We start from the raw sequence: 71,334 nt of genomic DNA on the forward strand, positions 1-71,334 counted from the left end.
GGCTAATTACCGAGAATATGCTTGGCTATGGCTATCTCGTAACCGGTGCTAGCAAGCTCAGCTCGATCAAATGATCCCGAGTTGCTTGTGAGATATGTTGTTTCCTGTCCGTGCCTCATCATGTTGCCCTCCGTGTGATGTGTGTTCATCACACAAGCTTGGCCTCGATGTGTGATGGTGCTTGCTCAAGCATCATTTGATGCTTGCAATGATCCATTGGATCATCCGCAAGGCTCGGTGTTTTGATTACTTGTGTAATTCATTTATCCGTATTAGCTTGCTTTATTAAATGGATAAATGATGTGAAGCGCCTTGCGATGATGATCATATTAATTGAATTAGCTAGGGCTAGTTGGATGACAACCTCTCGGTTGGTACCCTAGCCCTCTACCGAACCCTACTCGGGTGATGATGTGGTGGCTTAAGATTTTGGTTATGGGTTGAGGTGGCCCCGGCAGCCTCTTTGATGCTCGTCATGGGTAGCTCCCTCTCACCGTGGCTTGTTGTGACTTGGTGGATACAACTCGGCAATCCCCGTTGGATTTCCGAGTGCTCTTTGCTCGTTGACAAACTAAAATAGGCACAAGTGCCTATCCTGTTCGATGGTTAGCAAACCATGTAGTGCTAGGTAAGTTGGAATGGCTAATTAGGATCAAATCCATGATGGATTTCTCTCGGTTGTGTCACCGTGTTGACACCCCCAATGTTCCCTGGGTTATTTTCCTTCTAGCCTTTGCTTTATTTATCGGCACCAAATGGTTTTGCAACCAAGTGATGATACATCCAGGGTTTCCTACCCTTATTTGATTCCGTGATGCATGTGTATGCTTATTGATGAGCAAAGCATGTGTTTGCTCAGGTTCTTTTGTGTATACCTCACTCCAGCTCCTAGAAAATGAGTGTTGGTGTAGAGGATTGCTTCTGTGTTGTTCTTGTGGTTGATTTACTTGCCCTGCTCCTCCTGGTGATCTTGTGAGCTTGATTCAGTGTTGTGGTGAGTTAGCAGATTGAACAGCAGTGGCTATTCATGTGTTCTTGAGTTCTTGTGTTCTTACCAGTGAAGCCTGTCGATGAATGAGCTAGGGTTTGGCTCAAAAATGTTATATATGATGCTCCTATGCTCTCCCTGGTCGACAGCTTGGCTCTGGTCACTTTGGTGACTCACTGATGCTGTGTGTGTTGTGCCACATGCACAAGCAGTGCCTGGGTGTTGAGCATGCACACCTGATGTGTGTGCTGCTTGTGTGTCTGTGTGAACCGGATACTTTGCACTTGGGACATTGAGAGGATCAGCTCGGCGGAGTTGATCATATCTGCTTATTTTCCTTTGTTTCTAACCTGCCAAGTGGCTATGCCACTTGGCATAACTCTTCTTTTATTGTGAATATGTGCAGGGATCATCAATTGAACATAAATGGACAAGGACTTCATCAAATACAAGATCAAATGAGGATGACCTTGTAGAATTTAGACTAGGACTATTAACTTGTAATTTTTCTTTATTTTCTATTCTGCCCATTTATGTAATGTGTTGTATTATTCTTTTATTTCACTTATGAATATTGTAATGACATTGTAATTTGTGTGATGATCAATAAAGCTCAAAGTTTTCTCTCATGAGCTTTATTTTAATATAAGTGTTCATCTTATTTATTATTGATCATTTACTTAATGAATTTCCTCAATTGAATTATTTAAGTAATTATTTAATGTTTGAATTTGAAATTCAAATTCAACCTTGGTTTGAATTCAACCATGTCATATCATTTGGAATTCAATCATGCAAACTCTCCTCTCTCATCTCAAAACCCTAAACTAGTGAAGTGAGAAACAAGTTTGTCGCACTCTCAAAACCCTAACCCCGTAAGGTGTCGAGAGAGAAACTTGTCCCCCTTCGATGCGGTTTTTGTTTAAAAGCGCGAAATTTCCCCGGAATTTACTATGCAATGCACATCCCTTTATAAAATCTACCCCTCGATCGTCTCTAATCCCGGGACATTACAGCCTTTCCCCCTTAAAGAAAACTTCGTCCCGAAGTTGTGGTTGTAATACCTGAACAGCTCGGGGTATGTTTTCCTTAGGTCTTCCTCTTTTTCCCAGGTGGCTTCCCTCTCGGGATGATGCTTCCATTGAATCTTGCAATACTTGATTGCCTTGTTTCTGAGTTGTTTCCAGCTCTCCTCGAGAATCTTGGCTGGCTTCTCGATGTACGTCAAGTCCGGTTGTAACTCAAGCTCCTCATGTGATATTGGTTCATCCGGGGTCTTCAAACATTTCCGAAGTTGTGACACATGGAATACATTATGAACTTGAGCTAACCTTCCCGGTAGATCCAACTCAAAGGCTAAACCTCGATTCTGACTCAGTATCTTGAAAGGTCCTATGTATCTAGGGCTTAACTTTCCTTTTACTCCGAATCTCTGAAGTCCTTTCATCGGTCTTACCTTAAGATAAACCATGTCTCCAACTTGTGGCTCCCATGTCCTTCTCTTTTGATCGGCATAACTCTTTTGCCGACTTTGGGCTATCTTGAGCCTGTCTCTGATAATGTCAATGATTTGTTGTTTTTCCTTGACATAATCAGGGTTGAACTCTTTGCTTGCTCCGGCTTCATACCAACATATCGGTGATCTACACTTCCTTCCATAGAGAGCTTCAAATGGTGCCATCTTGATGATGCTTTGGTAACTATTGTTGTATGAAAACTCTGCTAAAGGTAGATGCTCCTCCCACGATCCCCCGAAGTCTAGGGCACAAGCCCTAAGCATATCTTCTAAGATCTGATTGGTTCTCTCAGTTTGTCCGCCTGTTTGTGGGTGATATGCGGTACTATAATCTAACTTGGATCCTAAAGCTTCGTGAAGCTGCTTCCAGAATGCTGATGTGAACACGGATCCTCGATCCGACACTATCTTTTTAGGCACTCCATGTTTACTCACGATCTCTTTGATGTAAAGATCGATAAGTTTCTCTCCTTTATCCTGCTGGTTTACCGCTAAAAAGTGAGCACTTTTCGTCAACCGGTCCACGATTACCCATATCATGTCCTTCTTTTTATTAGTCATGGGTAGTCCGGTGATGAAATCCATCCCTATCTCTTCCCATTTCCACTCTGGAATAGGTAGAGGTTGTAACTTCCCTGCGGGACTCTGATGTTCAGCCTTCACTCGCTGGCAGGTATGGCATTCTGCCACATATTGTGCTATCTCCCGCTTCATGTTATTCCACCAGAATAATTCCTTTAGATCCATGTACATCTTTGTACTTCCCGGATGTATTGAATATGGTGTTTGATGAGCTTCCGGAGTATTACTTCCTTGATTTCAGCAATATCCGGAACGCAAATCCTCTTCTGGAACCACAAAGATCCAGATTCTCCACGGTGAAATTCTGATGGTCTTCCCTCATCTATTCTCCTCATCTCTTCTACAATGAATGGATCGTCCAACTGACCCATCATTATCTCATTCTTCAGATTGACATTCAACTCATCGGCTACTTGCAACGCCGATAATCCTTCATGGGCTTCCTTCTCCCAAAGTTGTATTTGGGCTTGACTTATTTCCTTCCTCAACTCCGGTGATATTTCTTGTTCCACTCCTCCAGTACTCTTCCTACTCAGGGCATCTGCTACAACATTAGCCTTCCCTGGTGTGTAATTGATTGTTAGATCATAATCCTTAATCAATTCTAGCCATCTTTTCTGCCTCATGTTGAGTTCTTTCTGAGTGAAGAAATATTTGAGGCTTTTATGATCGGTATAGAGCTCACACTTAGCCCTCACTCTGGGCATTCGGGATTTCCCGAAATTTCGGGACGGGTAAATCGGGTAATCCAAAATTCGGGTTTCCAAAACAAACACCCGAATTTTGTTTGAAAATTTCGACACCCGACATTTCGGGTACCCGATAATTCGGGTTCGGGTTCGGGTAATCCCGAATTCCCCGATTTACGGTGTCCTGAATAGAAATACATCTTCCTGCCGTCGTGGTTGAAGCCGGGCTACGCTTGCCGTTGAGGTTGCCCTCTCGGAGGTCGTCGCGCGGCCAGGAGCAGCGAGGTTGGAGGTCGCCAACTCGCCATGACTAGCAAGACAAGGACCTGTCGCGAGAGGATGCGGAGCTCGCCGGCCGCGGTAGCTTTAGCGCGTAGATGAAGGGGCGCATCGCCGGCGGGGAAACGTACACGCGATCAGCCGGTGACACTTTCCACATCGGTCGAAGTTGAGCCTGCTGCCCGGGATCTAAGGATGGAGTAGGCGGCGGCGCTAGTGGGAGTCAGGAAGAGCTGTCTCGTGGGATACTGGGATGGAGTTACGCTTGGTTAGGTTCAAAGAATTAGCGTACTAGTGGGCTGGGCCTAGGCTGAAGCTAGGATATTTCCCCCTGTCACGAATTTTGTTTCCTGGGCTGTCTGCTTATTTCGGGCTATTCGGGCTAATCGGGCCTCCAGAGTTGGTACCCGAATTTCCTGAACAAAATTCGGGTTTTCAAAACAGCTACCCGATCTAGTACTCGGGTTTTTTGGGTTCGGGATATACGGGTTCGGGATCGGGTTTTTCGGGTTCGGGCTTCGGGTTTCGGGATTTATGCCCAGCGTGACTTAGCCCCATAGAGAAAATGTCTCCATGTTTTAAGTGCGAATACGACCGCTGCTAATTCCAAGTCATGTGTTGGATAGTTCACTTCATGAGGTCTGAGTTGTCTCGATCCATAAGATATCACTTTCCGATCTTGCATGAGTACGCAACCCAATCCATGCTTGGATGCGTCACAGTACACGGTGTAGTCCTTGCCGACTTCAGGAACTGCTAACACCGGTGCCGTGGTGAGTTTCTCCTTCAGGTTTGAAAACTCTTCTCACACTCCTCCGACCACACGAATGGTGTGTTTTTCCTTAGCAACTTCGTCATAGGTCCTGCTATCTTAGAGAATCCTTCAATGAATCTCCGATAATATCCTGCCATTCCTAGGAATCCTCGGATTTCCTTGACAGTCTTTGGTGCTTCCCATTCTAAAACTGCTGCTACCTTGCTCGGGTTGACAGCGATTCCATCTTTACTAATGACATGACCAAGAAATTCCACTTGATCTAGCCAAAATTCACACTTACTAAGTTTTGCATAAAGTTGGTGTTCCCTTAGTGTTTGCAACACTAACCTCAAATGATCGGCATGTTCCGCCTTGTTCTTGGAATAAATCAAGATATCATCGATGAATACGATGACAAACTTGTCTAGATATGGCATGAAGATCTTATTCATGAGATTCATGAATATTTCTGGGGCATTGGTTAATCCAAAAGGTACTACAAGGTATTCATGGTGTCCATACCTTGAGACAAAGGCAGTTTTCGGAACGTCCTCCTTCTTGATCTTTATCTGGTGATAACCCGATCTTAGATCAATCTTGGAAAAGACTCCCGCTCCTCTAACCTGATCAAATAGATCTTGTATCCTTGGAAGTGGATACTTGTTCTTGATTGTGACGTTGTTTAGATTCCTGTAGTCTCCGCACATCCTTCTTCCTCCATCCCTTTTATCTACGAAGATCACAGGTGATCCCCATGGTGAAACACTTTCTTGAATGAATCCCTTTTGTTCCAAGTCATCCAATTGTTCCTTCAGTTCTTTCAATTCCTTAGGCCCCATTTTATATGGTGCTTTGGCAATCGGAGCTGTTCCTGGAATTAGGTCGATAGTGAATTCTATCTCCCTATCTGGTGGCATACCAGGTAATTCCGCAGGAAACACATCCTGGAATTCATTTACTACAGGGATATCTTCTAACTTCACCTCCTTCATGCTATTCAGCTGTAGCTCCACTTCAATCTGTGTATGTTTGTCGCCTTGGTAGATCATTCTACTTCCATCGGGACTTTTTAATGACACCGTTTTGTTTACACAGTCGATCAATGCTCCATTAGCTTCTAACCAGTTCATACCAAGAATGACATCAATGTCCTTCATCGGTAAAATGAACAGGGCCGCGTCAAACGCGCACTTATTGATCATAATGACTTGTTTTTGTTTGGCATGGGTTACTAATATCGTTCCCCCCGTAGAAAGTATGGTTATGGGTGTATCTAGTTTAGTGCAACTAATCCCATGTTTGATGATGAATTGTTGAGAAATGAATGATGTAGTTGCACCCGTATCAAAAAGTACTTTGCCAGGATGAGTGAGTATCTGAAGCGTACCTATCACCGCCTGGTCAGAGTTGACCACCTCCTCCAGACTGGTACAGTTCAGCTTGCCGAAGGGCTTCTTATTCTTCCAATTCCCTCCGGTGTTTCCTCGATTTCCTCCTCCTCCACTATTCTTCTTGGGGCAGTCCTTCAGCATGTGCCCCTCCTGACGACACCCAAAGCATATGATCTTGGGTTTCCTACAATCCTTCATGACATGTCCTTTTAAACCACAGGAATGGCATATAATCTGATTTGCAGACTGATATCCTTGGTTCCTCCTCTGATTGCTGTTGTTGTTGTTGTTGTTGTTATACCGTGGCTTGAAACTCAAGCTGGTATTGGGCTTGTTACTAACAAACCTCTTAGGCTCATACTTGGCCTTCTTCCTCTTCTCTTCTTGCAGCTTGTTTAAAGTCATCTTCAAGAGTGATGGCTGCATCCACCAACTCTTGGAATTCCGTTGCTCTCATCATCCGTAGCTGCACCTTAAGCCGGGGACTTAACCCCCGCAGAAATCTCTTCTTCTTCTTGTCCTCGGTATTGACTTCCTCAACAGCATACCGGGACAGCTTTGAAAACTCCCTGACATAAGTCAGGATTGCCTTATCCTTCTGCTCGAGACTCTCGAACTCTCGACGCTTCAGTTCCACGATACTTTCAGGGACATTGGATTCCCTGAACTTCCTTGCGAACTCCTCCCAGGTAAATACCTTTCCTGCCGGATACACGGCTACAATATTGTCCCACCATGCTGCGGCAGGTCCACATAGCAGATGGGTAGCATATCTAACCTTCTCTTGATCATTGCATCCAACGGTGTTGAGCTTGCGCTCAGTATCCATCAGCCAATCTTCCGCGTCCATCGGCTCGGGCGCGTATGCGAAAGATATCGGCTTGGTGTTTTGGAAGTCTGCTAATGAGACTCCCTGGTTCTCCGGTCTCTCCACCCTATTCTGCTCGCATCGGATCCCGAAGGAATTTGTTCGCAGCTCCGGTGTTACACGCTGCCTCTCTTCCGCCGGTTGCATATACTTGGATAAAGTTTTGCTGAGTCATGGGTGGTGGTGGTGGTGGAAACTGATCTCTGGCTGCACCCTCGGCCTCTTCCTTCTCCTTTGCTTCGCGCTCCATGCGCTGCGCTTCCGTCTCGTTTCCTAACGTTCCCGACATAATCCCCCTAGTTCTGCAACACAAGATGATACTCATAATTACTCCATGCGCAAGTTTTCTGAGCTCAACTTAGTGCATAGAACTAGTCACGCAATGGAAATCAAGAAGCAAATCCAAATCATACAAAACATATACCATATATTTACATACATAAGTGGTCTTATTACATAACTCAAGTCGATGTGAGTATGCAAACTCACTTATTAAAGTATATGTACAAATTTATACAAATGTTACAAACTATAATACACGTGGTACTTGTGTATTATAGCCACACCTCCCTTGGTGGTCTTCTAATCGGTCTTCACTCCCGATACATTCCAGGCTTCCATCCAGTTGAACGTGTCGTCCTCCTGATAGACCCTGGAACATAAGGTCTCCCCGTTGGCTTGTAATCCGAGTCGGATGATGATCCTAAGGAGAAATCAGTGTTCATGAACTGATCGTTGAGTGCATCATAATCCACCCATCGGGTGTACTCTCCTGTAGCCCCACCATAAGGATTACCAAAACCCATACCCGACTCAACCTGTGTCGGATATCCTCCATCCACTCCTTCATTACCAGGATAGCCCTGGTTCTGGGTTGTTGCGTCATCATTCATCTCTCCATCATAATACGCAGTAGTACTATGGGTTCCCGTATCATCTCCCCAACGCCAACCCCTGGAATTCTCGATTGGAGTCTCGGAACGCTGATTGTTTCCGGATTCCTCGCCGCCTTCGTATCCCCCATAGGAACTACCCGGATAGTTCCCGGGTGTAACAGTGTAGGTTCACGTGCAAGTGGATCAAAGTCGATGTAGTCACCAGCTGAATAAACCGGTGTGTGTACCACATTCTCCATAGGTTCTTTGCCCCTACTCTCCTCCTTGGGTTCAGTGAACTCCTCAAGCATCGTATCAATAGCTCCTATCAGATGATGATTCAACTGAAAGAGTAATGATATGAAGTTACGGCTGTTATCCATATATTTGGCTGCTTCGGCGGGTTTACTTTTGGCATATTTGAAATGGTTCAGCATGGGATCATTGTCTTCCTCCATATGAGGAATGTGGGTGAATTCGGAACCCATAAGCTCTTTCGTCTTATGCTCCCGAATATCGGATATGGCTCTCATCACAGCTATATGATAGGCTGTATTGGTTGTCCTTGCTTCCCCAGCTGGCATGACTACGCTCATTCCCAAAGATTCGGGAAGTCGCAGTCCTACTCTGCACTTGGCCAACACCGGTCCATCATAAAACATGTACTTCTTTACTTGGAATCGGGGATCGCACCCAAATTCTAGTAACATGGCTCGTAAGATATCAGCAAGTCCTCCCTGGTACTCGTTCAGCGTTGAATCCATAACTTTCACGTTTCTTCCCGGTCGTGAACTTGCCATGTTGGCTGTAGAATTAGAAAGATTATGAGATTAGTAATAATACATCATAATAGAGATAATAAAGAATTATCGCACTAAAAGATATGATTGTTGTATTCTCAATTGAATATACACCATATTTTTAGAGAATTCTTTACTAATCCTATTTGACTCCTAACGTTTAGTCCCATTTACTAGCTTCCAACCTAAGGTCAAAGCTTTTGCTCTGATATCAACCGTGGTGACCACACGCATACCACTGCATGTTGTAGTATGCCGGTCGTTGATATAACATTCGCGAAGTACCATTCCGCAAATATCACATCCCTCGAGTAGTACAACGGAACATAGCAAGGTCCATAACTCATTCACATATTATTACAATACACATACACAAGTCGTCTCGGAGCTCCTCTTGGGTCCTAAGAGGATATCTCCCGGGTTCGAGGTGAACCCAACTTAGCTTACAATACCATAGTCTCATTAAACTAAACATTTATTTAATCGAGCAGCTAAATAGTAAGAGTTCGCGCTGCTCGGCTACTACTACTCCTCCTGATATCCTTAGGCTTGTTCTCCTCCGGAAGCCTCTCCGGATCCATAGATTATGATGTAGTCTACGCCTTCCACTCCTCCTGAGAGGTCTGGTTCTTCGTAGCCGATGATCTCGGCTCCATCATGGTTGTCGTTGTCCTCCTCCAGATGGTTCAGACAATCTAAGCATGGGGTTTAAGAGTGGTATGAGTACGAGCGTACTCAACAAGTTCATTATAGATAAGAGGTGTTTAATGCACTAGCTACGATATTAGACCGGAAAGTCTAATACCAATGCAAGTTTTGATAAACATTTCTTCAATAGATTGCTTTTATTTCAAAGAGCTATGTCCGTCGGCCTTCACCGGTTTACTAGAACTTCATGGAGCTCCTTTCCGGCCGCGTTCGCAGTTCCTCAATCCCGGAACAGGGAGTGACGAGTCACGATTCTTTACACTCTGCAGAGGTGTGTTGCTTTACCCATAAGAGATCTTAACCTTGGTGCCAACCGGGCAGCTTTCCCGTCCACACTTCCTTCGGTGTGAGGCCCGGTATAAGGTCTAGCCAATCATGTTCCTCCGCTACCTCGAACACCCACCCTTTGTTGCATACCCCGACCACCGGGTCCTCGTCGGTCCTCTTATACCACTTAAGGATGGACCCCGACCACGACAACAGTTTGGGATCGAACCAAACTCCTTCGCCGGTAGCTGCAACCCATCATAGACCGCAATACCGTGGGGACTTTAGGCTTCCCAGCCCACCGCTTGCACTTCGAGCGACAAGTGTCTACGGACTATGCCGTGGGGACTTAAGGCTTCCCCAGCCCACCGCTTGCCCTGACAGATACAAGTGTCTACGGTAAAGTGCATCCGTTGATGAACGAGAGGTGGAAACACTTTTGACTACTCCGTCCCACTCCGGATCTTATGGTTAACACGGATATTACGGCACAAGAATCACTGGCGACATTTGTTGTTTAATCCTAGATGGATATAAGCCCGTGCAATGGAACCTCCACCATATCAACACAATCCATGGTTCCATTGCCCACCACTTAGTCATATTAATAGTTATGAAAGTAGTGGTTTTGATTTTTGTGCAATAGTGATAACCATAATACTTTGCAAGTAATTTGATAGAAATACTCAAATGACATGAGCAAGTGATGAACTTGCCCGAACACCTGCAAAGTTCTGCGGTTGGAAGGTATGGACTGACCCTTGTCCTCTTGTTCCGAAAAATAGCATCATTGTCCGATAAGGGCAATGGTTAAAGAAGCAATAATGCATGATTCCAGTTTTAGGGTTTGTTTCCCCCCTTTCCGATGTTGTTGTTATTTTATGAGAGGTTAGATACTAAGAACATCTTAGGGATACTTGATTTAGGGTAAATCAAACCTTGAAATGTTGTCAAGGTGTTTTGAAATCCAAAGGCATTAATGGACTTACTTTTATTATTAAAAAATATATGTGTGATTTAAATGATTATTTAAATCCTCAAATTAAGACTCATTCTTAATTGTCTTCAAAAATTATCTTTGATATTTTATTTGGATAGAGAATTTTATGCTGATCTATTTCCATATTTTTATTTATTTTTTTAGAGCTTTTATCACTTTTCTATTGAATTTTGAAATTCCTGGTTTTTAATGGAATTTGGAAAAGACTATTTTGCCCCTGGGCCCACCTGTCGGTGGAGCCCAGTGGTTTGGCTAGACCAGCTCGGGTCCAACCGACCCGAGCGGTCGGTCGCTCACACCCGCTCCTCGCGCCGCTTCTCCAAACCCTAATCCTCTCCCGTGCTCTGGCGACCTGTGGTCGCCGCTGCCGTCGCCGAATTAATCCGGCCTACTCCGGCCACCGCCGGCGGTGAGATGGTTACCAATCGAACCGCCTTTCGACGGCGCTTCGATTGATCCGCGTCGATCTGCTCTTCCCCGCCGCCGCTGTTCTTCCTCAACGCACCGGTGACATGGCCGCGGGCGAATCGCTGCGCTCTCGTCGTTGCCGACGAGCCTGACGCCTTGGCGTGGCCGCGTGCCCCGCCGTGGTGCTGCTGGGGTCCCTGCGCCCCGACGACAGCCTGGCTTGGCCGGGGCCTCGGCGCCGTCGTTCGCCCGACGCGTGCCGCCGTGGCCGCCATGGCTGCGCCGCTCTCCTCGACTCGGTAAGTGCGCCTCCTTTCCCGCTCCCTCCCGTGCCTCGTCCTTCTTCCACCTCTAGGCCTCGCTTGCTGTGGTGTGCTTGCCTACGCAAGCACTGCTGTGTTCTTCTGCAGCGCCATGTTTGCCTGCTCCGGCTATGCTATGCTGTTGCGCTATGCGTGTGCTACTGCGCAAGATTGCTAAGCTATGTGCCTGTGAAAGCTTGCTTCTGTGTTTCCTAGCTCTAGCTGTTCATTTCCATCTCTGGCTATGGCCCTCCTGTGATTGCTCATGAGCATCCCGTGATGCTCATGGCCTGTTGACATGCTCCTATTCCTTTTTACTGTCACTAGGGCATACTGTATGTGCTTAATTCTGTCTCTGACTTGATTGTGATGGTTAATCCTTGCATACTTGCAAGTACCAGTGCCTTTGAGTTAGTTCATTTAGTTCAGATTCATTATTATGCTCCATTGAGCTGTACTGTTAGCTTAGCAGTGTGATTCAGTGATGAATTGACATGTGCTTTTCTTGTATATTGTGATCCTTTGGTTCATCAAGCCTTTGATGTGCTTCTGGATACAATTATAAAATCATTAATTCAGTTATCCGATTATTCGGTTAGGACTTGGTTGGATCTCTTCGATAGGCTGGCTAATTACTGAGAATATGCTTGGCTATGGCTATCCGTAACCAGTGCTAGCAAGCTCAGCTGATCAAATGATCCCGAGTTGCTTGTGAGATATGTTGTTTCCTGTCCGTGCCTCATCTGTTGCCCTCTCGTGTGATGTGTGTTCATCACACAAGCTTGGCTCTGATGTGTGATGGTGCTTGCTCAAGCATCATTTGATGCTTGCAATGATCCATTGGATCATCTCGCAAGGCTCGGTGTTTTGATTACTTGTGTAATTCATTTATCTCGTATTAGCTTGCTTTATTAAATGGATAAATGATGTGAACTGCCTTGCGGTGATGATCATATTAATTGAATTAGCTAGGGCTAGTTGGATGACAACCTCTGGTTGGTACCCTAGCCCTCTACCGAACCCTACTTGGGTGATGATGTGGTGGCTTAAGATTTTGGTTATGGGTTGAGGTGGCCCCGGCAGCTCTTTGATGCCTGTCATGGGTAGCTCCCTCTCACCTGTGGCTTGTTGTGACTTGGTGGATACAACTCCGGCAATCCTCGTTGGATTTCCGGTGCTCTTTGCTCGTTGACAAACTAAAATAGGCACAAGTGCCTATCTGTCTGATGGTTAGCAGACCATGTAGTGCTAGGTAAGTTGGAATGGCTAATTAGGATCAAATCCATGATGGATTTCTCTGGTTGTGTCACCGTGTTGACACCCCCAATGTTCCCTGGGTTATTTTCCTTCTAGCCTTTGCTTTATTTATCGGCACCAAATGGTTTTGCAACCAAGTGATGATACATCCAGGGTTTCCTACCCTTATTTGATTCCGTGATGCATGTGTATGCTTATTGATGAGCAAAGCATGTGTTTGCTCGAGTTCTTTTGTGTATACCTCACTCCGAGCTCCTAGAAAATGAGTGTTGGTGTAGAGGATTGCTTTTGTGTTGTTCTTGTGGTTGATTTACTTGCCCTGCTCCTCCTGGTGATCTTGTGAGCTTGATTCGAGTCTTTGTGGTGAGTTAGCGGATTGAACAACGAGTGGCTGTTCATGTGTTCTTGAGTTCTTGTGTTCTTACCGATGAAGCTCGTCGATGAATGAGCTAGGGTTTGGCTCAAAAATGTTATATATGATGCTCCTATGCTCTCCCTGGTCGACAGCTTGGCTCTGGTCACTTTGGTGACTCATTGATGCTGTGTGTGTGTTGTGCCACATGCACAAGCAGTGCCTGGGTGTTGCGCATGCACACCTGATGTGTGTGCTTGCTTGTGTGTCTGTGTGAACCGGATACTTTGCACTTGGGACATTGAGAGGATCATCTCGGCGGAGTTGATCATATCTCGCTTATTTTCCTTTGTTTCTAACTCCGCCAAGTGGCTATGCCACTTGGCATAACTCTTCTTTTATTGTGAATATGTGCAGGGATCATCAATTGAACATAAATGGACAAGGACTTCATCAAATACAAGATCAAATGAGGATGACCTTGTAGAATTTAGACTAGGACTATTAACTTGTAATTTTTCTTTATTTTCTATTCTGCCCATTTATGTAATGTGTTGTATTATTATTTTATTTCACTTATGAATATTGTAATGACATTGTAATTTGTGTGATGATCAATAAAGCTCAAAGTTTTCTCTAATGAGCTTTATTTTAATATAAGTGTTCATCTTATTTATTATTGATCATTTACTTAATGAATTTCCTCAATTGAATTATTTAAGTAATTATTTAATGTTTGAATTTGAAATTCAAATTCAACCTTGGTTTGAATTCAACCATGTCATATCATTTGGAATTCAATCATGCAAACTCTCCTCTCTCATCTCAAAACCCTAAACTAGTGAAGTGAGAAACAAGTTTGTCGCACTCTCAAAACCCTAACCCCGTAAGGTGTCGAGAGAGAAACTTGTCCCCCTTCGATGCAGTTTTTGTTTAAAAGCGCGAAATTTCCCCAGAATTTACTATGCAATGCACATCCCTTTATAAAATCTACCCCTCGATCGTCTCTAATCCTGGGACATTACAAGATGGTATGATACGAACGGATGAACTGGGATGTGTTGGTTTAGTCACCTGTGAAACCAGGGGCAGTTTCGTCCGGGAGAAAATACAGTACACAGTTTTTCTACCAAAAAACAAGACCAAATGACTATAATGGCATTTTTCAACGTATAGACGAATTGGAGTGGCATATTTCGAAGTTTGAGAATTGGAGTGGCATTTTTCGAATAGGCATGAATTGGAGTGGCATATATCTAATTAACCCTTTTTTTTTGCTTTGCAGAGACATGGTGTACCTCCATTAGCATTGGCCATCATACATGAACAATATTGTTAGTTTTAAGCTTTCTCTATTTGGTGTAACTTCAAAATAAAAAATCATGCTTTAAAATTTTCAAATTGATGGGTTTCGTTTGTTTGGGTGGTAACAACCTTTGTAAATAAAATCACCCACCAACGACAAAACTATGTTTATTTGTGCACACATGGACATCATACTTCACACTTCAACATGTATTTTTAGCTCTCATTTACACTTTGGTGATAAAAATGGAAATAAACCCCATGCCAGAAACAATATGGTGACCCTGATAACGTTTAGATGACCCGTTATTTCAGGATGATTTTGTGCTCTCATAGCCGGCACAATTCACGGAAATAAATTTGTCCATCAAAACACAATTATTGCCATTGCACTTTCTTCAATATATTTGGCACCTTTACATCGCTCCCGACGAAAACCTTGCATACTCAAAACACCAACTATTAGCCTATTATGCCTAAAGGTTACCACTTCAACAACATAAGGACAAAATTTACAAGTCCTCCTTATCCTTTACAACCATATGCATCATTTCATAAGAATTGAATAACAACTGTTAAGCATAAATATACTACTACCTTGATGGTCAGTTTCCCTTGTTTGCTCACGGTAACTCTCGATCGAAAACATGAGGGCCATCTTTGCGCCTAACCATGGTGCTACCTTAATGTCTTGCTAGCTTTTATCTTTTAGTCACATAAGCTGCGTAATATTTTTGGACTACCACTATAACAATTTTTTTCTTGCTATAACAACATACTTCACGCTTCAACATGTTTTCTAGCTCCCATTTTCAATGCTGTGATAGAATATGGTGTAGGGATTCGTAGCATAGAAAACAAATTTTTTCCTACCGCGAGAACGCAATCCAAGCCAAGATGCAATCTAAAAGATGGTAGCAACGAGGGGATGAACGAGACTAACCCTTGAAGATTTCCAAAACCTACAAGAGGAGGCTCTCGTTGCTGCGGTAGACGATCACTTGCCGCTTTCAAAAGCGCGTAGAAGATCTTGACGGTGCCACAATCGGGCAGCACCTCCGTACTCGGTCACACGTTCGGTGTTGATTAAGACGACGTCCTTCTCCCCGTTCCAGCGGGCAGCGGAAGTAGTAGGTCCTCCTTAAATCCGGCAGCACGACAGCGTGGTGGCGGTGGCGATGGAGAACTCCGGCGGAGCTTCGCTAAGCGTTGCGGGAGAGGTGGAGGAGTGGGGCGGCTAGGGTTTGGGGAGAGGGGGTGGCCGGCCTCCTTGGGGTGCGGCCAAGGTGGTGTTGTTGTGGTGGCCGGCCCCCTCCCCTTGGCCCCTCATTATATAGGTGGAACCCCCAAGTGTTGGACTACAAGTCTTCGAATAAGACCCCAACCCAAAACCTTCCATGTGTAGGGAAACCTACCCAAGGTGGGATTCCCACCTCAAGTGGGACTCCCACCCTTCCATGAGGGGGGTGGCCGGCCACCTCAGGTGGAGTCCACCTGGGACTCCACCCCTCTAGGGTTGGCCGGCCATGGGTGGTGGAGTCGGAGGGACTCCACCTTCCAAAGTGATTTCTTCCGGACTTTTCTAGAACCTTCTAGAACCTTCCATAAATGCACCGGATCATTTTCAAACTTATAAAATGACTTTCTATATATGAATCTTATTCTCTGGACCATTCCGTAACTCCTCGTGATGTCCGGGATCCCATCCGAGACTTCGAACAATACTTCGAACTCCATTCCATATTCAAGTTCTACTAATACGACATCAAACCTTAAGTGTGTCACCCTACGGTTCGCGAACTATGTGGACATGGTTGAGAACTCTCTCCGACCAATAACCAATAGCGGGATCTGGAGATCCATAATGGCTCCTACATATTCAACGATGACTTAGTGATCGAATGAACCATTCACATACGATACCAATTCCCTTTGTCACGCGATATTTTACTTGTCCGAGGTTTGATCATCGGTATCTCTCTATACCTTCTTCAACCTCGTCTCCTGACAAGTACTCTTTACTCGTACTGTGGTATGTGGTCTCTTATGAACCATTCATATGCTTGCAAGACATTTAGACGACATTCCACCGAGAGGGCCCGAGTATATCTATCCGTCATCGGGATGGACAAATCCCACCGTTGATCCATATGCCTCAACTCATACTTTCCGGATACTTAATCCCACCTTTATAACCACCCATTTACGCAGTGGCGTTTGATGTAATCAAAGTACCTTTCAAGTATAAGTGATTTACATGATCTCATGGTCGAAAGGACTAGGTAACTATGTATCGAAAGCTTATAGCAAATAACTTAATGACGTGATCTTATGCTACGCTTAATTGGGTGTGTCCATTACATCATTCATATAATGATATAACCTTGTTATTAATAACATCCAATGTTCATGATTATGAAACTAATCATCTATTAATCAACAAGCTAGTTAAGAGGTTTACTAGGGACTCATTGTTGTTTACATAACACACATGTATCAATGTTTCGGTTAATACAATTATAGCATGGTATATAAATATTTATCATAAACATAAAGATATATAATAACCACTTTTATTATTGCCTCTTGGGCATATCTCCAACATATGGAAATAAACCCCATGCCAAAAACAAAATGGTGACCCTATCACCTAGGTGATCCGTTACTTCAGCATTAAGTTTTCCCCATAGTTGGCACAATTCACGGAAATAAAACCATCTATCAGAAAACGTTTATTGCCGTTGCACCTAAAAGAACCGTTTCTTCAACAAATTGGGCACCTTTACATCGCTCCCCGACGAAAACCTTGCGTACTGAAAACGCCATCTATTACGCCTAAAGGGTACCACTTCAATAATATAGGGACCAAATTTACAAGTCATCCTTGTCCTTCACAACCATATGTATCATTTCATAAGAATTAAACAAAAAATGTTTAGCATAAACATACTACTACCTTGATCTAGGTGTCTGTTTCCTATATTTGTTCACAGTAACTCTCGATGGAAAACATGAGGGCCATCTTTGCATCTAACATGGTGTTGCCTTAATGTCTTTCTAGTTTTTCTCTTTTAGCTAGAATAATCACTGTAATTGTTTTTTGACTACCACATTAGCAAATTGTTTTTTTTTTCAATTTTTCTTGTTAGCTTTGCGATAACCTTCCACCAAAATAACCTGACAATAAAAATGATTACAATTTACCCATTTTTTCACAGTGCAAAAAAATACAATCCTTAAACTAATAATAGACCCATTTACTTAGAAAAAAGAATAACAACCTTTACAGTAAAGACTACTTTCGACTCGTAAGAAACCACTCTATTATGTTGTGAAACCATTCTCTTTAGGTTTGAAAAAACCTGCAAAAGTAGTGTTTTCCCTATTTGAATATTTGATGAACCAAATCCCATGCAAGTAAATAGAGGAAAATAATAAACGTACTTTAATAAATTCTATTGCAATGAGCCAAATTAAAGGGGTCGTAGACCAGAGAGAGAAAGCCCAAACCCCAATTCCCCATCTCGCCTCACTGTCTACTGCAAGATAGAGTAGTATTAAATGTACTAGCAGGAAGCTCGCTCGCGCAAGGCTCCTCCTTCCTTGAGCTCAAGGTCGCTCCAAGGCCCCTCGCACTCGCCGCACGCATCCCTCCCCAACCCACCGCGTCGAGGCGGATCCAGTCGATGGAGCAGCAGCCTGCGGCGGCGGAGCCGGAGGTGCCGGCGGGGCTTGGGCTGACGGCGGCGGAGTACGCGGAGCTGCAGCCCACGGTGGAGGCGTACCACCGCTACGCCGTGGGGCCAGGCCAATGTTCCTCCCTCGTGGCGCAGCGCATCGAGGCGCCGGCGGCCGCCGTCTGGGCCATCGTCCGCCGCTTCGACTGCCCGCAGGTGTACAAGCACTTCATCCGCAGCTGCGCGCTCCGCCCGGACCCGGACGCGGGGGACGAGCTCCGCCCGGGCCGCCTCCGCGAGGTCAGCGTCATCTCGGGCCTCCCCGCCAGCACCAGCACCGAGCGCCTCGACCTCCTGGACGACGCGCGCAGGGCCTTCGGCTTCACCATCACCGGCGGCGAGCACCGCCTCGCCAACTACCGCTCCGTCACCACCGTCTCCGAGCTCGCCCCGGCGCCCCCCGCCAAGATCTGCACCGTCGTCCTCGAGTCCTACGTCGTCGACGTCCCCGAGGGCAACAGCGAGGAGGACACGCGCCTCTTCGCTGACACCGTCGTCAGGCTCAACCTCCAGAAGCTCAAGTCCCTCGCCGAGGCCAACGCCACCTCCGCCTCCGCCGCTGCGCCGGCGACCACCCCAACACCGCCGGCGGAATAGCACCGGATGCTTTAATTTTTCTTCTTCGGGAGGGGGTTGCTTCGAATTCGACGCATGCAGGAGCTCCAAATAGGTGTGATTCCTGAGGTGCTGCCTGTAATAAAACTCTCTTTCCATGGATTCCCCCCATCCCGTTTCTTTTCCTTTGGAATTTCTTTCAACCTTTCTGTTGTGATTGCAATTGGAATTCAACTTTGCATGTGGTTCATACCTAGCTCCGTACTACTAGTACTAGATGATTTAGCCAGCTTAGTGGTACTGCCTCTCAATGTTCATTAGCTAGCTTGATTCATAAAAAAAAGCTAGCTTGATTCGTACCCTAGCACCTGTTGATCAATCATGATGTTGGATTAATGATGATAAATGGTTGCATAATTTAGAGGAAATCAGAAGATATGCTACTACTCCGTATCTATCAACTCTACTATATATGCTGAGATGATATCACTGTATTAGTTGTGACTATGCTAGATGCTTGTTTAGTGGGTATAGTTTTTTGTCTGTTTGTTGTCATGTATCTCTGTTGCGCGTGCTCCGGGATGGATGATTATTTTTGTTTGGAACCAGCTCACGACACAGTGGCGATCGACCCTTGTTGCTTCACTAGTTCCCTGGAATAGAAAACCCCACTTGTATATTTTTCCCCAAATCCAATTCAAACTTGTGCATATATCTGAACACTACTTGAGAACCAAGGATCTGCACTTGTGCTGCCCGAAATTTCTAGAAGCCATATCATGTGATCAATGCGATTGCTGTGTTTTTCATCGTGTTGGAGTGATGAATCAGTGGATGCTATTGCTAATCGAGTTCGCGCTTTTGAAGATTCAGACATGGAGGAAGAAAGCTTGTAGTACTCGTAGTACAGATTCAGACATGGAAGAAGAAAGCTTGTAGTAGTGCAGTAGCAAGATGCTCAGGAGACCGAGTGAGCATCTACATTTTTCTGTCCATCTTCTTTCCGGAGACAAATCAGTTTGGAACTTGCTACAAGTGAAAACGCAAGATTCTTTGCTTCAGGCCACTAATTAAAATGCTGTTTAGGTGCTCCACTTGCTATCAGTGGGGATCCCCTTGCCCCATTGTCAATTTGGCATCATCACCGAAAAGGAATAACCACTAGATCTTCTAGCAGGCCCTCTCCTTTCCGCTTCCATACATCACCGTATTCAGATTCTCTCTCTCGCCCTCCGATCGCCATCGCCGCAAGCTTTTGAACAGGCGCGGCATCGCCGTCAGAGGTTTGATCAAAGGTGGTGGGCGCCGCCGGCGTCGGGGACGACGACGACAGAAGCATTGAAAGCCTACCGGCGGGAGGGAGGAGGCGGTTGCGCAGGGATATGGCGTCTCACATGGCGCTGTCTTCCAGACACCGATCTGACGCTCCCCGCATCCACTTGCGCAACTTGCCCCAATTATCAAAGCAAAAGCCGCCATCCTTTTCTAGATTTCTTTTTTTTTACGCGCAGGACAAGAGACTTTAATTTTTTACTGCGACGTTGCGGGCCTGCCACCAGATCTTTTTTTTTACGTAGAAATGGTAAAGCTTTTGTTTCACGCCGCCGCTACGTCGATCGGTGCACACCGTCAGAAATTTTTGATGTGAGACGGTAGGTGCTTCTGTTCTGCAGCTGAATGACTGCTCAGGTGAGCCGTAACCAGATTATGTCTGTATCCGATGGACTGGTAACAACTACTGGGACTGGTAACAACTAATGTTGACTGATGATGTTCATCTTTTGTTCTTTTGATGGGTTTTGACAGTGATCACTGATCAGCAGTAGTACGCCAGGACGAGGATGAAAAAAACCCTTCGTCCCGTCCCGTCCCCCGCGGGCGGCGTCCCGACGACCCCAACCCTCCCCGCCCAGGTCCTAGCTCTCCTCCTCTCTCCTCCGCCGCCGTCGGCGCATGCCACCGGGCAAAGCCCGCGCGGTGCCGGCGGCGGCCGTCCCTTACCCGCGCGCTAGGCTGGGAGGCGCGGGGCTCTCTTCGGCCAGCGGCGATGCTTCCTGGTGGGCAAGGTTTCGGCGGCGGCGGCGCACCGCGGGTGGCGCTGCTCCGGGTGGCCTCTTGGCGGCGGCGCGGCCTCTTGGCGGCGGGGTGGCAGGGAGGTCAGCGGCGGCGCCGCGGCCCTGACCCAGATCTGGGCCTGTCTGGGCCCCATCTAGACTTGGGCGGGCCAGATCTGGCATCCCGAGGTCTGCTCCCGGTGGCTGGTGGAGCTTCTCCTGCTGAGGGTGGCTAGGACGGCGGCGCGTGGACTGCAGCGCGGCCACGGGAGCTTCACGAGCCCGGCGGGCTCGGCCGGGCCGAAGGGGCTCGGTTTGCTCCCGTAGCCGCGTCCGGTCCGTCACCGCGGTCGGCGGTGGAGGTTGCGCCCTCCCGCGTGGCTGCTGTCCAGGCTCTCCTCGGCTCGGGGTGATTCCTTTCAGTTTCGTCAGTCTTCGTCAGTGGGTCACGGTGAGACGGTGCTGGTGGTTGCGTGACCGTGGTGGCGCGAGTTGGTGGGCGGCGAGGTTGGCAGAGCATGACGGAGTGTCCGGGGCCGTGGGACTGTGGGGGACGGGAGAAATCCTTGTCGATGGCCGACACCGACGCGGTGACGCTCGCGGGCGCCACCATTCCTTCTTGAGGGGCGTCGGGGTTCCCCTTCCCACTTCCCTTCCGCATACCGGGGGAAACCCTAGGCTTGTCCGGGCAGCAACATCGTCATCGTCGCATCCCTTCTTGAAGGTGCTGTCTTGGTATGCGGCGCTTCAGAGGGCTAAGCTCGTGGTGGGAATCTTCCGGAGGGCGCAGCGGTTGCGGATTCGTCGATCCGACTTTGTCATCCTTTCTTTCTTTTTTCTTCTTCTTTTGTTTTCTTTTGAACTTTGATGTGCTGTTTGCCCCAGCGGTGGTCTCTACCTTGTATCAGTTCGTTGCTATATTAATATAGCGGGGTGAAAGCCTATTTCGAGGAGCAGTAGTACGCCATCCAACGTGTGCTCCTCCTCCAGCAGACCAAGAGGATACTGCCTGGCCTGGATATACCTGTTCTTTTGAAATAAAGATTGTATGCATATTTCAGAGGTTAGAGTCTCAAGCTCCTTTTTTTGAAAATAAAATAACTATATATTTTTATAGACAATCTTTTTGAAGGAAGAAAATGACAAAAGACCATCACATTTGGGGCGGTCTTGTCACGTAACCACCACGTTAGGACTTTTGAACACATCAATGTGATGGCCAAGCACCTCGGTGGGACGGCTTCCTCGCGCGGAGCGGCGCGTGGGGTGGTTGCTGCACGGAGGACGGAAGCCCTGCATCGATCTGCGGTGGAGGTTTGTACCTAGGCAGCCCTGGATTCGGTGGTGGTAGGGCGCCTCCTAGCGAGGCTGGTCATCTTCCTTGGCCTCGTCGTCTGGGGCCTTCGCTGGTGGTGGTGGCCAGGGCGGCGCTGGGCTTTCTGGGACGGTATCTGTCTCACGCAAAGTAGAGTCTGCAGGGGAAACCCTAGATCCCCGGATCAATCGATGGTGACGCTCTCAACGTCATACCCTCCTTGAAGGCATCTCCTAGGAGGTTCTTTGTTGCAGTCAATTGGTCTCCTAGTTCAGGAAGTTTCGGGGGAAACACTAGATCTGGGTCTCCTGTATGGGATGATGGTGGCGTGCGGCACCGTTTCTCCTCCTTGGAGGCATCCTTTTTGGAGCTGATTTTGGCTGAAGGGGCTCTGAGATGGAGCGGTTTGCATCTACCTCGTCAACAACGGAGAGTCTCGACGGCGTGGCGCAGAGGATTCTTGGTGTCAGACGTGACATGATGGACTCGCCCAGGGGTGGGGCACTGTCTAGCGTCATGGTGGCATTGTCGGCAGGACCAACGAAGATTATGCAGATATTAACCATGAAAATTGTTAGCGGTTCGACAGAGGTGACATTTTTGTGTGTGTACATGAGGTGCTCGCTAAGAGACTTCTAAACCAGATGAGCGTTCTTGTTTTGCTTAGGGGGCGTCTCAGGGTATGCGATGTTCTTGGTTGTTAGTTGGTGGAGGGATTTCGTTGTTTTCGGAGCATAAGGCCCTTTTGACATGATCTTTATCCATTGTCGGGTTCCTAGGTGTTATGTAGATGTTTCAGATTTTTGATGTATATTATTTATCTATAATTTGTTGAATAAAATAATAAAAAAACCTGTATGCATCTTTTCGATGGGGGGTCTCATCCTCCATTTCGAAGAAATACCTCCTTTCAGAAATACAAATAATTATAGATTAAATTTTGTAGTTAAAAGACAAAACAATCATTGCCTATATGTGCATTTTTTAAAAAGACTTTAGACTAAATATTTAGAATGTACAAAATTAAAACCTATAGGTAGCCCGAGTTCCACATAAATCAGTGCAGAGAAAAGGTGATGAATGCGAAAGACAAAAATATGGGGCGAGAGAGGCTCGAACTCTCGACCTCAGGATCACTCGCTTTAGCTATGAGACCTACGCGCTAGCCAACTGCGCCACCGCCCCGTTATGTTCGAAAGGTCTTAGTAGCCTATAAGTATTGTTTACGTGACCAATCGTCTGATTTATCAACAAACTGAGGCAGGTTTGAGTAGTGTGGCAAAAGGAATCCAGCATATTTCTGTTTTTCTATTCCGTCAATTTTGGGTCACTTTCGTGCTGATAACATCGTCAGAATTCAGCAGTAGCTGAAGTTGAACTGCGAGCCAGCGATGAGGTCAGCAGCATCCATCACTAGCTCCTACGTATACGAATCAGGCCTTGTACATACGAATGAACCATTCAGCTTTGTCACCAATCATCAGATTCAGACGAGAGCCGGTCGACACATGTTATTCCCCATGTGTTGTCTGCGATTCTCTCTTTCTGCAGGTTACCCGATCAGCTACACAAGAAAACATGAGAGCTAGGGAGATCCTGCTAGCGTTGGGAAGAAGAGGAAACATCACATGGCACGCTAGGAGCCCCTCTGTCGACCTATGGCAGGAGCACGGTGGCAAGGGCGAGCAGAGATGATGTGTCTTGATACAGTTCAAGGAAACATCTTTGCATCAGAAAGTAAGACAAAAATAACAGAAAAAGATGCAACATTTCTTTCAATTCATAGGGCTCAATTTTCTGTTACAGAGGTAGCACTGGCCAGGTTGACTGTCCTGGATACAGAAGATGGTCACTGAATCAGGGAGCAGCAAGAAGAACAATGTCAAGAATGGCGATCGATCTGCGGAAACGGGTAGCCGGCGCTCAGCCTAGAGCAGGGACTTGGTCACCTCGTATGCCAGGAAGCAAGCGCCATTAGCCGGAACGCTGCGCGCCATGGCCGGCCCGAACCCCTTGTAGAGGCCCTTCACCCCGTCGGCGGCGAGGATCTTCTTGAAGGCGTCGATCGACCCGGAGTATTTGGGGTTCTTGAAGTCGTCCACCTGGAGCACGCTCTTCACCACGTCGGTCGGGTACACGGAGCTCCAGAACGCGGCGCCGGCGATCCCGCCGGCCAGGATCAGAGAGCCCCTGCCCAGCCCGGACGTGTCCTGCCCGCCCGCCATGTACTGCTTCGTCGCCTCGTACACCCCGAACATGACCGCGTTGCCGGGGACCTCGCGCGCCATGGTCGGGACCAGGCCCTTGAAGAGGCCCCGCACGCCGCCCTCCGACCGCAGCACGTGCCTCGCCACGTCCATCGGCCCGCCGTATTTCACCGCGGCGGCGGCCGTGACGGTGGCGGTGGCAGCCGCGCCGCCAGCTGGAGCAGCGGCTGCGGCGGCGACAGGAGCGGCAGTGCCCAGCGCGCTCTGCGCCTGCAGCCTGCACTTGATGAGCTCGGTGGGGCAGGCGAGGAAGGAGACGGCGACGCCGGCCCCTGCGCCGGCGATGACCTGCTGGTTGATGGTGAGCGCCACGCCGGGCTCAGACCGCAGCAGGGTCTCCATCTGGCCCCTGACGGTGAAGAGCACGGCGTTGAAGGCGGCGACGGTGGCCAGCGGGGCGCCCATGCCCTTGTACAGGCCCCCGGGGCCCTCGGCAGCGATCGTCTGCTTGACGGCATCTATGGCGCCGGCGAACTTGGGCGGCTGGCCGGGCGGCGGCGTGGGCTGGCTCTGCAGCTTCACCTTGATGGTGTCGAACGGGTGGCCGACCACCAGCTGCGCCGCGCCGCCCACCGTGCCGGCGGCGAGGTCCTTGGCAACGTCACCCATCTGCTCTCACAATAATTGGGATGTGCTGGATTACAGTCAGTTTCCTCAATGATTCTTTGCTGATTTATTTAAGCTGAGATAACACATCAGGGGTATTATTTTTTGAACGGAATCAGGGGTATTTACAAATGGACATGAACAGCCTGTCAATGTTCGCATCCTACACGATCATACTTACTCCCACGATTCCAAAATAAATGTCCTAGCATCTTTTGTTAAAATGCGTCTAGATACATTTGCATCTAGACGAAGTTGTAATACTTATTTTTGGAAATAGAGATAGTATCTCGTAACCTTGCAGTATTGACCGGAAGACACAAATTTCTACTCCATGGTTTTTATCGGTATCTAGATAAAACTGGATCAACTAATTTGGAGCAGGGAGCAGGGAGCAGAGGAAGTAGAAACTAAGTAAACCCACGGACGCACTAGAACCATTTTCGCTGAATCGTCGCAATCTCGTTACAATCTGCTTCCCCCGTTTTATAATTTTATTATGGTAGAATAATTTGAAACTACGATAAGAAATTATGCAAGAGAGGAAGTCGAGGCTGAGACAAGGTTGTTCCACTTTGGGGGTGACACACTTGCAAAGGAAATGCAGTTAGCACGACAAATCGATACTGTAACGGCACAGCATGTCTCATCTCTCACTCTCAACTAGAGCACCAAAGTTTTGCATTTTTTGTTTGTGCTTCAAGAATCAGAAGCCACATTCGGCAAGAACTAGACAAGATCACCACATCCAATGAAATGAAAATCTGAAGAACTGCAATCGCAGCCTTGTGTTCAAGCTCTCCATGGCCTGAAGATGAACAAGAAGAGCAGCATTCACAGGAGAAGCATAAGAGAATTACCTGAACTCCCTAGACTCTGGGCGGCAATGGAGCTTGGCAAGGACTCACTCCGCCCTTCCACAGGAAAGAAAAAGGAATGAGAAACACACAGCTATCCAGGGCCTGGGGCAAAAAAATACAGGCCAGGAAGAAGGGAGAGGTGGTTCAGATGCCAAGCAAGACGAGAACGGCAGAACCACCCACTCACTCCGTCACCAGACGCTGCAACCCAACAAAACAACGAAGGCCACCACCCCATCGACATCAGAGAACCACTCCCTAACCATTGGATCACCGTCGGATGGCCAATCCACTCCCAGCCAACCATCACGACAAGCCAAATTACCAGCTATACTCACTAACTCCACACATGACACACGCACAGGTAGGTAAAGCTCAACCTTTATTATGCCAACAATCCTGCCATTGCTGCCAATATTTGCAAGTTTTTTCGGAACATAGTGTTGCAGCAAAGAAGAATGGTTAATGTTTTGTGTTTTTGCTTGCCGTGATCCTGGTTTCTATGTCTGAATTTCTCTGTGAACTGCTGTGCTTCAGCTATGTCGGAGAAGAGATGGAGATGGCGCTGGAACCTTGGGTCAGCCCATAGCCGATCTCGTGATCTCGTAGGCCACGAAGGTGGCAGCGTTGGCGGGTACGCTGCGAGCCATGGCCGGCCCGAACCCCTTGTACAGACCCTTCACTCCTTCGGCAGCGACGATCTTCTTGAGTGCGTCGATGGACCCTGAGTACCTAGGCTTCTTGTAGTCGTCCACCTGGATCACGCTCTTCACGACGTCGGTGGGGTACACTGTGAGCCACAGCGCTCCTCCGGCAAGGCCACCGGCGAGGATGAGAGAGCCCTGGCCGAGGTTTGATGTGTCCGGACCGCCAGCCATGTACTGCTTGACTGCCTCGTACACGCCGAACATTATGGCGTTGCCGGGGATCTCACGGCCCATTGTTGGGACAAGGCCCTTGAATAGACCTTTGAGGCCAGCGTCCTTCATGACATGCCTCGCCACATCCATCGGACCTTTTGGTAGCGCCGCAGCAGAGATAGCGCCTGCTTCAGCTAAAGAACTCTGGGCCTGCAACCTGCAAACCAGCAAAGGTAACTCAGAACCATAACAAAATTATATTCTTCACTAAGACACAAGGTAGAGGGAACGTTTCGCGACCCAATATGAGGATGTTCTTTATACGAGATGGGATACCAATGTCCTTCTAGCTTCAACAAGCAATGATACTTCTAATGTATGGATTGCTAAAAGGCTCATTTTGGAAAAGGAACCCATTGTATGGGGGACAATCTAAATATCGCTACTTGACTTTATATCTTTTACCATCTTGGAATCATGTAGATGTAGATAAGGTAATGATCTTCGCTTCGCGGGAACAACAAAAACCAAATTAGATACATTCAAATTTTGACAAATTTGACACATCATTTTATAGACGGAGGTAGTATTATAGATGCATTTTCAAAAGGGAATAATGAAAACACTATGAAGGTATAGAGTTTGTTTGTAGTTAACAGGCACATAATTCAGCTTTTTAGCTATGCAGTCTTATGCCATTTGTTGCCTCAGAACACTAGGAAATTAATCCTCATAGACTTTTTCAGTTCCCTAGAAACAATAAAAGCAATCCACTGCAGCAACGATTCATAAGATTCATATGTTGCCTATCGCTGAATTGTATTGTGATGCCAAACAAAATCAAGTGCAACACACCAACAGTAGCCAAAATGCTGTTTCAAGTCATCACTGATTCAAGATGCGTTTTGTAAAAGGGAATAATGGAAACACTTGCAAAATACGGAGTTTCTACTTAACTGAGACAAAATTCAATTTATTTAGCTATACAAATCATGCGCCATTTTCCTTAAGAGCAGTAGGAAATTAATTCCCAGAGATAGTTTTCAGCGACCTTAAGAATAAACAAATGCAAATTCATTGCAGCAATGAATGAGATGCAGTAGAATGTATATGAACTGCACACTACCGATGATGTCTAGAATGTGCAGGAAACCACAGTTACATCAGAGGATAAATATCATGAGTTTCCAACATAGATTCCTAAACTCATGGACAGGATTTTTCGCAGCCATTAATTCCCAGGGACTTTTTTTAACTGACGCCCTACTGACTGGAGACAAATTTACATTTTCAGATATGCACCCTATTGGCATTGGTCTTACAGCACCAAAGGCCTATAGTCAGATGCTTTCTTTCCGGGACCTAGATTGTATAGCATTAATGCATCACGACAGTGCATGATAACAGTGCAAGCTAATGAGATGAACTGTAATACAATGGAATGCATGTCAACAAAGTACACAGTATGAATGACATCCAGTGTTAGCAGGAAAGAGCAACTTCAGGAAAGGATCCACATAAAAGGGTAAATATCATGAGATTCTCACATAGATTCATAAACTACGAGACTGGATGTCGCAGGCATTAAATCCAGGTACTTCCTTTAACTGACTAGAAACACAAGCTATGCACCCTATTGGCAATTGGTTTTACAGCACCAATGCCTTTAATTGATCCTCAGGGGCTTTCTTTCAATGACCCTAGATTGTGCAGCATTAATCCATTACGGCGATGCATGATATTGATGCAAGACAAATGAGATGAACTGTAATACAATAGAATGCTCGCAAGGAAGTACATAGCATGAATGACATCTAGTGTGTCCAGGGAAACGGTAAGTTCATAAAAAGGATGAATATCATTACTTTGCAATATAAATTACAATCTCACATACAAAAATTCATTGGCCAGATCATACGGTCAAATCATGAAAGTATAATTACCACTTCAGTTAATTACCTGCACTTGATGAGCTCTGTTGGGCATGCCAGGAAGGAGACCGCAAGCCCCGCACCAGCTCCAGCAACGACCTGCTGCTTCACCGTCAACGGCGCCCCAGGCTCCGACCTCAAGAGAGCCTCCATCTGCCCCCTCACAGTGAACAGGAGAGCATTGAAGGCAGCAACGGTGGCAAGAGGAGCCCCCATCCCTTTATACAATCCCCTCGGCCCTTCGGCCGCAACCGTTTGCTTGACAGCATCCAAGGCGCCGGCATACTTGGGGAGCTGGCCCGGAGCAGGGCAGGGCTGGCTCTGGAGCTTGACCTTGATGGTGTCGAATGGGTGGCCGACGACCAGATTGGCGATCCCTCCGACTGTCCCGGCAGTCAGGTCCTTGGCTATGTCCCCCATCTGCTAAGTACAATTCAGTCAAATTACAACATCATGTATTTAATATATGATTCATAATTTTTTTTGCTCCATCTGAGGAGGAACTCGGAGCATACTATTTTCATGGTAGTTTCTTGATCATAAATGTACATTACATCTGTCAGTAAAACATGGAAAATAAGTTGCAGAAGCTATACGGTGGTTTCATAGGAAAGAATTGCCCAGTGTGATAAGTAATCGAGTCATCAGGCATCACACGTTTTATACATAGTTGCTTGATCTTACCAGTATCATCACACCTCCGAATCACATACAGATACATCAATTAATGGCACGACCATCTTTGTTTGTGAAGATGCAGCGAAAGTGTCTGCATCTTATAGCAAAAAAAACAGAGAGGTCTGCATCTATCAGGCCAAGGCACGGTTAATGGGGACGGTTAATTACAACATCATGTATTCAGTGCACGATTTGTTTGCTCCATGTGTGCAGCAATTCAGAGAAGATTTGTTTTCACAATAGTTGTTTGACAAGTTTGAGCAAAACATAGATACAAAGTTGTGCTAGCAACGCGATGAACTCTCAGGGGACAAAAGAAAAATGCACATGCTGCGGTAAGTAATCGAGTCATCACACGTTCTATAGTTGCTTGATCATTTCAGTATCGTCGCAGACAGACAGACAGATCATCAGTTAGAAGTTTATGTCCGCAGATGCGGTGAAAGTGTCTGCATCGAATCGAAACAAAACAGAGATGGTGCGCATCTATCAGTCCAAGGCACCGTTCACGTGGGCACAGTGGGGATATTCAGTTTTTTTTTTACAACAAAGGTGGGGATATTCAGTGGAACCCCCCAAAGTCTGTCAGAACATAAACATGTCGAAGAGCTAAGTTCGTCATAGGGAATCAACTCGGATCTAGTATTGCGCTCTGCAGAAGAAGAAACTGCCGAACTACGAATGGAGGGATGGGGGCACCGCGCCGCCGATCGGGCATCGTGCTTAGACCAGCAGGGCGCCGCGCCGCCAAGCGGGATCGCCGATCAGCCGGCCGGAGAGGGCGAACGGTTCGGACTAGGACTCCTCAATGCCACGGCGAAGCGAGAACGAAACGAACTACAGGAGAAACCAATCCGGCTAGGGGAAGGCAGTATCCCTTACCGAGAGACGAAGAAGCGATCAACCGCGACCAGCCCGGGACAGCGCAGCAGGCCTCTCCGTCTCCTCCGGCCGTCGTCGTCGGAGGGGAAGGAAGAGCGAGCGCTGTTGGGGGGAGTGGTGATTGGACTGGAATAACGGAGGGGGATTCGGAATGCTGCTTTTGGACTCGGGGTTTATTCAGTCGAGCCGAGCGTGGGTTTCGGCGGAGTTTGGGGGTTGGTAGGTGGCTGCCTTCCTTCCTTTCCCGATCTGGTGCTCTGCTCACATTATAGCGGCGATACGATACGATGTGGCGTAGCACACGGAAGGACGATCCCCCGATCACCATGCACAATCAGTCGAGATCAGTTTCCGAAATTTGCAAAAAAGAATCGAGATCTGAATATCTGATCCGGAGACGGCAGCAGAAGCGACGAGGTCACTTGCGGCACTCGTTGCACATTTCCCCACGACGATTGTTTCACTGGATGGATGGCAGGCACATGGGTGCGCTCGTGCCATCGTCGAGTACTACCAATTTTTCGATGAGCAGTGAATTTGATTCGCAACAAGTGTTGCCTCTAGTTTTTTTTTTAGATCAAACGGCTGCGACTTTATTCAAGTAGTGGCATCATCACATGCCAAAAGGTTCACAAGATACTCCGGAGGTACCTCTACCCACGCGTTACAACGCTTATTTTTCACAGCCATCTTTCGCTAATCTATGTGCAGCGCCATTACATACCCGACGCACATGCACTACCGAGTGATCAGCAAATCCTCGAAGAAGAAGCTTGATCTCCTCAACCAAAGGCCCCTGGATCGATCTGTCCACCTCATTTGACCGCAGCTTTGTGACCGCCCCCATGTTGTCCGTTTCCAACTCCAGCTTGGCGACCCCCAACTCACGAACTAGGAGCACTCCTTGGCGACACGCTAGTAACTCAGCACTCTCAGCATCGCACACGGAGGGGGGAAAATGGCAAGCTCCAGCTACAAAGCCACCATGGTGATCCCGCAGGACCACACCGCCACCTCCATGAGCTCCACTTAAAGGCATTGCTCCATCGGTGTTCGCCTTATGCCAACCAGGTGCAGGACGAGACCACTTGCATGGCAGAGTCGGGTTTGTTGTTACCTTAGTCTGAGCCATCGCCGCCCATTCTTCAGTCAGAAACATAGCCCTCCTCACGGTACTATCCGAGCTCTCAATGCCCTCTGAGTGCCGAGCTTCGTTTCTCGCAAACCAGAGCTGGGACAACAATGGCAATGCCAGGGACAGCTCCTTTTGGCCCAATCTCCCAAACCATCCTAGCAGCCAACTCTTCAGGTCGTGGTACCGATGAATTGTGTCAGGTGGCGCAACCAAGGGCAGCTTTGCTCTCTGTCTCAGCAGCTCCCAAGCATGGTGTGCATGCGGACACTCCCAGAACCTATGCTTTAGGGTTTCCTCACGGTTGCACACCACACAGACGACGCCATTCTTGATTCTGCGCCGCCTCAGCTCACCACCCACTGCAAGTCCACTCTTAACTAATCTCCAGCAGTGTACCTTGGTCTTGTTGGGTACTGCCGCTGACCAAATAGCCAGCCAGCCTTTATGTTCATCACTCGACAGCGATGATCCAGGATTTCCCATTTGGTTCCTCTTGATCTGCATTCCAAGATGGTACGTCGATCGGACACTGAATACCCCGTTCTTGGTGTAATTCCATGATAGATAGTCAACGGCTCCAGCACTACCTACGGGTATCTTCAGTATGTCCTCGACGTCCGCCTCAAAGAATGTATCACAGAGTTTCGTTTCGTCCCATCCTGCGCCATTCTCTAGCAACAGCTCACTGACCGTTTCCACTTCCTTATTCGGATGATGTCCAAGTGGCCGCTTCACACTTTCCCTGGGAATCCAATTATCAGACCACACTCGCACCTTCTGGCCATCACCGATCCGCCATATGAGCCCCTCCTTGAGAAGCTCCCGCCCGTGCAAGATTCTCATCCATGTGTACGACGCTCGTTTGGGGCATTTGGCGTTCAGAAAATCTCCATTCTTAAAGTATCTTGCTTGTAGGACCCTAGAGCACAAGGAATCGGGGTTTATGACCATCCTCCACGCTTGCTTCGCAAGTAGAGCCTGGTTGAACACTTCATAATTTCTGTACCCCATCCCGCCGTCCCTCTTAGATTCGCACATTCGGTCCCAACCAACCCAGTGGACCTTGCGCTGGCCATCCGCTGCACCCCACCAGAAACGTGATGCAATGGACTTCAGAGAATTACATTGGCCCTTATTCAGTTGGAAGCAGCCCATGGCATAGGTCGAAACCTACTGCAACACCGACTTGACGAGAACCTCCTTGCCCGCCTTTGACAGCCCTTGTCCTTTCCAACCTGAGACTTTACCTCGTGATCTGTCTGTCAAGCTCTTGAAGGCGCCCCTTTTTGACCGCCCTACAACTGTCGGTAAGCCAAGATATTTCTCCGAGAGTGCCTCACAGCTGATACCGATTATCACCTTGAGCTCCTGCCTCGCCTCCTCTTCACAGCCCTTGCCAAAATATATAGATGATTTCATATAGTTGACCTTCTGACCGGAGCTCACCTCATATTTCCTCAGAACCGAGCGTAGGGCTTCCATACTGCTCGAGGATGCTTCCATGAAGACGACGCTATCATCAGCAAATAAAAGATGCGTGATCGTCGGCCCGTTCCGGCCAAAACTGACTCCCGCTAGCTGCGCCTCAGCCTGTGCTTGGCGTAGCAAGGCGGAAAATCCTTCAACACAGAAAAGGAACAGGTACGGTGACAGAGGGTCACCTTGCCTCAATCCTCTCGAAGGAGAGAAAGAATCCGAGATCACACCATTCAATTTCAATGAGAACCTCACCGACATAACACACCTTATGATCATATCCACCCACCTCACAGAGAAGCCCATACGCAACATCATATTTCTCAAGAAACTCCACTCGACCCTGTCATACGCTTTCATCATATCGAGCTTGACCGCACACAGCGCCTTCTTCCTCTTCCTTGTTCTTATTGCATGCACACACTCATAGGATATGAATACATTATCCGTGATGAGCCTACGCGGAACAAAGGCGCTTTGCTCATCAGAGATGAGAATGGGGAGGATTTGTTTCAGCCGATTAGCCGCCACCTTAGCTGCAATTTTATACAGTACATTACAAAGGCTAATGGGTCTGAACTGAGAAAGCAACTCCGGTGAGTTGCCTCTAGTTTACCTGAACCCACTTACACTTATTGTGAATGTAGAAGAAAAATACTACTACTCCAAAACGTTTTGCCAATCTAGCTTAGCTTACCGAGACATGGTGTACGGAGTATTGACGAATAGTTCGGTGTCTACTGGAACTTCCACGACGTATAAAGACTTGGACGGATGGTGGCTTTACTACATAGACACCTTCTCTCCGTATGTCAATTACATCCGGTCTCTGCAATAATTTAATACCCTAATTGTAATATAAATGCACACAACTAAAAAAAAAAAATAGGAACGAAAAGTTTCGCTACGGAATTACAACGTTAGCAACAACAATATAACCACCACCAAAAAAACACATGAACTACAGTCTCTCCAAAAGCAATGCCTCCAACAAGAAAATAATAAACAAGCATCGTCATCGTCGGATCAAAGATCTTAGGTTTTCACTCTAAAGATAGTCCCCGCTCTCAAAATAATACCTTTAACGAAGCCATTGCCAGACACAACCAATTAAGGACGGACCTTGGATTTTCACCCTCAAAGATAAGACTTCGAACTTTACATGTGCTGCCGCTCCCACTTACATATTGTTGTTGTGAAACCCGGAACACCAAACAAGTCCCTCAACAGAGTAGAGACTCGAACCTCCATTGCTAGTCCTCCAATGGGGACTCCATGATATTATTCGCCACTTCACCATGGACCAAAATGTCACCTGGTGCCAACAAAGAACAGAGCTTCGCGCCGTTCCCTTCAGAACCAAACGGTCGGAATAAAACCATGGGTGTGCACGACCGAATACCACCCATTCCAACAAACTCTAGCCAGATCAAGAAGGACCGGCCACAGGTAGGTCTTCATCTTTACACAAGAGAAACCCAAGGACAACCACCTTTACTCATCGATGTAGACAAGCAGCCCCCCACACCGCCATCCACCGCCCAACGACCTCCACCTCGAAAAAGGGCAAACGCACATCGACCAGATCGCCGTGGTACACGTCCCCACGAGCCAAAAAGTGCAGCACGACAGGCCAAATCCCACCTCCTAGATTGGACCCGTTAGGCTCAGATCGAGCCCACGGGGACATAGACCAGACCCGAACGCTTGGGCGCATAACACACCGCCCTTCAGTGTCGCCCTGGCGGTCTTCCTCATTTGTCGGCTGGACGCCCGCCTCCGCGCCACCCATCGCAGCGCCACCTCCGCGCGGTGAGGCTCAACAAGGGGCACCTCCAAGCCCTGCACCGGTTGGCGTCCGGGCGCCTCCACCACCGCCAGCACTGGCGGCGGCATTGACGATGTGTGCCTCGGGACGGGAGGGTTGGCCTGGGATCCTTGGCCCTCCGGAGCCGCCGCCGCCGTGCGAGCGACTCGGGAGGGGGAGAGTTGATACGTTGCAAATGTATCTATAATTTTTGATGCTCCATGCTTGTTTTGCACCAATTTCTATATGTTTTGTTCACAATTCGTGGAATTTTTATGCATTTTATGGAACTAACCTATTAACAAGATGCCACAGTGCCAGTTCCTATTTTCTGCTGTTTTTGTATTTCAGAAAAGTTGTACAAGAAATATTCTCGAAATTGGACGAAACAAAAGCTGAAGTTCATATTTACTGTCACGAAGACGGAGTCCAAAGGGGAGACAGAGAAGAGCCAGGAGGTGGCCACACCACCCCTAGGCGCGGCCCAACCCTGGTCGCGCCTAGGTATGGTGTGGGCCCCTCGAGCGCCCACCGACCTCGCCATTTCGCCTATAAATTCATATCCTCGGGAAAAACCTAAACACCCAAGTCTCCATCCATGAAAAGTTCCGTAGCCGCCGCCATCGTCGACCCTAGTTCGGGAGGGTTCTGAAACTCTTCCCAGCACCCTAGCGGAGAGGGAGATCATCACCAGAGGCCTCTTCATCACCATGCCCGCCTTCGAAGTGATGCGTGAGTAGTTCATCTTTAGACTACGGGTCCATAGCAGTAGCTAGATGGTTGTCTTCTCCTCATTATGCTTAATGTTTAGATCTTGTGAGCTACCTATCATGATCAAGATCATCTTTATGTAATGCTACATGTTGTGTTTGTTGGGATCTGATGAATATTGAATACTATGGTTGATTTGATTATAGACTTGTTTATATGTTATTTGTGATCTTGCATGCTCTCCGTTGCTAGTAGATGCTTTGGCCAAGTATGTGCATGTGACGAGGGAGTACTTATGCTCGATAGTGGGTTCATGCCTCTAGTAATGTGGGAGAGTGATAATAACTCCTAAGGTTGTAGATGTGATGTTGCTACTATGGAGAAAACAACAATGGTTTATCCAAGGATAATTATATTGTTTACCTTACACACTTTACTTAATGCAATAATCTGTTATTTGCAACTTAATATTGAAAGGGTGCGGATGCTAACCTGAAGGTGGATTATTAGTCATAGATGCAGTTGGATTATGGTCTATGAATCTTGTTGTAATGCCCAAATGAATCTCATAGTAATCACCTTGTCATGTATGGTCTTTATTTTGTCAATTGCCCACCTGTAATTTGTTTACCCAGCATGTTATTTATCTTTATGGAGAGATATCTCTAGTGAACCGTGGATCCCGGTCCTTTCTTTTACATTGATAAAACCAACTCCCACGGCAACTGCGAGCACTGTTCTCTTTATTTCACTGCAAACAAACATCTCTTTCTACACTATACGACTAATCCTTTGTTTTCAGCAAAACCAGTGAGATTGACAACCTCGCTGTAAGTTGGGGCAAAGTATTTTGGTTGTGTTGTGTGCGGGCTCCACGTTGTTGATGACACCGGTAGTGCGCCCTGCCAAAGTCAGCCAGCAACACCTTCAGAAGTGATTTCTTTCTCCTACTGGTCGATAAGCCTTGATTTCTTACTGAGGAAAAACTTGCGGTTGTGCTCATCATACCTTCCTCTTGGGGTTTCCCAACTGCGTGTGCTCTGCACAACATCAAGAGTTCACCCATGGAGGAGAAGAGGTCGGCAAGCAGGATCATCACTAAGCTTGTGCAAAAACGATTTGGCTAGTTTGGCTGGTTATAGCTAGTTCAAATTTTGTGTACAACCTCAGAAGTTGGATTGCATTTTTTTGATAAAGAGCATATATTAATATCACAGAGATCCCAATTACACCTAGCATCTGCAACAACATCATGCCCTAATGGCTGCACACATCCAAAAAAAGAGAGAAGAATTACAAAGAAGAAAAGTCCCGCTATAGAGATCGAAAACTTGAAACAACAACACTGGCACCACCAAGGCAACACCAGAAGACCAGCTTCTCCATATGCGACTGATACGTCTCCGACGTATCGATAATTTCTTATGTTCCATGCCACATTATTGATGTTATCTACATGTTTTATGCACACTTTATGTCATATTCGTGCATTTTCTGGAACTAACCTATTAACAAGATGCCGAAGTGCCGATTCTTGTTTTCGCTGTTTTTGGTTTCAGAAATCCTAGTAACGAAATATTCTCGGAATTGGACGAAATCAACGCCCGGGGTCCTATTTTGCCACGAAGCTTCCGGAAGTCCGAAGAGGAGACGAAGAGGGGCCACGAGGGGGCCACACCCTAGGGCGGCGCGCCCCCTTGGCCGCGCGGCCCCGTGGTGTGGGGCCCTCGTGCCGCCTCTTGACCTGCCCTTCCGCCTACAAATAGCCTCCGTGACGAAACCCCCAGCACCGAGAGCCACGATACGGAAAACCTTGCGAGACGCCGCCGCCGATCCCATCTCGGGGGATCCAGGAGATCGCCTCCGGCACCCTGCCGGAGAGGGGATTCATCTCCCGGAGGACTCTACGCTGCCATGGTCGCCTCCGGAGTGATGTGTGAGTAGTCTACCCCTGGACTATGGGTCCATAGCAGTAGCTAGATGGTTGTCTTCTCCCCATTGTGCTTCATTGTCGGATCTTGTGAGCTGCCTATCATGATCAAGATCATCTATCCGTAATTCTATATGTTGCGTTTGTTGGGATCCGATGAATAGAGAATACTTGTTATGTTGATTATCAAAGTTATATCTATGTGTTGTTTATGATCTTGCATGCTCTCCGTTACTAGTAGATGCTCCGGCCAAGTAGATGCTTGTAACTCCAAGAGGGAGTATTTATGCTCGATAGTGGGTTCATGCCTGCATTGACACCGGGACGATGACCAGAAAGTTCTAAGGTTGTGTTGTGTTGTTGCCACTAGGGATAAAATATTGATGCTATGTCTAAGGATGTAGTTGTTGATTACATTACGCACCATACTTAATGCAATTGTCTGTTGCTTTGCAACTTAACACTGGAGGGGGTTCGGATGATAACCTGAAGGTGGACTTTTTAGGCATAGATGCAGTTGGATGGCGGTCTATGTACTTTGTCGTAATGCCCAATTAAATCTCACTATACTCATCATGATATGTATGTGCATGGTCATGCCCTCTCTATTTGTCAATTGCCCAACTGTAATTTGTTCACCCAACATGCTGTTTATCTTATGAGAGAGACACCTCTAGTGAACTGTGGACCCCGGTCCAATTATCTTTACTGAAATACAATCTACTGCAATACTTGTTCTACTGTTTTCTGCAAACAATCATCTTCCACACAATACGGTTAATCCTTTGTTACAGCAAGCCGGTGAGATTGACAACCTCACTGTTTCGTTGGGGCAAAGTACTTTGGTTGTGTTGTGCGGGTTCCACGTTGGCGCCGGAATCTCCGGTGTTGCGCCGCACTACATCCCGCCGCCATCAACCTTCAACGTGCTTCTTGACTCCTATTGGTTCGATTAAACCTTGGTTTCTTACTGAGGAAACTTGCCGCTGTGCGCATCACACCTTCCTCTTGGGGTTCCCAACGGACGTGTCAACCACACGCATCAAGCAAATTTACGGCGCCGTTGCGGGGAGATCAAGACACGCCTGCAAGGGAGTCTCCACTTCCCAATCTCTTTACTTTGTTTTTGTCTTGCCTTAGTTTTATTTACTACTTTGTTTGCTGCACTAAATCAAAATACAAAAAAAAATTAGTTGCTAGTTTTACTTTATTTGCTATCTTGTTTGCTATATCAAAAACACAAAAAAATTAGTTTACTTGCATTTACTTTATCTTGTTTGCTTTATTTACTGTTGCTAAAATGGCCAACGCTGAAAATACTAAGTTGTGTGACTTCACAACCACAAATAATAATGATTTCTTATGCACACCTATTGCTCCACCTGCTACTACAGCAAATGCCATCCAAGTTAGAATTAATGAGAATATAAGATTAATGGCTGAACTGCGTGCTAGGTGGGATAGAGAAGAAAATGAAAAACTAGCTAAAGAGAAGAATGTAGCTAAAGTTTGGACTATTACCACCACTAGTAATGCTAATGCTACACATGTTGCTGCACCTCCTACTAATACTAATAAAAGAATTGGTGTTAGCAATGTTTCCACTTCTAATGCAAAGCGCGAGAAACCGCTCTGAAATTGCTAAAACCGCTGAAACCGCTCGTGATAAAGCTGCTGAAATTTTTTCCAACATTGGGGATGATGATCCCATTGATTTAGATTATAATGGTTTGAATTTTGATGATTGCAACATCTCTGAAGTTATAAAGTTCTTGCAAAAACTTGCTAAAAGTCCTAATGCTAGTGCTCTAAATTTGGCTTTCACACAACATATTACAAATGCTCTCATAAAAGCTAGAGAAGAGAAACTAGAGCGCGAAGCCTATATTCCTAAAAAGTTAGAGGATGGTTGGGAGCCCATCATTAAGATGAAGGTTAAAGATTTTGATTGTAATGCTTGATGTGATCTTGGTGCAAGTATTTCTGTTATGCCTAAGAAAATTTATAATATGCTTGACTTGTCACCACTGAAAAATTGTTATTTGGATGTTAATCTTGCTGATCATTCTACAAAGAAACCTTTGGGGAAAGTTGATAATGTTCGCATTACCGTTAACAATAACCTTGTCCCCGTTGATTTTGTTGTCTTGGATATTGAATGCAATGCATCTTGTCCCATCATATTGGGAAGACCTTTTCTTCGAACCGTTGGTGCTATCATTGATATGAAGGAAGGTAATATAAAATATCAATTTCCACTCAAGAAAGGTATGGAACACTTCCCTAGAAAGAGAATGAAGTTACCTTTTGATTCCATTATGAGAACAAATTATGATGTTGATGCTTCGTCTCTTGATAATACTTGATACACACTTTCTGCGCCTAGCTGAAAGGCGTTAAAGAAAAAGCGCTTATGGAAGACAACCCATGTTTTTACCTACAGTACTTTGTTTTTATTTTGTGTCTTGGAAGTTGTTTACTACTGTAGCAACCTCTCCTTATCTTAGTTTAGTGTTTTATTGTGCCAAGTAAAGTCGTTGATAGAAAAGTTCATACTAGATTTGGATTACTGCGCAGTTTCAGATTTCTTTGCTGTCACGAATTCCGACCTGCCTCCCAGTAGGTAGCTCAGAAAAATCTGAAAATTTACGTGAGTGATCCTCAGATATGTACGCAACTTTCATTCAATTTGGGCATTTTCATTTGAGCAAGTCTGGTGCCATTTTAAAATTCGTCAATACGAACTGTTCTGTTTTGACAGATTCTGCCTTTTATTTCGCATTGCCTCTTTTGCTATGTTGGATGAATTTCTTTGATCCACTAATGTCCAGTAGCTTTATGCAATGTCCAGAAGTGTTAAAAATGATTGTGTCACCTCTGAATATGTTAATTTTTATTATGCACTAACCCTCTAATGAGTTGTTTCGAGTTTGGTGTGGAGGAAGTTTTCAAGGATCAAGAGAGGAGTATGATGCAACATGATCAAGGAGAGTGAAAGCTCTAAGCTTGGGGATGCCCCGGTGGTTCACCCCTGCATATTCTAAGAAGACTCAAGCGTCTAAGCTTGGGGATGCCCAAGGCATCCCCTTCTTCATCGACAACATTATCAGGTTCCTCCCCTGAAACTATATTTTTATTCCATCACATCTTATGTGCTTTGCTTGGAGCGTCGGTTTGTTTTTGTTTTTTTTTGTTTGTTTTGTTTGAATAAAATGGATCCTAGCATTCACATTTTATGGGAGAGAGACACGCTCCGCTGTAGCATATGGACAAGTATGTCCTTAGTTTCTACTCATAGTATTCATGGCGAAGTTTCTTCTTCGTTAAATTGTTATATGGTTGGAATTGGAAAATGATACATGTAGTAATTGCTATAAATGTCTTGGGTAATGTGATACTTGGCAATTGTTGTGCTCATGATTAAGCTCTTGCATCATATGCTTTGCACCCATTAATGAAGAAATACATAGAGCATGCTAAAATTTGGTTTGCATATTTGGTTTCTCTAAGGTCTAGATAATTTCTAGTATTGAGTTTGAACAACAAGGAAGACGGTGTAGAGTCTTATAATGTTTTCAATATGTCTTTTATGTGAGTTTTGCTGCACCGGTTCATCCTTGTGTTTGTTTCAAATAAACCTTGCTAGCCTAAACCTTGTATCGAGAGGGAATACTTCTCATGCATCCAAAATACTTGAGCCAACCACTATGCCATTTGTGTCCACCATACCTACCTACTACATGGTATTTTCCTCCATTCCAAAGTAAATTGCTTGAGTGCTACCTTTAAAATTCCATCATTCGCCTTGCAATATATAGCTCATGGGACAAATAGCTTAAAAACTATTGTGGTATTGAATATGTAATTATGCACTTTATATCTTATTAAGTTGCTTGTTGTGCGATAACCATGTTCACTGGGGACGCCATCAACTATTCTTTGTTGAATTTCATGTGAGTTGCTATGCATGTTCGTCTTGTCTCGAAGTAAGAGCGATCTACCACCTTATGGTTAAGCATGCATATTGTTAGAGAAGAACATTGGGCCGCTAACTAAAGCCATGATCCATGGTGGAAGTTTCAGTTTTGGACATATATCCTCAATCTCAAATGAGAAAATTATTAATTGTTGTTACATGCTTATGCATAAAAGAGGAGTCCATTATCCGTTGTCTATGTTGTCCCGGTATGGATGTCTAAGTTGAAGAATAATCAATAGCGAGAAATCCAATGCGAGCTTTCTCCTTAGACCTTTGTACAGGCGGCATAGAGGTACCCCATTGTGACACTTGGTTAAAACATGTGCATTGTGATGATCCGGTAGTCCAAGCTGATTAGGACAAGGTGCGGGCACTATTAGTATACTATGCATGAGGCTTGCAACTTGTAAGATATAATTTACATGATACATATGCTTTATTACTACCGTTGACAAAATTGTTTCATGTTTTCAAAATCAAAGCTCTAGCACAAATATAGCAATCGATGCTTTTCCTCTATGGAGGACAATTCTTTTACTTTCAATGTTGAGTCAGTTCACCTATTTCTCTCCAGCTCAAGAAGCAAACACTTGTGTGAACTGTGCATTGATTCCTACATACTTGCATATTGCACTTATTATATTACTCTATGTTGACAATATCCATGAGATATACATGTTATAAGTTGAAAGCAACCGCTGAAACTTAACCTTCTTTTGTGTTGCTTCAATGCCTTTACTTTGAATTATTGCTTTATGAGTTAACTCTTATGCAAGACTTATTGATGCTTGTCTTGAAGTGCTATTCATGAAAAGTCTTTGCTATATGATTCACTTGTTTACTCACGTCATATACATTGTTTTGATCGCTGCATTTACTACATATGCTTTACAAATAGTATGATCAAGATTATGATGGCATGTCACTCCAGAAATTATCTGTGTTATCGTTTTACTCGCTCGGGACGAGCAGAATCTAAGCTTGGGGATGCTGATACGTCTCCGACGTATCGATAATTTCTTATGTTCCATGCCACATTATTGATGTTATCTACATGTTTTATGCACACTTTATGTCATATTCGTGCATTTTCTCGGAACTAACCTATTAACAAGATGCCGAAGTGCCGATTGTCTGTTTTCTCGCTGTTTTTGGTTTCAGAAATCCTAGTAACGAAATATTCTCGGAATTGGACGAAATCAACGCCCAGGGTCCTATTTTGCCACGAAGCTTCCAGAAGTCCGAAGAGGAGACGAAGAGGGGCCACGAGGGGGCCACACCCTAGGGCGGCGCGTCCCCCCCTTGGCCGCGTGGCCCTGTGGTGTGGGGCCCTCGTACCGCCTCTTGACCTGCCCTTCCGCCTACAAATAGCCTCCGTGACGAAACCCCCAGTACCGAGAGCCACGATACGGAAAACCTTACTGAGACGCCGCCGCCGCCGATCCCATCTCGGGGGATCCAGGAGATCGCCTCCGGCACCCCGCCGGAGAGGGGATTCATCTCCCGGAGGACTCTACGCCGCCATGGTCGCCTCCCGGAGTGATGTGTGAGTAGTCTACCCCTGGACTATGGGTCCATAGCAGTAGCTAGATGGTTGTCTTCTCCCCATTGTGCTTCATTGTCGGATCTTGTGAGCTGCCTATCATGATCAAGATCATCTATCCGTAATTCTATATGTTGCGTTTGTTGGGATCCGATGAATAGAGAATACTTGTTATGTTGATTATCAAAGTTATATCTATGTGTTGTTTATGATCTTGCATGCTCTCCGTTACTAGTAGATGCTCCGGCCAAGTAGATGCTTGTAACTCCAAGAGGGAGTATTTATGCTCGATAGTGGGTTCATGCTCGCATTGACACCTGGGACAATGGATGAAAGTTCTAAGGTTGTGTTGTGTTGTTGCCACTAGGGATAAAACATTGATGCTATGTCTAAGGATGTAGTTGTTGATTACATTACGCACCATACTTAATGCAATTGTCTCGTTGCTTTGCAACTTAATACCTGGAGGGGTTCGGATGATAACTCTGAAGGTGGACTTTTTAGGCATAGATGCAGTTGGATGGCGGTCTATGTACTTTGTCGTAATGCCCAATTAAATCTCACTATACTCATCATGATATGTATGTGCATGGTCATGCCCTCTCTATTTGTCAATTGCCCAACTGTAATTTGTTCACCCAACATGCTCGTTTATCTTATGGGAGAGACACCTCTAGTGAACTGTGGACCCCGGTCCAATTCTCTTTACTCGAAATACAATCTACTCGCAATACTCGTTCTACTCGTTTTCTGCAAACAATCATCTTCCACACAATACGGTTAATCCTTTGTTACAGCAAGCCGGTGAGATTGACAACCTCACTTGTTTCGTTGGGGCAAAGTACTTTGGTTGTGTTGTACAGGTTCCACGTTGGCGCCGGAATCTCGGTGTTGCGCCGCACTACATCCCGCCGCCATCAACCTTCAACGTGCTTCTTGACTCCTACTGGTTCGATTAAACCTTGGTTTCTTACTGAGGGAAACTTGCCGCTGTGCGCATCACACCTTCCTCTTGGGGTTCCCAACGGACGTGTCAACCACACGCATCAGCGACGCCTCCAAGAAGAAAACAGTGCACAAACACTGTCGTCGCCCGATTGTAGATCTTAGATTTTCACCCTGAAGAAAGTCCCCACTCTCAAAACAATGCCTTCAACAAGAACATTGCCAGACACAACTAATTAAGGCCAGACCATGGATTTTTACCCTGAAAGATAGAACTCTGAACTTCTCCTATGCAGTCGCCCCCACATACAAGTCGTTGTTTGAAGTCACGAAGCACTAAGCCAATTCCACATCACCACCAAGATCCAAGCACCATTGTTTTTCCACCGATCTCGGCTTTCATGACTGAGCGGATCGAAGCAAACAAGAGAGAGGGGGGGTGAATGGGTGCTACGCAAATTTTAGTCTTTTTTAATTTTTAGTGCAACAGAAGATAAAGGTGATAGCTTTAGTGGTGGAGATGTTCCTAGTATGATCCTAGGCTAGTGCAACAAGTAAAGGAACCAAACAACAATAACAAAGATGAGGAACGGGACAACCGGAGGGCGCGGAGTCGAGGCGAGGATTTGTTTCCCGCAATTCCTCCCACAAGAGGGAGTATGTCTGCGTTGAGGAGGTGCTAGTCTCACACAAGAGACTAGGTGGCCACACCACGAAGGAAGGCCTCACCTTCTTCCTCAAGAGAGCTCCACAAAGGGGCTCCCTTTTCTCCACTAAGGCACCGGTCGAGGCGGTGGTTCCTTCACAAGGTTGGGGCGAGCTCCACAACACTAGGAGGCTCCCAACACCCTATGGGGCTAGCACAACTCCAAGCTAGCCTCCATGGGAGCACTTCATCCAAGATCCCACCATAGGAACCCTATCAACAAGATCCACTAAGGACTAGCACGAATCGGTGAAAACTCTCTTGGTACATCGATAGATCGGGGTCTCCTCCACCACTTCTCAAAGTATGAGCAAGATTGATTGGGTAGGTAGGGAGATCCACTCAGTTTGAGCTCAGCAACAATGGAGGAGAGAGAGAGAAGAGCTAAAACGAGCTGGGGAAGAAGGACCCTTTAAATAGGCCTCCTCAAATCCAACCGTTATGTGCAGTTTCTGCCTAAGCGGTACTACCGCTTTGGTAAGCGGTACTACCGCTCTGGATTCGAAATCCCCACAGAACTTATCCACGTGGACACATAGTGGTACTACCGCTTGCGGTACCGCTCGAGGTACCGCAATGACCTCTAGAGCTTACTGGATCCCAAGCGGTACCGAAGCGGTACTGCAGCGGTACTGCCGTAACATATGTTACAGTACTTAAGCGGTACCGAGGCGGTACTACCGCTCAAGGTACCGCAAAGGTACTGTAACTTGTTCTGTGAGACATTTTCGTGTAAAACCTCCAGAACGGTACTGCAGAGCGGTACCAGTAGGGTAGCGGTACGACCGCTCCTGGTACCGGTAGTACCGCTTTGGCTGAAACTGCTTTTTCCTCTTTACCTCTCCAACCATGTCACCTCGCGACACACACGCAAAACCAGAAAACCTAAGAACTACGTTTCAGTCTTCCGATCATAATGTGTTCAGCGAGGGCACCGTACGCTTGCAAATCTATCAAAGACAATCTTTGCGCACGGTTAAATTCATTCAAGTGTTGTCATCAAACACACAAAACACGGGATATGGATCTTGCTCTTTCAATGACCTTCTCCGCCAGCACCATGGAAAGGAAACGAGCTCCATAATATTAACAGCCAACACAGCTTCGAAGCGCTCCCTCTAAAACCAAACAGTTAGATAAAAAAACATGGGTGCGCACGACCGAAAACACCCAATGCAGCAATCTTCTAGCATTGATCGCACAATAAATTTCACCGGCAGGGCCTTCAGGAACACGACAATCTAGCCAGCCTTGTGGTAAGAAGCCTCTGGCCGATCTTCACTTGGCGCGAGAGGAATACGAGGACTACCCCCATTATTCGCAAGACTAGCACCCCCTCGCCGCCGGTCAACTACCATCTAGATCGGAATACATGGAGAGGGCAGTCTAGCACGGCTCGACCGTGTGGCAAGGACCAACACCAGGACCGCACCTATCCAGACCACCTAGTCTAGATCATAGTCGAACCCAAGATCGGATCGAGGTGGCGCAGAGCACCATGTAGAGGGCGACGACGGCGCACTACCCCTTCCTTGTCACCGATCCGGTGGAGGCGCTCAGGTCCTGGCCACGCGCAACCGCGCCGCCCATGGCCCTCCGCCGCCGCCCACCAACTCCCCTGAACAGCGGCCGAGAAAACCACCACCCTTGCCCCACCGCCACACCGGATGGATAGGCACCGCCATCATCGCCAGCGTCGGTGGCAACAGCGGCCGGGAGAGGAAGGAGAGGTGAGGCTCTTAGGGTTGGGGAAGGAGGGATCCTCCAGAGCCGCCCGGGGGGAGGCGACTCGGGAGGTCGAAGCGGGAAGTTGGATTGCATATGTGAAGGAAAATAAACTATGGTGTCACTGGCCATTTGGCTGGTTTGAGTGGTTTCAGGTTTTGCACACCCTTAATTATTACCTACATTATTTTGGGATCTAAAAAAGTGCAACGAGAGTGTCTTCACGAATTGGGGCTCCCCATGTTAGACGTGGTGCACCTTGTACATTATAGAGTAGAGGGTTTTCGCCTTCACAGATGACCTCGGAGACCGGAGCAACTAGTTGTTTGTGGCCAAGTTTCCACCCTTTTTTGGCACCCTGGCCACCGTTTCTTTCTCTTCCCACACCCGTTGTACATAAACTTGCTTCCTAATATAATGAAATGGCAACCTTAACCCTAAAAAAAAAATTAGTAATAGAGAAGGCAACTAAATTTGAGTTTTTCTACGGTACTGAGTTTAAGATGATGCCACAGCCTTTGGAGAGTTTCAAATTATAAACGGACGTCGTGCCAGTTTAATTGTACGTGCCCGTATATTGCAACGCTACTAGTGACGTAGTAACACAAAGCAACCCCGCAAATGGTAGTGGATGCCACATTGCACACACAGTCACACACCAAAATGTCTGAACCTACATTGAAATGTGGGATAATAACACAACCACCAAACAGGACTAGCTAAAGAGGTGTCCCGCAACTTCAAACTCATCTACTCGGTCGAACATGCAGCCAGGGTCTGAACTTCGTAAGTCACCGTTCACCTTCATTCACCCACTCGGCCAACATCTGTCATGTAAACTCAGGTTCGTTTCTTCATCCAACCATGACTTACCGGAGAGCGTAGGATGATCATGCCACCGGTCTGACTGCCAAGCCGACCAGACTGAAGCCGCATCGTGATTGGTCAAATGAAAGATGTTGTCCACATGCATTGCATCTGCTTTGGCAAATGAATAAACTTGATACTCCAGTACACAAAAGATAGTGCACGGACAAAATAGCAAAGCATTTTTGGGTCAGTGTACTCCAAGTCACCCCACCACTGCAGCTGCACTCACAGCAGAATTAAGGCCACCAACCCAACCCAGCAAACTCAAAGCAAACGTAAACACCATAAACTATGCATAATTAAGGGTTCCTTTAATTTATAGTACTTTAGGTTTGATTCAGATGATCAGATACCATATGCACTAATTCCTAAAAAGACATTAGGTTATAATTTATAAAAAAATCATTCACCATAATTAAAAAGGAACGGCTCTTCCTATAGGATTCATATATACATGATATTTTTTTTTTGAACATACATACATGATATTCTAATACTATATGTTTCCTAGTCCTAAAATTGTTTATCCTATGGATCAAAGGAGCCCTAATTGGGTAACCAATCAACTCTTTTTTCACAATCAAGCTTCACTAACTTGTGTGGTATCAATCAGTGTAGACTAGATATCTAGATATGACCACAAAAAATGCACGGCCCAGCGTGACACAAATGGACCACATGCCCATTTTTTTTTATCCGTTTGACAGCATTTTAGCTCCAATTTTGGACTTAAAAGGCAGTCAAACGGTATTTGTACGTGCTTGTGGCCTGCCCAATTTTATCCGTCCCTAGCCCGTAGGTTAGTCTCTCTTTTGAAATAAATGGACCACATTTTTCTATCCATTTCAGCCCTGTCGCACGACCTCCCTCTCCACCGGCGATATCGTGACACATTATAGATCCAAGCCACCCGTGCCCGCCACGCTACCAAATAGATGGGGCCGTTGCGCAGAGAATGACCACGAGGCAGCATGGCTTCTTCTGCGTCCAGCCATCCACACACCAACATCTCCGTCACCATAGGTGGAGCGGCACAACACCACAATTTTTGCCTCTAGTCGCGCGGCGATACTGGGAGGCCTATGCCTCCGTGCCGCTTTGCGATGTTTTCCTCTTGGAGGTCTGGCACTTGAACCCTTATAGGGGTTAAGTAGTATACTATTCACATAGTAAAGTGAAGGGACTTACAGGGTGGATTAAGTTCAACTTTAGAGCCCATGAAGACTTTTCATATGTTGTAGTGCTTGACATGGTGATGACGGTATGGCGGGTTGTATCATCAGCTCATTACTAGCTAAATGTTTGTGCGATGCTACACAAGTTATATTCTGTCGTATTTTTTTTTGTGTGGGTATTTTATGTCGTATGTTACATCTATTGTCCAATCACTTGTGGCAACCTAGTACCTAACTTTCTGAAAGATATTTGTTTCAGGGTATAAATATATTCAATTGAACACATGGCTTTGTTTATAAGAATAAGAAAATTAGGTTTGGATGTTTTTTTAGGGGAAAAGGTCGTATATTAATCAGACACACAAGTTACATCATCGCTCCAAGCAAGCACAATGGTCGGAAAATCCGACAACCACAAGTTACAAGTATGAGAAACCTTAGCAAGTTTAGGAAGCTCATGGGCGACAAAGGTAAAGCAATAACGCATTCTTTTGCTTTGTCTAACCATTCTTCCTCTACTATTCCTAGTGGAGAAGAAGACACAAGCCTGAAGCACTAGATCCCACCAGTCGAGAGAAGACTTAACTAAATATTCTCATATTGCCGATTGTTGTAAGGACTATAATTTAGATTTTATAGCTATTTCTGAGATAGGTCGAAATTACTCTCAAAGTCTCTTAAACCGGTTATCCGGAGGTATTAGCTAATTTTGATGACGAGTGTCATTCCCGTTGACGTATTCTCCTCCGTATTGAACAAACTGTGTATTTCCCCTGAATATAATTGTTCTATCAGCTAATCATTGGGTGTGCTACTGCTGATAATGGCGTCCAGCCTGAAAGGGCTCTGTGTTGGAGATCCGCTTGCTGACAATATCATGGAGTCCCCTGCACCTAATAAGATCTCAAAGTTTACTCAGTTGTATACTTATGGCACTGTTAATAAGCTTGATCATTGGATGGGCTTATTTGATGGTGAGGAGGGTGCCAGGGTTGCCAATTGTGTTATCGTGGATTGTTTAATGGACATGTTAATAGTTGTAACACGTTCGTTAAGACTAGTCACAATGGAAAGCATCATACACTAGTATCATGCACATGATACTATTTTATGATACCACCACAATGCATAGTATCATATGTTAGTATCATAGTGTCATTATATTTAATGTTTTGTAGAATCTCAATGCAAATGTGTGTACATGATGTATTTTCCATTAACTTTTTTAGTTTTATGTGCTATGATACGGTATCATATTATGATACCACTTTCATCTCTCACCTCATTAATTAGTATGCCACCTCAGATTTTTGCCACATGACATGCATGATACTACTTATGATACTTTCAATGTGGCTAGTCTAAGCAGATTAGGATGATTTATGTTTTCCAGGGGTGAATTGAGTTTGCTGGTCAGCCATTTGGCACTTAAATTACCTGATTCGACCGATCCTAAGGTCTGTAGGCCTTCCTATGGCATCTAAGTTATCCGTCTTGCCTTTTCATGTTTTTTGAATCAAAGTAAATTGCATGGCGATTTGCACAAAAATAACCCTTTTGTCAAACTATAGCACAGACTGACCCTCCGGCGAAACTATTTCACTCATCTAACCCTTTTGTGTAGCGCCCCTCTCATGGGCGCCACACATGCCCATGTGGCGCCCCTTCTGCCGACGCCACAAACCCATCTGACGTGGCCCGTCGACGCTGAGCTGGTGAGCCGATCCGACGTGGCAGGACGTGTGGCGCCGCTCTCGCCGGCGCCACACTTTGAAAGTGTGGCGCCCGTGGCAAGGGCGCCACACATCCACTTAAGTTTGGCCGCGCGCGCCCAGCCAGCCCGACCCTTCTTCTTTCTTTCTCCCTCTGTTCTTCTTCTTTCCTCACAGAGGCGGTCGGCTCTCTCTCTCCCCCCTCCCCCCCACCAAATCCACCACCAAATCACCAGATCTGTCCGTGGAGATCGTTCCCAACTCGTTCCTTGAGATAATCTCCTCCGTTCCCCTTCTTTTCATCCATTGTTTTTGTGTATTTGGTTGAATCTACATGTGAAACCCTAGATGTGGATTTGGTAGATTTGAGGGTGGAGATGCATTTGGTTGGATGTTAGGGTTGTTGAAGTAGGAGAAATGGTAGTGTGCTAGTTTGTATGGGTAGATTATGTTGATTATGCTAACTAATGAACACATGTGTGTATGTGTTGTTCCCGTTATGCTAGGGGGATGGAAAGAATTGTTCATGTTCATCATGTGGAGAAGGATGCTTTCTTGAAGGGAAACATAGAGCCAGACCCGGAAGAGGTTGACTTGGTGTTTGACCTTAGCCCTAGCTTTGCGGAGGTGGTAGCACAAGTGAGAGTTGAGTTGAATTGGAATGAGCCAAATGATGGTGTTGAGCTAGAGGGAAGACATAATGTGGGGTTTAGAATGCACACCCGTTGGAAGACAATGCGTATCAACTCCGAGCAACGTTGGTCCGTTTACAAGGAGACGGTTGCCGGGTCACAAGACAAGGCTTTGGAGTTGTTTGCAACCAAGACGGTTGATGCTCGTATCGAGCTTGACCTTAACCGTCCATCCTCCTCCGTTCGAGAGAGGAGTCCACCACCCATGAGCCAAGAAGAAGCCACCCAATCTCCCATTGTTCAATCTCCCATTGCCCAACAACCTCCGTCGGATAATGAGTATGACGAGCATGACGATGGTGATAATGGTTTCGAGATGAATGGCAACAATATCGGTGATTTGGATAAATATTGGACGCAAGAGGAGATGGACCACTCCATTCCTTATTCCCGATGCTATGCGTCGGACTCGATGATGATGGACCAGAAGAGGAGGTTGACGAGGATGGCTTGACGGCTAAGGAAGCCGAAAGAGCCGAGATCTTCAAGAAGGTAACCGGACGGCATATCCGGGTACCATTGTTCCGTGATGTTAGTCTTGCGGATGGAGCCGTGGTTGATGGTGGCAAAAGTTTACTTCTTGGAGCTAGGCCAATATCCAAGAGAGATGTGGATGCTACGACGGCTATGATCTCTAAAGGGCTTACGTTTGATACCTTCTTGGAATTGAAGATATGGTTGAAGGAGTTCTCCATTAAGCATCATCGCCCTTACATTGTTGTTCACTCGGACTTGAAGAAGCGGTACACGCTAAAATGTGTGGATAAAAGGTGCCCATGGGTTGTCCGTGCAAGACCTTTCAAAAAAGGGCCCTCTTGGCGCATAAAAAGTTGTGTAGCCACTCACATGTGCCGGGGGCCGAAGCTTGATGGAAAGGATGCGCAGCCGGACCACCATCAACTCACATCCGAGTTCATTGCATACAAGCTCTCGACGGAGATATCATCACTTCCGATCATGAGCATTAAGTCCGTGCAAGATACGGTCAAATCCCGGTTTGCCTACGATGTCAAGTACGGGAAGGCATGGAAGGCCAAACAAGCCGCATTTAAGATGTTGTACGGTGATTGGGAGGAAGCATACAACCGAGTCCCTAGGTTGTTGTTAGCGATGGCCGCAACTAACCCGGGCATGGTGCATGTGGTGGAGCCTTCCGCAACCAAAATGACATTGCATGATGGTAAAAGAGTGAGGGTATTTCACCGTGCATTTTGGTCATTCGAGCAATGCACGAGGGCATTCGAACATTGTAGGCCCGTCATAGCCGTGGATGGTACCTTCTTGACCGGGCAGTACAAGGGCACACTATTGGTGGCAATAACAAATGATGTGAGCAACCGTTTAGTACCACTGGCTTTTGCATTGGTAGATATTGAGAACAATGATAACTGGGAATGGTTTTTCCACATATTGAGGACGAGGGTCATACCACCCTCAAAGGAAGTGTGTGTCATCTCCGATCGTCATCAAGGAATTCTCAATGCGGTGGAGCTTGCAATCCCGGGCATGCTCCCTTGCATCACCGATGGTGCATGAGGCATTTTTGTGCAAACTTCTACCGGGCATGCAAGAGCAAAGAGTTGTCCGACCTTCTTCAAGATTGTTGCCTCGCTTATTCGGAGCGCCGCTTCGCAAACCTATACAACGGCTTGCTGAAGCACAAAGACCTCAACGCGGGTGGTCAAGAGTTTCTTCATAGACACCTCATATTTAACTCAAAGTGGGCGAGAGCTTATGATGAGGATGGGAGGAGATATGGCCAAATGACAAGCAACATGGCCGAGTGCTTCAACAATGTGTTGAAGGGTGTCCGTGCATTGCCCGTGACGGCAATCATTCAATACACATTCGAGAAGTTGAATGTCTACTTCCAGAACTACACCGATGAAACGGAGAAGGAAATTGCTATGAATTGTGAGTTCCCAACGAAGGTTCAAGAGTTCATGGATTTTCAGTCGAGGAAGGCCGACTCCCAAACGGCTACATGTTATGACAATGTTGACTGGGTTTACCAAGTGAATGAGCCGGGAGGCACCACACAAGGTGGTGTCCAACACGGAGGCCGAGCTTTCCGTGTGTCCCTAAAGACATGTGAATGCACATGTAGGAGGCCCTCTTTGCTTCATTTGGCTTGCTCCCACTTGCTAACAGCGGCACGCACTAGACGTGTCGACTACAATAACCCGCTCACCGTTCGGGAGTCCGAGTTCTCAATTGAAGCCACAAAGAGGACATGGGCTCCAAGGTTTTCTCCTTACTTGGATCAATCACAATGGCCGGAGTATCATGGTGTGCAAGTTTGGCCAGATCCGGAATGGAAGGTTGTGAAACGTGGAAGAAGAAAGACAAAGAGGTATCACGGAGATATGGATAGATGGGGTCATTCGGGAAACATGTTATTCCAAGAAGCTCGCGAGCCAACTAATTGTGGATCGTGCAATAGTAAGGGCCACAATAAAAGGAAGTGCACATCTGGCAAAAAAATCAAAGGGCAATGATGCTAGCACAAGTCAAGCATCAAGTAGCCAACAAGCTTCAAATCAACCTCGAAGCCAACAAACCCCAAGCCAACAAACCCAAGCCAACAAGCTCCAAGCCAACCGTCTCCGCGTCAACCTCCAAGCACACAAGCCCCACGACAACAAGCTCCAAGTCAACAAGCTCCAAGCACACAAGCCCCACGGCAACAAGCTCCTACGCAACAAGCTCCAAGGCAACAAGCCGCAAGGCATCAAACGCAATGGCGACAAGGTCCAAGGCAACCAAGGATTCACGTTGGGCTTAGTAGAAGTCGGCATGGTGGCCGTCGGGGTACTAGTATGCTAGGATACCTAGCGGGGCCTTATCCGTATGTGTCTCCAAGTTAATAATTGCATTGTACTTTCTATTTTCCTATTCCATGACTAACTTTGGTTTTTCAATTTGGTTTTCAGGTATGGCAACTCAACCCACCAAGGGGAAGGGGGCATGGGAGGGCAATGAGAAGGAGGAGTCCGTTTGGGAGGAGGCGGTAAGGACGGTGCGGAAGAGGGAGAAGGAAGAACTTGAGAGGAAGAGGCGGGAGGAGATAGCTAAGAAGAAGGAGGAAGATGATCGTATGCAAAGGGGGTATGAGGAATACCTATTGCGCAACAAGAGGAGGAATGACAAGCTGAAAGCCGAACGAGACCGCGAGGCACGGGCAAAATTCCTGAGGAGCTGCCAACTTGAGCAAATAGCGAGGGAGAGGGCCAATAGGATGCACCTAGAAGAGGTGGCTAGGGAGGCTGAACGCATCAAGGAGTAAAGAGCTCAAACGGAAGATGCAAAGACGGAGGAGCGCCACCACTTCTTCGATTCGGTCGTTCAGTTGGCTCGTGACATAAGGGAGAAGGAAGAATTGTCTGAAGAATCTAAGAAAAAGAAGGCAAGGGGGAGGGAGCCTTTGCCACGCAGTGATGTCCGGCTTGTTGTCGAACCTTTTATGTTGTCGAACCATGATGTTGTGTGAACCTTGATCTTCTCGAACCTTCATGTCGTTGAACCTTATTGTAATTGGAACCTTGATGTCGTCGAACCTTATTTGTCGTTTGAACCATTATGGTGTGTCGTACATATGTGCAATGTTGTACTCAAAACTGTTAGAATATGGTGGTAGGATTTTTCATGGTTTTTACACAAGTCAATGTGTGGCGCCCTCCGCACTGGCGCCACACTGCACTGTGTGGCGCCCGTGGCATCGGCGCCACACATGCCAACATATATCAACTTTTGGGTCGAAAACATCCAGGGGCTCCGGACGATTAGTCCTTAGCCGTTTTGGCGAGCCTCTTTGTGTGGCGCCCACGCCATCGGCGCCACACATGCTAGTGTGGCGCCCGTGGCATCGGCGCCACACATGCCAACATATATCAACTTCTGGGTCGAAAACATCCAGGGGCTCCGGACGATTAGTCCTCAGCCGTTTTGGCGAGCCTCTTTGTGTGGCGCCCGCGCCATCTGCGCCACACATGCTAGTGTGGCGCCCGTGGCATCGGCGCCACACATTGAGCCTCGCCAAAACGGCTAAGTCCCAGACGATTTGTCTTACAGTATGTTTTGGGCAATTACAAATGGATGTGTGGCGCCGGAGCGCGCCACACGTCCTGCCACGTCGGATCGGCTCACCAGCTCAGCGTCGACGGGCCACGTCGGATGGGTTTGTGGCGCCGGCAGAAGGGGAGCCACATGGACATGTGTGGCGCCCATGAGAGGGGCGCCACACAAAAGGGTTAGATGAGTGAAATAGTTTCGCCGAAGGGTCAGTCTGTGCTATAGCTTGACAAAAGGGTTATTTCTATAGTTTGACAAAAGGGTTATTTTTGTTAAATCGCCAAATTGCATCTGATATAGCTCCAGGTTCTTATTTATTCTCATAAATAGCTGAAACTCTCCTAGACCACATATGTGGCTACAACCCAGATTAGAGCACCCGTGAGGTGCACCACAAGTGCCACACCTTGTGATAACGACAGGCAGGCCGCGCGGCGAAGCGAAGCGGCGCTTGTCCATCTAGTGGTTTATCTCCGCTGGCCTGCTCTGACGTCGAGAAGCCAAACACCATGCAGATACGCTGCAGTGTCTCAGCTCATGCCCCGAAGCTATACCTGACATAGATGCCAAGGCTAAACAGGACGAGCACCGCGCCGACCACGGTGGTCAGGAGCATCCTACGTTCCGGGAGGTAGCTGTAGCCGCGGCCTGACGACGCTGGTGCAGCGAGCGCTTCCATTCCTCCGACAACGCCGGCGCCATGGTCAAGGTGGCCACCATCTTTCACCACACGCTCCTCCTCCGGCTGTCTCTGCACGTTCTCGTCTTCCTTCTTGTCTCCTCCTTGAGCGTCTCGAACGCCGGCAGCGGGCTCCGGCAGCTTGCCGCCGACCGCGGCTGCAGGCCCGGTCTTGATCCCGGGCATGGTGACCCGCACAACGCCTCCCTCGAACTTGGCGTGGATGCCCCTGACATCGCAGCCGTCAGGCACCCTGAACTCCAGCCGGAAGCGGCTCCAGCGGTTGCCCGCGACGGCGCGCTCGCCGCGCACGACCACCAGCCCGTGGCTCCGGACCAGCTGCACCCTGATGTGCTCCTTCCTGTACCCTGCATCGAGACAGTGCATGTCTACCATAAATAATCGGCACGCACGAAAAAAAAATCTCAAGCGCGCTGATAGCGCGCGCGACAAAGAAGACGTGAGAAATGCATTGCGTGCCTGCAGCGGAGAGGTCGACGGTGAGGATGTGGGTCGCCGGCTCGGTGACCATGTTGTGCGGAGGCACGAAGTCCTCGTACGCGCGGCCGGTGGTGGCATCCATGGTATCTCTCGGTTGATTTGAGGGCGTGCTGCTTGATTCAGATGGACAGGACACTATGGCAGTAGTAGTGGCTTGGTTGGCGCCTTGGCTTGCTGAGATGGAAGTTAGCCTGATTGGGAATGAGAAGAAGGCTATGAGTCTATGTTCATTTATATACACTTGGGTCGTTGGAGTTGTCGTGCCCTGAGACAGGAAGAGGAAGAATCTCTTTTGGCGTAGGGAATGAAGTTAGGGGAACACAGACAGGAGAATGGCGATACCTTGTCTCGCGTGCAGGACCACCGCCTTCCTCCTAGTCACAGCATCTGGCATCTCCTACGGGCTTGGCAACACTCATGTGACGATGGCCTGATATTTCACTGAAACTTGCATTGCTCTAGTGGGCAACGGCCAAGCCTCACGCTACATCCAGCCAGACTCAAGCATGGTACAACAGCAGCAAGCGAGCATAATAAGAGCATCTCGAGCCGCATCCCCCAAAGCGTCCCTCAAACCGCGCCGGATTGAACGTTTGGGGGACGTGTTTTGTTCGTGCCACCTTTGGGGGACGTCGCTCCCCAGCCGCGTCCCCCAAACGCCGCCCCCAAACATTTAAAATATTTTTTTGGCATTTTTATTTCAATTTCCACAAACTAATACATAATTGGGTACGTGGTTTCCATAAACTAATACATAGTTGGAACCGCGGTGGACACAAATATAAAATATTGCAAATAAACTAAACCTAACTAGGCCGTGCATCGGAGGTTTCCTGTGTTCGCTGCTAAAAAAGAACACTCGAGGGCACACCCAATCACCTAAACTGGAAAATCCAGCGGGAGGATGGTGGCCTTGTTGGTTCTACCGATGAGGCGAACATGTAGAAACCTCTGTGCACGTATTCGCTGCGAAGAAACAACACTCAGTCGTCCTCCTCGTCGGTGCTGTCGTCGTGGGAGTCCCTGTCGCCGAGGTAGTCTCGGCGGCAGCGCCTCTCGTCGAAGACCTTGACGCTCATGTCCCTGTTGCCGAAGTAGGAGAACACGAGGATGAAGCCGGCTTCGAGGCTGTGGTGGCGCGCGAACTTCTCCCAGCCGATGTTGAGGTACATCTTGCCGCGCGTCGTAGATCGCGTTGACGATCCACCGGCAGTAGCCGCACGAATGCTCCCGCGGATGCATCTTGCGCGGGCGTACGGCGCCGACGTACTCGGCGAAGGAGTCCGGCAGCCTCTGGATGCCGCGCGGGTCGCCCTTGAGGACGAGGACGAACTCGAACAGCACGTCCGGCTCCACGTCCATCTCCGACGATGAAGACAACGGCGTGGGAGGCGACGGCGAGCGTTCAGCTATGCTGCGGCCACGACCACGACCACGACCACGACCACGGCCGCGAGGTCGGCCTCCGCCTCTACCAGACATAGCGTCGAGTCTTGTTGAGAGATGGTGGCGGCTAGGGTTTGGGAGAGAGGCGCTAGGGTTTGTGTGTGAGAGGGACGATGAGAGGCGCCCCTTTTATAGGCCGGAGGGAGGCGGATGAGCGGTGGCGCTCATTAACGCCGGCACGCAGAGCTAGGCGCGACGGGACGCGTCGCTGCGCCCTCTGTGGGAACTGCACCGTCGCTGCGGGAACTGCACCGTCGCTGCGCGCCAATAACTTCCGTCGCGAGGTAGGCGACGGTTAGGTTAAAATTAATTGTGCCGCTGACGGGTCAGCCCCGCCACTCCCCACCTCGCTTTTCGGTGTGTCCGGCGTCCCCGGTGCGTCCCCTGTGGGACGGAAACGGGCTCGGGGCGCCGGACACCGCATAGGGGCGCGCCGGACAAAAATGGGCTTTGGGGGACGCGGCTGGAACGCATTTTTGGTCCGGCGCGCCCCAAATCCCTTTGGGGGACGCTTTGGGGGACGCGGCTGGAGATGCTCTAAGCACCTCAGCTCAGACTAGTAGAAATAGAGGCCTAAGAGCATCTCCAGTCGCGTCCCCCAAATCGTCCCCAAAGCACGTCGGATCGAACGTTTGAGGGACGTGTTTCGTTCGTGCCGCGTTTATGGGACGTCGCTCCCTAGTCGCGTCCCCCAAACGCCGCCCCAAACATTAAAAATAATTTAAATAGATAGAATAAAACTCTTTACTAATATTCAAATCGGTTCAACATAAACAAATTACATACAAAATTTTGAAATAAACATAATTAAATTACATAAAAATTATTTTAAACTACTTCTTCTTCGATGATGGCCCCGCCTGACGCTTCCTGCTCGTCACCTCTTCCGAAGAGGCGGTGTCGGTCAACGCGTCGGAGTCCTCCTCGTCGTTGCCGGTGCTCGCCGGCTGCGCCTTGGCCTTGGCGGCCTTGGCCTTCGCGTCCGCCTCCGCCTTCGCACGGGCCACCGCCGCCGCCGCCGCCTCCTCTGACCCTTCTTCCTGCGCGTCCTCCTCCACGCCCAACCATTCCTCCGCGCTGTCAAGTGGCAACAGGGAATCGTCGCCGCTGCTGGGCGTTCGGGCTTTGTCCCACCAATGGCGCCATCCAGCAGGCTTTCCCTCGCTGGAGGTGTCGGACGGGAGCTCGGAGATGTAGCTCATCGTCGCTGGATGTCTCGGATGCGGCCGGTGAAGATCCAAAAGCGCCGACGTACGGGTCTTATTGAGCACGGATGAACGGCGGCGCAGAAGTCAAAGAGAGCGGCGGTTGCTCTTCCGAGGAGTCCCCGCTCCATTCCGGCGGTTGCCGCGTCGTTGACGCGGTTGCCAATGCGACGGTTCCGCTTCCCGGCAACTGCACCGTCGCTAAGTAGGCGGCGGTTGAGCGTCCGAGCCGCTGACGCGTCGGTCCCGTGTCGCTTCGCCTCGCTTTTCCTTGTGTCCGGCGTGCCCGGTGCGTCCCCTATGAGGCGGGGACGGGCTCGGGACGCCGGACACCGTATTGGGCCGCGCCGGACAAAAAAGGCCTTTGGGGCGCGCGGCTGGTGACAAGGGATTAACTTGTCAATGCCTACGGATTATAGGCTAGGGTTTAGTTAGAAGTAGAGGGCAAGTAGATCTCGAAGGTTTCAGCCGAAAAGTACTCGACGAATATGAAAACTAGGGTTTGCAGACAATGATTCGATGATCTTCTCGTCCCTCGACCCCCTTTATATAGGTGGGGCCGAGGGATTCGTGCTATACAAGGATTACAGTAGTCCGGGATGGTTTCTAACTTATCCCGCCGGATTACAAATAACACTTCCTATTACAACTCTATCTTTTCCTTAAATACATCTTGGGCTCTCGAGTCTTCTTATTCTTCGAGTAGTGGGCCTTCAATAAACCCCGGGTACTATATTCGGCAGGCCCATTTGGGATGCCTATGTCAGTAGCCCCCGAGATTTTGCTTGAGTCGTAGAGTCGTGGAAAATCTCTATCGCTTATTTTTATTCGAAAGCTCTAACTTTCATATTTTTTCTCATAAAAGTCTATATTGTACAGGGATATTGGTAGTTGGGGCTAGTTCATCCGACGGATCGGTACTAGTTAACCGCTCTAGTGGCAATCCGCAACAACCTACTTCAAAATCACGTCCCCGGACATGATCTCGGATATCGGTGTAAACTTCGACAGTGCCGCTTAAGGTCTTACCATTCCGTCGAGTCCCGGTCGAATTTATCGAGTACCTAACGCGTCCGTTAGGATTTTTCTTCGTATCCGTTGATACGGATAAAAGTAGCAGAAGCGCAGTCTTCGGCGATGCCACGCCCAGCAGAATAATTCTGGGGTCTTACCTTCGCACATTTGCGGCATTCGAAATTGATCGCAACTTTGGCGTTTGAGAATATATTGTCGAGTGCTTTTCCGGCTGTTGGAATGGCACATTTTATCGAGTCAAATATGACTTATATTGCTCTCCCGATGGGAGTATATGTAGAGTTAATTTATAACTCGAAATATACTCTCTTGCTGTTCTATTTTTCCTTTGGTAATTTCATCGGGCACGCGAACAGCGTTCCCGATGGGAGTAGCCCCCGAGGCTACAGCCAAGAACTTGTGCTTGGTTGTAGGCTCAACATTTTAGTCCATCTTGTCGCTATATTGCCATTATTTCCCGATATTCTTTCCTCTCCTTCTTCTTCTTTCTTTCTTTTTTCTCTTTTTTTTTTTTTTTTTTTTTATTACTCGGGTGCGCGAACAGCGCTCCCGATGGGAGTAGCCCCCGAGGCTACAGGCAAGAACTTGTGCTTGACTGTAGGCTCAACATTTTCTATATTTTCCATAGTCGAAACTTTACTTTATTCGAAGTAGCCCCCGAGCATTTGGGCAAAAACTTGTTTCTGACCAAAGGCTCCCGAAGTATGCAAATAAGTCATCCTATCGCCATTCTCCTTTTATTTTCCTTGTCGACACATTTTCCCTTGGCAAATTTTCTTCAACTCCATCAATTTCCGAGATTTTTCTGTTTTGTGGGTCCATCGTTCCCACCATGTTGACACGTCGTGCAAGTGGGGGACACACGTCCTCCGCTTTTTCTGGCGCACGTACTGTAACGCCTATCCCCGTAAAAATACTTTTTTGCCCTTGTGTCTAGAAGATCTATTCTCACCACACGATTTCCTCATCCAACGGCACACTCGCTTCACCCAATTCTTATATAAACCTGTCTTCAACCTCCGTTCATCCCCTCGCTCGCGCCGCCGCCCGTTCCTCTTCGCAAAAATTTCCCCGCGCCCAACTCTCTCTCGATTTCCCGCACGCGCATACATTGCTCGCCCATTGCCGTTGATGCCACCGCGCGCGCGCCCGACTCGCCACAAGCACTCCGCAGTCCACGATGGCCGCTGAAGATCTTGAGTGGGAGAGATCTAAAATCTCCAATCAAGACGCCAACTTGATGAAAAGGCTTGGCCTTATGAAGAAGGAAGACGCCATCCGCTTTCCTAGCGAAGAAAGCTATCCCAAGCCTCCAATGGAGTATCGGGTTAGTTTTGTTGATCATCTTATCCGCGGCCTCTCTACCCCAATCCATGATTTCCTCCGCGGTCTCCTCTTTGTCTATGGGATTCAACTGCACCAGCTGACCCCCAATTCTATTCTTCACATTTCTATTTTTATCACACTTTGCGAATGCTTTCTTGGAGTTGCTCCCAATTGGGCTCTCTGGAAACGCATTTTCTGCCTTCGCCGTAACGGCGCTCACAACGCCACCTACAACATAGGTGGCGTAGTTATCTGTGTCCGAACCGATGTCGATTATTTCGACGTCAAATTTCCCGACTCTGTCCAAGGATGGCGCAAGAGGTGGCTCTATATACACGAAGAAAGCGCCAACTCCGTGGAACACAACATAGTTCCCTTCGACGGAAACGCGAAGATTCAACGCCGCCACTCCCGGGACGCCGAAGCTTCCGAAGAAGAGAGAAAGGCGACGTAAGCTCTTATGACTCGTGTTCATCAGCTCCAAAATACTCGAGGAAAAGAGTTGTCCGGTGTCCAAATCACAGCCTATTTTCTTAGGATTAGAGTGCAGCCTCTTCGAGCTCGCAAAAATCCCCTTTGGACGTATTCTGGTGCCAATGACGCCAATAGGCTTTCCAATGATCTTTCTGTGAAGGACTTGGAGAAGCTTGTTCGAAGAATTACCTCGCTGAGTAAGAAGGATCCTATCCCTTCCTCTTGTCGCGTGGAACCCTACAGCTCCACTAATCCTCTCCCCGAGGTATTTTGTCTTCTCGAATTTTTATCTTGTTCTGAATTTTCCCTGCATCTCATTGTATTAATATCTCGCTATTTTTCCTTTGTCACTATTTTTTATAGGATCACCCTACTATGGCTTCCCTTCCTCCTCTTCCTGAGGATGGAGAAGTCGAAGAAATGGGTATAGTTGCCGAAGATGCTCAAGGCTCTTCCCTTCCTGAAAGTGAAGTCGCTGGTTCTCACAAATCTGCGGCTTCCCATGAGAAAGAGGTTGATTCTGAGGCCAGTGAATCAACTGAATCCCTTCCTCCTGCTGTTTCTCCCAAGAACAAAAGGAAAAGGACTGATGCAGAGGATTCTGGCATTTCTAAGGCTGAAGAAGTTGGTCCTTCTCGTCCGAAGGCATCTTACGATCCTTATGTTGAATCCCTCATCAGCTCGTAAGTCGACTTTTATCTCTCCTCCCCTTTTTTATGTACTCGAAAGATTTATCTTGTCTTGCTTTTTATACTGTCGATTTTTGTTTACTAGTGATGAGGACGAAGAAATACCAGTTACTGACGTAGCTCCTCGGACCAGCACGTCACGTACTGTGCTTGTTTCAGACACACTAGTTGAAGGAGATGAAACATCGCCTCCCCAACAAAATGTCGTCACTACTACTCCTCCATCGAGCCCCCTTGTCCCTTCGCCAAAAAGGGCAAGGGTTGAAATGATCGTTGAGCCTCCTCCTCAATTGAGCAGCTTTTCGTCGCAGCTCTTGGATGATGTAAGTTTATCGAGATCTATATTTCCTCTATTTTGCTTTTGTGGATCCTTACTTTTTGTAATGCCGAAGTTTTTCCCCTTCTTTTTCTTCCTCTTTGACAGCCTATGATCAAGGATCTTATCCGCATCGGGTCCCAATTTATTGGGTACCGCGAGTATGCCAGCAGGGCCGAAGGTAACGTCTTTTATACTTGCTGTTTCCCTTGGTTTTTTACTCCTGCTGCCTGTCGCTATTTTCATCTTTCTTCTCTTTCTTTTTCACATCTCAACAGAAAAACTTGCAGAAGCTAACGAACGTGCCGAGACACTTTCTCGAATCTTGAGAAAAGTGAAACGGCTCGCAAGAAAGCTGAGCTTGCCGCTAGCGAAGCCAGAGCTGAAGCTGATGATGCCAAAGCAAAGGCTGCTAGTGTCGAAGAATTGCAGCAAAGGCTCAAAGATGCTGAATCTGCCTTGCTCGAGCAAAAATCTGCACAAGTTGCACGAGAACAAGGGATCATCAAGCGTTTGAATTCGCAAAGTCGACGCACGCTGAGTAATATCACTTGTCCCTTCGTTTTGTTTGTACTTCTTGTTTCTTGGTTTTCGACTAATGTTCTGTCTTACGTGGCAGCCCAAACCAACCAAGATTTTGATCCGGAGAAGCCTCGTCAATGACCCTCTCCTTGACGCACTTTCTCTTCTAGAGTTCCATGGACGCGAAATTCGTGAAGGCGTGGCCAATGCCGATGGGGCTTTGTCGGCGTTGTTCCCCTACTTCTTCCCGAAGAAAGAGGAACCTTCGACTTTCCTTGACCTTGCCAAGCTTTTCAATACATCAGAAGATCTTGGGCTGAAGATGCGCCATGAAAATATGAAGGTGGCTGTTGAAAATACTGTTGCTCTGGTTGCCGACAGCCGGCAGACTCTCGACTGGATGAAGGTTGGCGACACCGATCAGATAGAGCAGTCGAGGTGGAAATCATCGATGAAGGCGGCCAAGCCCAATACAAAGAAAATCTTGGCGTATCTCGGGATTAAGCCAACTTCGACTCCCAGCTCCTCGAGGCCGGAGGTCTAGTTGCATGCCTCCTTGTTTCTTTTTCTATTTCTTTTGCTCTTGTCGCCATTTTAGCCTTGGCGACAGTTACTCACTTAGTCCTCCTGGAGAACTTTCTTTTGTAATACCCATGTAAATATTCTAGCAAGTAATGAAATTTCCCTTCGTGCTTTTCATTGATACTGGGCCTTTCTTTTCCAGTTAATATTTGATAACTACTCGACTCCTCCTTGCTCTGCCGCTGCTTCACCTGCATCTTCCTTCTCGAAGAAAATATTAGTCGACCCTGGTCTCCTCAAGAGTTCATCAAGTGGACATTTGTCGGAAGATTTACAAGAACTTCGACAACAACTTCAGTCTATGAAGAAACAAACTTTGGCCATGATGGAACAATCTCGAAAAGCCTCTGAAGGAGAAAGACTTGCTCTTCGGCAAGCTGAAGAAGCTGTGGCTGCTAGGGATGCTGCTGCATCTGGAAGCAAAGGGAGCCACAACCCGAGAGAATAGTATGCTTGAACCGATGCTAGAGGCTAGCTCGGATATGCTAGGTGCGTTCTTGCCTTCTTTTGATGCCTCTTCTTTATCCTCGCTCGTGCCTTTCTTCCAATTTCTTGCCCCGTCGCTTTTACCAGGTTCGGCTCTTGATTCTGCCGCCGAAGATCGGAGAGTGAATGAGAGGACAAATCTTCTTGTTAATCTCTCCCTTAACCACGGGTGTTTGTTCCGGGCCACTCCTGAACGAACCCAACAAATTGTTAGGTTCCAAGATCGTGCTTGCCAGGTGCGCGATTTTCTCAGCTTTTGTACGTCAACGTTGACTCTTGTCTATAGGAATCTGTTTCCGAGAAACGAGGTTCCAAAAACTCTTCCCGAATTATTGGAGGTATTCAGAGATGCTCCTCGCATCCATAACTTCTTGCGGGCTCAACTCATCGCTGGAGCTAGATTTGCCATGATTATGATAAACATTTGTTATCCAAAGTTGGACCCGACGAAGATTGTTGCTGGTTGCCCGGCCAAGAAGACGCGTCGGAAAAATGATATTGACTCAATCGATGCTATGGTAGCTCCTGTGGCTGAGTCGATGATTGATGAACTTCTTCGGATGGATTCCGAGTTCTTTACCAAGGGTTCGTATGCTGCACATAAAACAACCAGGGGTTTGTCGGTAGATACTATCTTGGGGTTTCATTGACTTGTATTATGTTTAGAAATCTTGTATCTCATATTTTCGAAGGAACTCATTGTATGTTTGCTGAGGTCCTCTATGTTGTTGGAGCCCCCGAGCCTGAAGATTGCGCTATTTTTCCTTTCTTGAAATCTATTTTTCCTGCTGGAATAAGACATCTTTGTTTGTCCTTTGGGTAGATTGCCCATTTTTGAATATCGTTGATGTCGAAGTTCTATATTTGCATGGCGAGGTTTTTAAACCAAGGCACTTACGTTGTTTTGGTGTGTATTCTATGTTTATTATTGCTGTCTTCCGATTTTGTTATATTTGGCGAGGTATTAATGTACCAAGGCGAAATATTTCAGTGAATCTATGTTGTATGTATTTTGAGACTTGGGCGTTTGAGCCCCCGAGCGTGTCGAAGAATAAGAAGTGTATCTCCACTATCTTTATTATATTGCAGCACCACGAGCCCGCCTCATTAAAAACCTTTCCCGGCCCCACTCGGTGCCCCGAAAAAGGAAAAGAGTGCGTCCGAAAACTCGTGGGCGTTTCAAGACATTGAAGTTTTACAAGGACTATATTTCGACTCTAGGCGTAGAACCGCCCGAGTTGCGCCACGTTCCGGGGTTTGGCTCCTCCACCCTCGTCTTCTTGTCCTTTATCCCGTATGCTCCTCCTCCGATTACTTCCGTGACGATGTAAGGACCAAGCCATGGTGACTCGAGTTTTTCATGACTTTTTGCGTGAGTCGAAGAACTAGGTCCCCCACCCGAAAAGATCTTGGCCGCGGACGTCGACCGTGGTAATTCTTCAAGTCCCGTTGATATTTGGTTACGCGAGATAGTACTTCGTCTCTAGCTTCGTCGAGTGCGTCCACATCATCTTCCAATGCTATCTTTGAAGCTTCTTCATCATATGCCGTGACTCTAGGGGAGTCGTGCTCTATTTCTATTGGAAGTACCGCCTCCGCGCCATGGACAGAAAAAACGGGGTTTCTTGTGTCGCCGTATTTGGTGTTGTTCGGATGCTCCATAGCACACTTGGTAATTCTTCAGGCCAGGTATGTCGAGCTTTTTCTAAAGGTCCCAACAGACGTTTCTTGATGCCATTGCAGATTATGCCATTGGCTTTCTCGACTTGTCCATTGGTTTGAGGATGTGCAACTGACGCAAAGTTCAGCTTGATACCCACCTCTTTGCAATAGTCCTTGAATTCATTGGATGTGAAATTGCTGCCGTTGTCTGTGACTATGCTGTGGGGCACTCCAAATCGAAGACGAGGCCTTGTATGAATTTTACTGCAGATGCTCCGTCCGGTGAATTTATCGGCTTCGCTTCTATCCACTTTGTAAATTTGTCGACGCCTACTAGCATGTACTCCTTTCCTCCCGGCCATGATTTATGTAACTTGCCCACCATGTCGAGTCCCCATTGTGCAAAGGGCCACGACAAAGGTATTGGTGCTAGCTCTGCTGCCGGAGAGTGAGGTTTTGCGGCAAACCTTTGACACGCGTCGCAAGTTCGTACTATGTCCTTAGCATCCTCAATTGCTGTTAACCAGTAGAATCCTGCCCGAAAAACCTTGGCTGCGATAGCTCGACTACTTGCGTGGTGGCCACATATTCCTTCGTGTACATCCTTCAGAATTGTTCTTCCTTCTTCAGGTGTGACGCACCTTTGCAAGACGCCTGAGATGCTTCTCTTATATAATTCTCTCTTAACTACTGTGAAAGCTTTGGATCGTCGAATTACTCGCCTTGCCTCGACTGGATCGTCGGGTATTTCTTTCCGGAGTATATATGATATGTATGGCTGCATCCATGGTATTTGTATTACCATGACCAGGTCTTGCTCTTCTTCTTCTTCCTCTTGCTTCTCCTTGGTAGCCCCCGAGGGTTTCTTCTCCTTCTTTTTTGATTTTGTCGACTCAGTGGATCTCTCTCGTTATCTCCTCCCAAAATACACCTCGGTGGGACTGCAAGGCACTGCGACCCGATGTTTGCCAGAACGTCGGCTTCATCATTGCTCAATCTACTAATATGATTTACTTCGCATCCATCGAACAACTTCTCGAGCTCATTGTACACCTCCTTGTATGCCATCATGCTATCATTGACTGCGTCACATTGGTTCATAACTTGCTGAGCTACCAACTGTGAATCGCCAAAGATTTTTAATCGAGTTGCTCCATGGTGCTTTCGCCATCTTCATCCCGTGTATGAGAGCCTCATATTCCGCTTCATTGTTAGACGCGTTAGGGAACGTCATCCGAAGGATGTACTTCAATTTGTCGCCTTCGAGTGATATGAGTACTACTCTCGCGCCAGCCCCTTCTAGTCTTTTGGACCCATCAAAGTTCATAGTCCAGGTTCTCGATAAATCCGGGGTCCTCGTATTTTGCAACTCCATCCACTCGCGATGAAGTCCGGTAGTATTTGCGACTTTATTGCCTTTCTTTTTCATACGTGATGTCCCGAGGGAAAGTTCTATTCCCCAAAGGGAGACACGACCCGTAGCTTCCGGGTTGTTCAAGTATATTTGACAAAGGAGCTTCATTGACCACTATGATCGGGTGTGCCGAAAAATAGTGGCGCAATTTTCGTGCTCGTCGTGAACACTCCATATGCTAGCTTTTGGTACCGAGGGTACCTTTGTTTTGAGGGAGACAAGACTTCGCTCACGAAGTATACCGGTCGCTGTACTCCATGGATTTTCCTTCTTCTTCTCTTTCGACAACTAACACCGTGCTAACCACTTGGGGTGTGGCTGCAATATACGAGCAGAGAGGTTCCTTTTCCTTTGGAGCCACCAGGATTGGTGGTGTCGATATTTTTCGCTTCGGATCCTCGAAAGCTCTATCGGCTTCTTCGTTCCACCGGAATTTATCTCCTTGTTTGATCAGCGCATAAAATGGTAACGCTTTTCTCCTAACTCGGCGACGAATCTGCTCAAAGCTGCGACTCGCCCAGTTAGCTGCTGTATTTCTTTCAACTTCGTTGGCTTCCTCATTGTTACTATGGCTTGTATTTTGTCGGGATTTGCTTCAATCCCTCTTGCTGAAACTAAAACTCCTAGAAGTTCTCCTGCTGGTACGCCAAAAGAACACTTCGTCGGGTTCAGCTTGAGGCAGAATCTGTTGAGATTGTCAAAAGTTTCTTTGAGATCCTCGATCAGCGTTGTCCCCTTTTTTGATGTTATGACGACATCATCGATGTATACTTGCACATTTTTCCCAATCTGTGTTGCTAAACACTTCTGCATCATCCTCTGATATGTTGCTCCCGCATTTTTTAGACCAAAGGGCATTGTCTTGTAGCAAAACACGCCGTAAGGTGTAATAAACGCTGTTTTGGCTTCATCATCTTCTTTTAATCTGATCCGGTTATAGCCGTAGTATGCATCCAAAAAGGAAAGACGTTCACAGCCTGCCGTGGAGTCGATGATTTGATCGATCCTTGGGAGGGAAAGTGATCCTTAGGGCAATGTTTGTTGAGACACGTAAAGTCGACGCACATGCGAAGGACCTGTCGTGTTTTTCTTCGGCACCATCACCGGGTTAGCTACCCATGTGGCTTCGTAGATATCTCTCCGATAAAACCAGCTTCCTCTAGTCGATTTATTTCTGATAGCATGGATTTGCGGTTTGGTTCCGAAAACGCCGCAAAGGTTGTCCGATTGGTTTCGCTGTTGGATCCAAATTTAGGTGGTGCTCGGCAAGTTCCTCGGGTACTCCTGGCATGTCAGCTGGACACCATGCGAAGATTTTCCAGTTCTCACGGAGGAACTTGACGAGCGCGCTTTCCTATGCGATATCCATGTTGTTTGCAATGGACGTCGTCTTTTTTGGATCTGTTGGGTGAATCTGCACCTCCTTAGAATTTTTCTCTGTGTTGAAAGTTGATTCTTTGTTTGGCCTTCCAACGTCCGCGGCACGTCGTAATCGGTCATGCTTTTCGACGCCAAGTATTCAGCTCGCATCCCGAAGGTTTCGATAACCGATGGAAATCCTTGTCGCACTTATCGGCTAAGGCGAAACTCCCTTTGACCGTGATTGGTCCCTTGGGTCCAGAGCAATCTCCATAACAGGTATGTATAGTGTGGTACTGCCATAAATCTAGCGTATGCTCGGTCGTCCCAACAAAGCGTGGTACTGCGATGGAAAATCCACGACTTCGAACTCCAGTTTCTCGATTCTATAATTTTCTCGGGTTCCAAACTGAACGTCGAGGTTGATCTTCCCCAATGGGTAACTTGGTTTCTCTGGTGTGATGCCGTGGAACCTTGTGTCCGTTGGCTTCCGGTTTGCTAAGGATATGTTCATCTTCCTCAATGTATCTCGCATACATAAGGTTTAAGCTGCTGCCACCATCGATGAATACTCGAGAAACGTCAAACCTCGCGATAACCGCCGGCGATATAAGTGCTGATCGCCCTGGTCGAGGAACCCGTTGCGGGTGGTCCGCTATGGTGAAACCGATGTCTTGCCCCGACCAATTGAGGTACTCAACCGTTGGTGGAGGCATTTTCTCCGCCATGAACACCTGTCGCGAGATTACTTTTTGAGCTCTATTGGACGGCCTTCCCTTCCGAATCATCGACACTCGGCTCCGTTGGAGTTAGGATCAACATAGGGTGGTGGTGCAGGTGCTGCCGCTATTCTGAGCTGGTGTTGATTGCCTTCTGTAATCGCGGGAGGTGGCGGTAGATGAACTTCGCTCCTCGGCTCCCGAGGGTTTCTTTGTGCTGCTCGTGCGTGAGCGTTTTCTGCACATCTGAACATTGCTTGAAAATTTCGACAATCTTTCTGTAGATGCCCTGACTGTCTTTTCCCATTGCTGTCGAGGAAGAAGTGCATCTGGCACGGTCCGTTTAGCATTTCTTCGGGAGACACAAAAGGTCGTGGAAACCTTGGCCCACTATTTTGCCTGTTGCGGGAGTCGTCCCTATTATCGCCTCGCTGCTCGTTGCTTCTCTGATAATCGTCTCTGTTGCTTCCTCCTGTATTTGACCGAAATCCTGCCGAAATTTGCCCTGGGGCGTCATAATTCGGATACTGCCGAGGAAATCGTCGCCTCGCTCGATAATTTCGACCACGGTCCTCCTCCGGCGACCTGTGTCGTTTATTGTGAACAGCGTCTTCTCCGTCTCGCCCATCTATTTGCTATCTCCATCAACGCGGATACTGTTTTTGGATTGGTCCTTCCCAAGTCCTCGACAAAATCTCCACGCCTCGATTCCTGCGACAAACGCATCTATTGCTCTCTCGTCAGATATATTTTCTGCCGAGTTTTTTATGATGTTCCATCTTTGGATGTATTTTCTCATTGACTCATCTGGCTTTTGCCGACACGCCCTCAGCTCTTCTAACGATGCAGGCTTTTTGCATGTGGACCTGAAGTTCTTGACGAATATGTCCTCGAAACTTTCCCAGCTGTCGATGGATCCTGGCGGAAGTTTTTTGATCCAAGATCGTGCGGCTCCACTTAAGTGCACCTGAATACTTTGCATCGCTGTTGCTCTAGTTCCTCCAGTTAGCTTCACCGTCTCGAGGTAATCAATTAACCAGTCTTCCGGATCTTGCAAGCCGTCGAACTTTTTGAAGTGATCGGGTAACTTGAATCCTGAGGGGACTCGAGTTTTTCGGACTCTTCTCGTGAAGCACGGTAGACCGCACATATCCTCGTCATTAAGCTCCGGGGACTGCCGATGATCCCTTCTGCTTTGCCTTGCTCTATCGACCCTCGCTTGTACTCCTGTGTCTCTTGCTCCACTTGGTCCTTCCGGAGCTGCCGCCGTTGCTCGCCGCAGGTCGTGGACTATTTTGCCTTGCTCGCTCCTTCGGGAGGCGTTGCTACGAACGCTGTCCCCATAGCTCCAACCCCCGCCAATGCCATGTTGTATAATGTTTCCCTTGGATCTCCTGGGGGTGGCCTGGATGCGAGGATGTAAGCTTGTGTCGCCATATACCCAGCTTCTGGTGTCTTAGGGATAATATTTCCCCTTGTATCTATCGACATAAAAGACATGTCGAGGTTTTGAACCAAGAACTCTCTTTCTGCTTCGGGTATGTGTTGTAACCTTGATCTTCCTCTTGTTCCGAGCCTCCCCGTGGCTATCACCCGAAACTCTAGATTGTCCACTTAGATCTGCCCTTCTCCCGCCGGATGCGTAGCTGCCTCCTTTCTCCCGTTCAACTCAGCTCGTCTGTTTTTCTATTTCTCGGGCGGTTCGTGCGAGCATATATTGATAAGCTTGCAGCTTCTTGAGCTGTAGCCGTCGTCGTCATTGGTTCCGAACCATCTATGGCTTTTGCCGCTCTATCCCGAGCTGCCTGTGGAAGTTGAACTCGACGCGTGGTGTGGGCCCGACATATTTAGTGCCCATACCTCTCCTTAGATCCGAGGGATCGACAAAAGGATTTCCCAACTCGTCGAAGGCCTCCGATGTTTCCTCTTGATCTTCGATAGCATAAATCCGATGATATTTTGTACTCGGATCTATGTTGGGTTCGGTGACATCATTGTTGAGATTGATGAAGACCTTGCCCATTGTGAGAGATTTGTCGATGAAGTTGTAACTTGTCGACATCGCTTGAGCCATCGCTTATATATGAGTCCGCAGATGACTCAAACGATGCGTTGCTGGAGATCTTGGCGAGTTTCTCTCTTGCTCTGATGCTGACGTAACGTGTTGCCGAAGTTTCTTCTTCTGACTCAGTTGATGATGCATAGCTTGAAAAATCAGAGTCGACTGCCGATGATCCCGACGAAATCGGAATTTCGACACGATACGATCCTTCCTTCTCGACGCGAAAGTGGAATCTTCCGAACGTCATCTCCAAGGGCTCCGCCAGATACGCATATGCATCCAAACGGGAGG

At 47.3% G+C, this 71,334-nt stretch overlaps 4 protein-coding genes and 1 non-coding gene across 5 annotated transcripts; 1 reads left to right on the top strand and 4 right to left on the bottom strand.

Annotated features, from left to right (window-relative positions):
• Positions 1-17,855: 17,855 nt before the first annotated feature.
• On the top strand, positions 17,856-18,890 carry LOC124665324 (abscisic acid receptor PYL10-like). The gene has a single exon (XM_047202738.1). It carries the CDS (start codon positions 18,031-18,033, stop codon positions 18,676-18,678), a length of 648 nt encoding a protein of 215 aa, XP_047058694.1. The 5' UTR covers positions 17,856-18,030; the 3' UTR covers positions 18,679-18,890.
• A 4,213-nt stretch (positions 18,891-23,103) lies between these two features.
• Positions 23,104-23,190, bottom strand: TRNAM-CAU. The gene is given in 2 exon segments: positions 23,104-23,139; positions 23,153-23,190. It is a non-coding gene; the product is annotated as a tRNA-Met (tRNA).
• Positions 23,191-23,758: 568 nt separating this feature from the next.
• Positions 23,759-25,912, bottom strand: LOC124661932 (mitochondrial carnitine/acylcarnitine carrier-like protein). Its single transcript, XM_047199817.1, has 2 exons — positions 25,739-25,912; positions 23,759-24,881 (listed from the first exon to the last, which is right to left on the bottom strand). Exon 2 carries the CDS (start codon positions 24,879-24,881, stop codon positions 23,934-23,936), a length of 948 nt encoding a protein of 315 aa, XP_047055773.1. The 5' UTR covers positions 25,739-25,912; the 3' UTR covers positions 23,759-23,933.
• A 191-nt stretch (positions 25,913-26,103) lies between these two features.
• LOC124667140 (mitochondrial carnitine/acylcarnitine carrier-like protein) lies at positions 26,104-28,949 on the bottom strand. Its single transcript, XM_047204466.1, has 2 exons — positions 28,558-28,949; positions 26,104-26,815 (listed from the first exon to the last, which is right to left on the bottom strand). The coding sequence occupies exons 1-2, from the start codon at positions 28,947-28,949 to the stop codon at positions 26,317-26,319; spliced, it is 891 nt and encodes a 296-aa protein (XP_047060422.1). The 3' UTR covers positions 26,104-26,316.
• A 25,926-nt stretch (positions 28,950-54,875) lies between these two features.
• Positions 54,876-55,931, bottom strand: LOC124668354 (inactive protein RESTRICTED TEV MOVEMENT 2-like). The gene is made up of 2 exons (XM_047205514.1): positions 55,726-55,931; positions 54,876-55,613 (listed from the first exon to the last, which is right to left on the bottom strand). The coding sequence occupies exons 1-2, from the start codon at positions 55,826-55,828 to the stop codon at positions 55,102-55,104; spliced, it is 615 nt and encodes a 204-aa protein (XP_047061470.1). The 5' UTR covers positions 55,829-55,931; the 3' UTR covers positions 54,876-55,101.
• Between the last annotated feature and the right edge of the window lie 15,403 nt (positions 55,932-71,334).

This window comes from Lolium rigidum, chromosome 6, assembly GCF_022539505.1.
Source record: "Lolium rigidum isolate FL_2022 chromosome 6, APGP_CSIRO_Lrig_0.1, whole genome shotgun sequence".
In the NCBI taxonomy this organism is placed as follows: domain Eukaryota; kingdom Viridiplantae; phylum Streptophyta; class Magnoliopsida; order Poales; family Poaceae; genus Lolium; species Lolium rigidum.

What these genes read in the sequence shown, in the direction of transcription:
- LOC124665324 (XM_047202738.1), top strand. Translation starts at nt 18,031, where the DNA reads ATGGAGCAGCAGCCTGCGGCGGCGGAGCCGGAGGTGCCGGCGGGGCTT.
- LOC124661932 (XM_047199817.1), bottom strand. Translation starts at nt 24,881, where the DNA reads ATGGGTGACGTTGCCAAGGACCTCGCCGCCGGCACGGTGGGCGGCGCG.
- LOC124667140 (XM_047204466.1), bottom strand. Translation starts at nt 28,949, where the DNA reads ATGGGGGACATAGCCAAGGACCTGACTGCCGGGACAGTCGGAGGGATC. An exon ending in ACAGAGCTCATCAAGTGCAG is followed by an intron (nt 26,816 to 28,557) that starts GTAATTAACTGA and finishes GCTGGTTTGCAG; the next exon opens with GTTGCAGGCCCAGAGTTCTT.
- LOC124668354 (XM_047205514.1), bottom strand. Translation starts at nt 55,828, where the DNA reads ATGGATGCCACCACCGGCCGCGCGTACGAGGACTTCGTGCCTCCGCAC. An exon ending in CGTCGACCTCTCCGCTGCAG is followed by an intron (nt 55,614 to 55,725) that starts GCACGCAATGCA and finishes GTCTCGATGCAG; the next exon opens with GGTACAGGAAGGAGCACATC.